The 72089-nt window shown below is 37.5% G+C and overlaps 1 protein-coding gene across 3 annotated transcripts; it reads right to left on the bottom strand.

The window, feature by feature from the left end:
* Window positions 1–16314: 16314 nt before the first annotated feature.
* MTMR6 (myotubularin related protein 6) lies at window positions 16315–59516 on the bottom strand. Of its 3 annotated transcripts, XM_047722936.1 has the most exons (16): window positions 59284–59516; window positions 56485–56558; window positions 46285–46401; window positions 42342–42504; window positions 40706–40863; window positions 40043–40171; window positions 30254–30388; window positions 29510–29623; window positions 27976–28108; window positions 26693–26802; window positions 26119–26244; window positions 23262–23311; window positions 22633–22833; window positions 20582–20713; window positions 20370–20496; window positions 16315–17870 (listed from the first exon to the last, which is right to left on the bottom strand). In XM_047722936.1, exons 2-16 carry the CDS (start codon window positions 56500–56502, stop codon window positions 17610–17612), a joined length of 1974 nt encoding a protein of 657 aa, XP_047578892.1. In that variant the 5' UTR covers window positions 56503–56558; window positions 59284–59516; the 3' UTR covers window positions 16315–17609. The 3 variants fall into 3 exon arrangements, with proteins under 3 accessions (XP_047578892.1, XP_047578891.1, XP_047578893.1); XM_047722935.1 differs by lacking the exon at window positions 56485–56558 and having other exon boundaries at window positions 59284–59515; XM_047722937.1 differs by lacking the exons at window positions 29510–29623; window positions 56485–56558 and having other exon boundaries at window positions 59284–59512.
* Between the last annotated feature and the right edge of the window lie 12573 nt (window positions 59517–72089).

Raw genomic sequence — 72089 nt, forward strand, 5'->3', positions numbered from 1 at the left:
TTTGCCAAATGGATGAATGAGTGAAAAACACGCAAACCTCTATTTTCTTATTATGCACTCTGTCTACTACATAGAATTTAACTTCTTCCTCCAGGGAGGGTTTGACAACCAGCCCAAAGTCAACAGATACTTATGGGCTTGGGGGCAGAGCTGGGATCATCCAGGCTCCAAAGTCTGTGCACTTAACCCCTGCTCTATACGGCCTTCCATAGCAATGAGTAAATGTTAGGTGCTCCTATCACCAGCTCTGCAAAGAGCTAGTTTCCCTACATCCCAAGAGATAGCCAAATTGGCTTCTGTTTTGTCATTTAAAAGAGGGATGTGTACATTTTTTTCTAAAGAATGAGAAGGGTTTTGGGACAGCAGAAAGAGTGTGGATTTTGGAATTAGAAAGGTGAAGTGTAACTCCAGAGCGTTAGCTGTCTGATAGTAGGCATGTCACTTAACTGCTCTAATTTGTTCCCTTCACAAAATGTGGACAATGTCACCATCCTTATGAGGTTACTGAGAGACTTTAATGAAACAATGTCTGTGAGGTACCCAGCATCCTATCTGGCTTGCACTAGACACTCAGCTAATGCCAAGTGCTGGAAAGAAAAGAAATGGGGAAAAGCACTGAAGTGGGGAAAGCATCAAAGGAAAGGATAGAACAAAGGCAGCCGGAAGTGAGACAAAGGTAGGAAGAACAGGCAGGAAGAAGCACTCAACACATTTACATAAATGTAAAACACACAAAATTTTTCAGGACAAGAATGACACCCATTAAACACTCTGAATGGGTATTTGGGGAGTCAAACATAAGCAAGGTGAAAGGGAAATAGCTCAAGACAGGGACCTGTGTGAGCTGCAGTCCTGCAGACTGCACTCTCACATACACATACCTCCCTTGTACTCACACATGGGCAGGGAAAGAGGGAAGAAAGGCCAACTTCTCTGCCCACTCAACTTTTGTTCCCAATATCCCTGATGTTTTGTTCCCCTATCTACCAACTGCTCAAGAAATCTACTTCCTGCTGGATCCAGTGAGCCTAAAATCCTCAACAAATTCCCTTAGGCCCTCACCTGCCACAACTACTTAGCTACCAGACCTCCATCCCCCTCCACACATGCCAAGATTTCTTGCCAAGGACTTGTTTCTTGACAATCTGTCCAATGTCAGCTATTTCTAAAGAATACGTCATTAGATAAAGACTTCAGGATTGATACCTTCCTACAGAACCACTTTGCAGAAGAGCATACTGTTGGTCTCTTAAGAACAGAGAGCAGAAAATCTAACACATCTGTCAAGCTCTGGAAAATTAAAATTAAAATAAAATTAAAATTAAACAAGTGAGATCTCATTGTTTAGATTTTACTGCCCACTATGGTAGGACATGTGACTACTAAGCTTGTAAAATGTGGTTGGTCCAAGTTGATATGTAGTAAATGCAAAATATACCAGATTTGGAAGACTTAGTACAAAAAATATGTTAAATATCACATTCATAATTTTTATATCAATAACTTGTTAAAATAATATTTTAGATGTATTGGGTTAAATAAAATATATCATTAAAATTAATTTCATCTGTTTCTTTTTACTTTTTAAAGTGTGGCTCTTAGAAAATTATAAAATTACACATATGGCTTGCATTATATTTCTATAGAAGAACATTTAAAAATATTTTTTAAAGATTTGTCTATTTATTTTAGAGAAAGAGAGAGAGAGCATGAACGGGGGAGAAGCAGAAGAGGAGGGAGAGGAAAAGAATCTGAAGCAGACTCCTTGCTGAATGCAGAGCCTGACCTGGGGCTCCACAGAGGGCTCAATGTAGGGCTTACCTCAGGGCTTGATCCTCCTACCCTGAGATTATGATCTAAGCCAACATCAAGAGTCAGATACTTAATAAACTGAGTCACTCGGGCTCTATAGGAGAGTATTATAGAAGAGTATTAATCTGGACTTTCCTCATAGCTGTTTCTCATTCACAACTTTATCACAGGAACACTCTCTGATAATAACATCAGATGATCTGGTAACTTAAATAGCAGCTTCTCACTCACCCAGTTTCACACCCATGTATGCTATTCAATTTACCTCCAAATGCATTTCCTTTACAATATTCCGTGTTTGCTTTCGGATGGTTATGAGTTTAGAATTTCTCATATATTTTACATGATCCTTTTAGCCACATTTATTAATTTAATTTTCATATTTTTGGTAACCATATCAAACAAAATTTAAGATGAGTTGAAGGATGATGGCTATTAATGCAGCTAAGAAATGCTTTTCTCTCTTCTTCCTTGCTGAATTGTCAGCTTTTCATGGTGGCCACTCTTGCTCTAGTTTTTCAACCTATAGCCAAGCCAACGCTAGTGAATGGCTGGGCCAAAGCCAAAGACACCATTAATAAAAGAAAACTAGAGAGCAAAATGCCTTATGAATATTGATGTAAAAATCCTCAACAAAATACTAGCAAACTGAGCTCAACAGCACATTAAAAAGATTACAGACCATGACCAAGTGGGATTTATTCTTGAATGCAAAGATGGTTCAAACAAACAAAATTCAATCAATGTAAACCACATTAGCAAAAAGGGAAGAAAACCACATGATCATCTCGATGCAGAAAATTCATTTGACAAAACTCAATGCCCTTTCATGATAAAAACACTCAACAAACTAGGAATAGGAGGAAATTTCCTCATTATGGTAAAGGCTGCATATGAAAAACCCATAGCTAACACCACACTCAATGGTGAAAGACAGTAACCTTTTCTCCTAAGATCAAGAACAATAGAAGGATGCCTGTTTTCACCATTTCTATCCAACATAGTTCTGGAAGTTCTAGCCAGAGCAATTAGGCAAGAAAAAGAAACAAAAGGTATCCAAGTTGGAAAGAAAGAAGTAAAATTTTCTGTTCACAGATGACATCTTACATGTATAAAACCCTAAAGATTCTATATACACCCAAAACGGTTAGAGCTAATAAATGAATGTAGCAAAGTTGCAAGATGCAAAGTCAACAGAAAAAAATCATTTGAATTTCTATATGCTAGCAATGAACAGCCTCAAAAGGAAATTAAAAAGACTATTCCATTTGGGCTGCCTGTGTGGCTTCGTTGGTTAAGCATCTGCCTTTGATTCAGGTCATGATCTCAGGGTCCTAGGAAGCCACATCTGGCTTTCTGCTCAGTGGGGAGTCTGCTTCTTCCTCTACCACTCCCCCTGCTCATACTCTTTCTCTTTGTCAAATAAGTAAATAAAATCTTTTTTTAAAAAAGAAAAGATATTCATTCATAATAGTATCAAAAAGAACAAAATACTTAGGAATAAACTTAAACTAAGGAGGTGAAAGACTTGTACATTGAAAACTATAAAATGTTGCTGAAAGAAATTAAAGAAAACTCAAATAAATGGAAAGACATCCCATATTCATGTGTCACAAGCCTTACTACTGTTAATATGTCAGTACTATCAAAAGCAATCTATAGGTTCAATAAAATGTCTATCAAAAACCCCACAGTGTTTTTTGCAGAACTAGAAAAACACATCCAAAAATTCATGTGGAATTTCAAGGGATCCTAATAACCAAACAACCTTGAAAAAAGAACCAAGTTAGGGGACACCTGGGTGGCTCATTTGGTTAAGCAGCTGCCTTCGGCTCAGGTCATGATCCCAGCGTCCTGGGATTGAGTCCCACATCGGGCTCCTTGCTCATCAGGGAGCCTGCTTCTCCCTCTGCCTCTGCCTGCCATTCTGTCTGCCTGTGCTTGCTCTCTCTCCCTCTCTCTCTCTGACAAATAAATAAATAAAATCTTAAAAAAAAAAAAGAACCAAGTTAGAAGACTCACACTCTGATTTCAAAAATTACTTCAACACTATAATAATCAAAACAGTGTTGTACTAGCATAAAGGCAAATACATGGACTACTGGGATAAAATATAGAGCCCAGGAACAAAGAAACAAATCCTCACATATATGGTCACTAGAATTTCAATAAGTGTTCCAAGACTGTTCAATGGGGAAAGGACATACTTTTGTTTGTTGGTTTGTTTTTAACAAACAATGCTGGGGAACCTGGGTATCCACATGCAAAAAGATGAAGTTGGACCCTTATCTTACCATACACAAAAATTCACTCAAAATGGGTCAAAATGAAAAATATATTAAGTGAAATATACCAGACATAACAGAACATAAACTGCATGATTATACTTACACAAAGTAACTAGAATAGTCAAATTTATAGAGATAGAAAGTAGGAGAATGCCTGCCAGGGCACTGGGGAGTTATTGATTAATGGGTACAGTTTCCATTTGGGATGATTAAAGAGCTCTTCAAATGGACAGGGGTGATGATTTCACAACATTGTGAATGTATTTAATGCTACGTAACTGTACATTTAAAAACAACTGGAATGGTAAGCTCAATGTTATGTATATTTTACCATCATAATAATATAAAAAGAAGAAATTGGGGACTTCTGGGTTACCAAGGGCTAACGGTATCTACTTCTATTAGTTTGGGTTCCATAGAGAAACAGAACCAATAGGGTATACATGGAGAAATAAATTTATTATGAGGAATTGGCTCACATGATTATGGAGGCTGAGAAGTCCCATGATCTGCCATCTGCAAACAGGAGACCCAGGGAAAGCAAGTGATATAATTCAGTCCATGTCCAAAGGCCTGAGAATCAGGGGGATCCAATGATGTAAACCCCAGTCCTAGGCCTGGAGAAGACCAGTGTCTTAGCTAAATTACTCAGGCAGAAGAAGAAGGTATATTCTCTCTTCCTCCATGTTTCATTCTACTTGGGCCCTCAGTGGATGGGAGGATGCCCACCCTTATTGGGGAGGACAACTTGCTTTACTGATTCCACCAATTCAAATGTTAATCTCAGAAATACCATCACAGAACATCCAGAATAGTATTCAGCCAAATATCTGAGTATCCATGACCCAGTCAAGTTGACACATATAACTAACACCACAAGCCTATGCCCTTGTCAACTTAGCGCCCATATACATCTCCTTAAACCATACTTAATCTCCAAATAAGAGAAATAACTGGATCATAATTCTGCCTAACATGATACAACTCTACTCCATACAACTAAAAAAGCACTAACAACTTCCCCCAAAAAGGAAATAAAATCCTTGAGTGATGTTTGCTCTTTTCCTTGATGTTCTGTCACTTAACTACTATGATATAAAATTAACAATACTTAGATACTACAATACAGTCAATACATTATATGTTATATAATAAAGGAACAAGACAGGAAAGAAAATAAAGATATTTGTTTCATATATATACATACAGAAATGTATTCATAACAAAATAAGAAGGAAATACTCATGACCATTATAGTCCTTAATGTATAATTGATCACGTGGTCATTTCTGTAATCTCTTTGCCTTCAGCCAGCACCTCAGCTGGTCATGGTTTACCTGGTGGAGTGACCCAAACCTATATTCCTGAAGGGTCTATGCTGTTAGTAATTCTGGCTGGATTGGGTTGTTGTAGTGTTCCATTGACCTTAATCAAAGGCCATGGTAATATTAAGAGATGCTCCTGAGGATCTCCTGTATTCTAGACATACTTTTCCTTACCTCCATTGTGTCATAGCTCTTTGTAGCCAGGATCAATCACTCAGCCAGCACAGTAACTCCCTTCTTTGTCTGTTTATTCAGAGGCATGAGGAGTCCAAAGTGACTGGCTGGCAATCTTAACCTCTAGCTCAATGAAATCATTGTTGTAACTCCTGGTGGAAGCACTTCTCCCTCTCAAACTAAGACTATGCAGACCAGGGGCACCTGGGTGGTTCAGCTGGTTAAGCATCTGCCTTCTGCTCAGGTCATGATCCTCAAGTACTGCATCAGGTTCCCTGCTCAGTGGGTTGCCTGCTTCTCCTTCTCTCTCTCTGCCACTCACCCTGCTTGTGTGCTCTCTCTCTCTCTCAAATAAATAAATAAAATATTATTTTTAAAAAGACAATGTAGGGGCACCTGGGTGGCTCAGTGGGTTAAGCCTCTGCCTTCGACTCAGGTCATGATCCTGGGGTCCTGGGATCCAGCCCTGCATTCAGCTCACTGCTCAGCAGGGAGCCTGCTTCCCCCTGTCTCTCTCTGCCTGCATCTCTGCCTACTTGTGATCACTGTCTGTCAAATAAATAAAATCTTAAAAAAAAAAAAAAGACTATGTAGACCAGTAGAGCATGATATCATGGGAATAGAAAGCAAAAACTTTGGTAGTGGGTCATTAGGAGTAATAGTGAGTGATGCCAGTCCCATTTTAATCCCTTGATTCCTGAAATCATGAATGCTGGTTATAGGAGAAAAAGCAACATATATTGGACACTGATTCAGAGCACATACAGCCTTCTGGAGAACCTTGTCCCAACCCTGCAAGGTATTTCCACCTTGCTGACACTGCAACTGAATCTCCAAAGGGCCATTCCATTGTTCTATCAAGCTAGCTCTTGCAGTATGGTAGGATATATGACAAGACCAGTGAACATAAACTTTTCTATTTATACAGAGCAAGTAAGAATTTAGTAGGTTTCCTATCTACTTGACTTCTTGAAACACTAGTATCAACTAGCCAATGCCATAAGTCTTTAGGAGTCAGACTATTCTGATTGCTGTTTTGAGTCTGCTGTCCATTACAGTAGCCATGCCCACCTTGCCTTTGGTGGTTAAATGCAGCCACTTGACCCCTGTCACCCTTAGAGCCATTACTTCCATTAGAAATGCCACATACTCATCAATGTAACTGTAAAGATCAACAGGGAGAACTAATTAAGTCCCCCTTGGCCCTCACTTGCAGCATAACTAAGAGAATTTTATAGATTTCAATTTAAATGTGCCTGGGGACATAAAGATCTCAGACCAGTAGAGTTGATTCCAGTTTCCAAAGTACACACCAAATACCAATGAGGTTTCAGTGGTGATGGGACAGTTAACACCAACTACAGTTCATTCCCATAGACAGAAGGTCCCTCTCTAAGTGAGGAAATATTGACAGCATATCTGAAACTATAGAGTCAAAAAGAAGGGGCTTGGAACATATGTTGTGATCTTAGGAGGATGCTACCTCTAGGGGAAAGAAAGCATTCTGAAAGGTGGAGATACTGGGAAAGAAGAAGACAACTAAAGATGAGCCTTCTATTGAGACAAGATAATATAAATAAATCAGAGGACAGACAATAAAGGCACACTTATTAAAGAAACTGTACTTCACTACAGCAGCAGAAGAGGAAGGTCTTGAACTAAGAAACCTGGTAAGACATGCTAATTCTTCCATTCTTCTTCATTGGATCACCTGCTACAACTGTTCCAAGAAAATTCTACACAAATACTTACGAAAACAAAAAACAGGCATCCGTGTGAAATTATTATACAAGGAAGACAAAGATTAGAATTAAAACTTTTCGGTAGATGAAACCCCAAAGAGAAAGGCTACAAGTAAAGGCAAACTGTAGTAATACTAAAACACACATTAAAATATAATTAAAAGAAGTGCTGATAAGATAAACAACCACTAATCACAGATTCAAAAATCTCAGAATGGAAATGGACAAACAAAAAGATGTGAAACAAGAATTAATGAACTTGAAAAAGGAACTGAAGCAAAAGAACATAATTCCAGAAACAAAGATTAAATTTCAAGTTTCCAAAAGGAGAATATGAATAACTAAAAACACAATAAGCAGCAAAGAGGAAAGAAATAAAAAATGTAAAAAATTAAAGAGAAATGAACAAAAATGGTAAAAAGAGAAACTGATAGATACAGAAAACTAAAAGATTCAACACTTAGGAAATTTGAACCCCTGAAAAAGTAAAATAAAACAATGAAACTAATATTTAAAAGACAATTCAAGAAAACTTTGCAACATTTTCAAGAAACTCCAGGAAAGAAAGTGTGAGCAAAGGATTTTATATCCAGCCATGCTACCCTTAAAGAATAAAATCTATAGAAAATATTTGAAACACACAAGAACTACAGAAAGATTATACCTGCATGCCCTTTTGAAGAATCTTCTAGGGGATAAGTTTTACTGGGGGAACTTTGGCAAAATACTGGTGTTGAGCATCTAAAATATTTGGTGAAAAATTCTAGGGTACAACAAAACTGAGGATAAGGGTGGAAGGATATTTCGGTAATGCAATATGCTCTGACAAAGTAGAAATAAAACACAGCTAAACAAGGCTGAAGAAGTGAGAGAGAAAGGGAAGAGTAGAATCACTCATTGACTGACATGTAAGTGACAGAGGAGAGCCAAGGATTATTACATACAGAGGACAAATCAAAAATCAGAAACCCAAGTAAGGTAAAAAATGAACTGGATGCATCATATATAGTATCACTAGAAAGGGAACCACTTGAATACAAGTCCCAATATGTAATTACTAAAAGAAATGTTTACAAATTTTATATTTAAAAAGTCTACATAGTAAAAAGATACAGTAAATATAGAAAGTTGCAGTAAATGTACACATGATGAAGAAATTATGGCAATGCTAACACCAAAAATGAGTCCATGTTAATGTAAATAAATGAATAAATTGAAAATTTGATGATAAAAAGGATCATTTACATAGGCTCAAAATACTTTTCCACAAAATACTAATTAGTTCTAAAGAGAAAAAGTAATTTTACACTGAAGAAACCTGGGACATACCACTCTTTTAAATTATTTGCTTGTTTGCTTGCTTGCTTTTAGAGAGAGAAGGGGGGAGGACAGAGGGAGAGAATTTTTTTTTTTTTAAGATTTTATTTATTTATTTAGAGAGTGAGAGCAAGCAGAGGAGGGCAGGGAGAGGGAGAGAGAATCCGAAGCAGACTCCAAACCCAGAATGGAGCTCAATGTAGGGCTCGATATCACAACCCTGAGATTAAGACCTGAGCCAAAACCAAGAGTCAAGGGCTCAACCGATTGAGCCACCCAGGTGCCCTGGAACATAGCACTTTCATCAGGGGATCATAATGAATATCACCAGTGGCAGAATAAACTGATTTCACTTGATAGTACAAAATAACTCATGAAATTCAAGGAAACACTGAGAAACTGTTTGAACTGATTACAGAAGCAAAGAGACTGGAGAACCAAATTCAACATGTGGATTCAACAGCTGGATTGTCTTTTCAAATAAAGATAATTTAGGGAACAGTTGGAAAATTTGAATGGGGGTCTGAGGATTATACAGTGGTTAGCTTTCTGGTTTTGATGGCTGCAACGTGGTTAGATGAAAATGTCTTTGTAGGGAAAATACACTAAGTGCCTAAAGGAGATAAGACAACATGTCGGCATCTTACTATCAAAGGGGTTCAGGAAAAAAGTTCCTTTTGTACTTGCAACTTTTCTGAATAGTTGAGATTGTCTCAAAGAAAATAATAAAAATAATAAGAAAACCCTGAGAAAGGAAAGTGACAAGGCAGGGTTAGCTTTACCATATAGCCTTGATAGCATTGGTTGTTCAGTGGTAGAATTCTCGCCTGCCATATAGCCTTGATAAATACAACTGTATGCTCTGGTACACGAATAGATACACCAATTCTAAGGAAGAGAATCCAGAAGTACATAAACACAATGTCTCAAATCACTCACAAGATGAATTTACTAATAAATGAATGAAACAATCAGATAGCCAGGTGGGAAAAGATAAATTTGGATCCATATTTGTTTGTAGATACTAGAACAAACTCCAAATCAATCAGAGTGAAATGGAGGCGGGTGAGGGGTTGGGAAGCCCCTATAAGTAAAAACTAAAAAACACATAGATGAATTCTTTTATAGCTTAGAATTAGAAAGTCTAACTATAACTCAAAACAAGAAGCAACGTAAGATTAATAGAATTCCACCTCCAAAATATAAAGCTTTCTTTTGGGGCGCCTAGGTGGCTCAATGTGTTAAGCCTCTGCCTTTGGCTGAGGTCATGATCTCAGGGTCCTGGGATCGAGCCCTGCGTCAGGCTCTCTGCTCTGCAAGGAGCCTGCTACCCCTTCTTTCTCTGCCTGCCTCTCTGCCTACTTGTGATCTCTGTCAAATAAGTAAATAAAGTCTAAAAAAAAAATTCTCTTTCATGGCAAAAAGCACCAGAAGCAAATGACAAACAAGGAGAATATATTTGGCACATTATATCAGAGAGTTAGTCTCCCTAAAATATAGAAAACTCTTAAGACAAAATAGAACCTGTTCAGAAATAAAATGGGCAAAAGACATGAAAACACAATTCACAGAGAAGTTCAAATGGCCTTAAATATATGAAAATATGTTGATGTTTTATCCATCAACCAACAGTATTTTTACCATACCTTCCTATTTATCTATAATCTATCTATCTACACACACACACACATTTTGAACTATTTGGGTAAAATGTCATGTCTGAAATCTGTTTTAATATATGCTAATAACAAAAAATGGAGTATCAATCAAATGTGATTAGCAAACTGCCATTAATAATTGGTTCTAGAGAGATACATGAAAGTTCATTATACTACTCTTATTTTTGAACTTTTGGACATTTGCATAATAAAAAGTTAAAAAATACGAATGACTTGAAGTAACTAATAAAGAATCTATACAATGAAGTATTATGCAGCCATAAGCAAAGAATGAGGAAGCCCTATTTGTAATGATATGAAATAATCTCCAAGATTAAGTAAAAAAAAAAAGCAAGATATAAAATAGTATATACAGTATCCTTTGTTCGAGGAAAAAAGGGAATAGGGGCGCTGGGTGGCTCAGTTGGTTAAGCATCTGCCTTTGGTTTATGTCACGATCCTAAGGTCCTGGGATCTAGCCCAGCAGCAGGCTTCCTGCTCAGTGGGAAGCCTTCTTCTCCCTCTCCCACTCCCCCTGCTTGTGTTCCCTCTCTTGCTTTGTCTCTCTGTGTCAAATAAATAAAATCTTTTAAAAAGGGAATAAATATATATATGTATATACATAAGTATGCACATATATTTACAAAAAGAAACATTGGAAGGGTAATAGAAATCAGTAAAAGAGGCTACCTATTGGGGAGTATGGAAGAGTTGTGGAAAAAAACAAGGTGGAGGGGAAGGTAATGAAAGCAAGACTTCTGCATATACCTTTTAATATAAATTTGAATTTTTGAACTATGTTTTACCTATTTAAAAATCCACTATATCAAAAAGAAAATTAGCAAATCCTAAATTTGAAAACAAAATATCTCAGTTGTATTTCAAATTAGTACAGGCATACTTTGTTTTATTGCACTTCACAGATATGGCATTTTTTTTTTATTACAAATTGAAGGTATATGGCAACCCTACATTGAGTAAGTCTATTGGGGCCATTTATCCAACAGCATTTGTTCACTTCATAGCTCTGTGATGCATTTTGGTAATCCTTGCAATGTTTCAAACTTTTCCATTATTATTATATTTGTTACGGTGAGTTGTGATCAGTGATTATGACTCACCGAAAGCTCAGATGATGGTGAGCATTTTTTAGCAAGAAAGTATTATTAAGGTATGTATGGAATTATGTACATAATTCTGTTGCACACTTAATAGACTATCATGTAGTGTAAAAATAACTTTTATATGCACTGGAAACCAAAAAATTCATTTGACTCATTTTATTGTGATATTCACCCTATTGCAATGGTCTGGAATCAAACCCCAGTATCTCTGAGGTATGCCTATAATGCATACAGAGAAATTATTTCAAGTGACTTCTGATATAGTATTTTGTACATCCTTAGTAGGATATATATAAGGATAAAGAGAACTGCAAGGAAATCTTAAATTTTACTCAGTATTCCTATTAGTAGTAGTAGTACTAATTATAAGTTTGAAACTGTATTTCGAATTTTGTAATATAAAGCAAAAAAATGTCAATTTATACATGCTATTAGAAACTAAAATTTTTATTTTTTTATTATTTTATATATTTTATATATATATAATTTTTAATTTTTTATATTATTTTTTTATATATTTAAGCAGACTCCACACCCAGCACAAAGCCCAATGTGTGGCTTGATCTCACAACCCTGGGATCATGACCTTAGCTGAAATGAAGAGTCGGACACTAAACTGACTGAGCCACACAGGCATCCTGAGAATTTAAGATTTTTAGTATAAGGGAAATAGAAATGCACATCAGAGAAGAAAACACTGTAGTAATAATCACTTGAATTAATGTTGTTTAAATAAATTATTTTTTAAAAAATATATTTTCTAGCTCTTTCCATTGAAAAGGCCTGGAAGCAATGATGCTCCAGCAGCTATGAATACATCTAATGTCCAGAGTTTGGTTTTAAATTTCATTCCCCACTAAAAGGAACAAAGGTTTCTTCAAGAAATGGCTAGTCCAAAACTGGAGTAAAGAAAGCACATGATGAGCTTGGGACATCTACTCATATCAGAAACCGAAAATGTGCTCAAAACTAACTGTACAAGAAAAGGATATGAAAGGACCTTGGAGCTCTTCTGGACAGACTTAGAATAGTTTGAGCAAAAAGAGCATTTACTGTAATTGATCATAAAAATACACATCCCTACAGAGAGAAAACTAGTGTTTGAAGGGGAAGACTTAAGTTTTTATCATGCCTTTTTTCAGAGGAATTTTCAGATTGGATGAATGAAAGCACTTCTTTAAAGAATACCATCAAATAAATGTAAAACAAAAGGCAAATTAGAAAATCACCATAATGATGGGGTGCCTGGATGCCTCAGTCATTAAGTATCTGCCTTCAGCTCAGGTCATGATCCCAGGGTCCTGGGATTGAGCTCCGCATCCAGCTCCCTGCTCAGCGGGAAGCCTGCTTCTCCCTCTCCCACCCCCCCCTGCTTGTGTTCCCTCTCTTGCTGTGTTTCTCTCTGTCAAATAAATAAATAAAATCTTTAAAAAATAAATAAAATCACCATAATAAAATGCTGATTTAGGCAAATATTATCAGTGGGCAGGTTGGTAGGGAATGGGTTATTCATTTTGATGTTAAAATACCTGGCGGACCATTTGCTAAGGGCAAAGGGGGAAAAATGTCCCTTTATAAGGAGACATCAACCAAGTGATCCAACTTATCATCAAAATAGTGGAACAGCTTGATATTATACTCTCCCGAGTAATTCAATATGAAGTCCAAAGCATCTTCCCTAAAATGCTTGATCTGAATCTCATATAATGCCTACTTTACTGAAGGTACAGAAGATAGAGGAACAAGTTAAACTATACCATGAGAAAACAGCTAGGAAAAAGCAGGAAGTGGTAAGATAGTCTATAGCTGGTCTAGTTCAAGACATCAGTGCAAAGGAAGGTGAGGGGACTGTTTGAGAAGAGACTCAAGAGCTACAAGCTATAGGACCCTTAACTGGATAGGAGTGCAAAAATAAGGAAAAGGCCATCTGGAGTCAATGAAAGACTGGATTTTAGATGAAATCAGATGATTATTAACTTCTTAGGTGTGCTAATGGTTTCATCATTCAGGATGAACTAGGTTATGCTACAGTAACGAAGAACCCAGACTTTCAGTGGCCTAAAACAAAGGTCTATTTCTTACCCCTGTTGTGTAGCTGTCCTCTAAGTTTGATGCCCCCAAGCTACTGTTCTTCATACAGGAGTAATTGTGCATTTCCTTTAAGAACAAGAGGAATGCTTACTGATTGGGATAGGTGGTTTAGAGTGTGATTCTTCTACCTTCTGCAACAGAATCTCCAAAATATTGTTAAATGCAAACACTTCTGGAAGTTGCTTTCAGTTACCCGTTCTACTATTTTACAAAAGTTGCTGTGCAAAGGGTATTTTACTTGCTTAGAAATAACTAGAGTAGCACTCATGTGTTTATACAAACAGCAGAAATTAGTGTTTTATTTTCTTAGAAGACTAGTATGGTATATTTGCTGTTCTTCAGATATTCAATGATTTTATATTACAGTTGGTCTTTTTCTAGAGCCAGATTTCTAAAGCTTATAGATATGTATTTTTAAAAATAGGTTCTACATTTTAACTAACCAAAACATGTTAATGCCATTTGGAACTACTGCATGAAAACGCCAACAAAATAGCTAAAACTTGGCCAATAAAAATGGATCGATACCACTACTCTACCAAGCCTGTAACTGCTCTCAATAGTTTTGTAAATGAACAGAATTTCATCCAACTTAGAATGCCAACTGAAAACTTTTCAGTACTCTCAAACTGACCTGGAGGGAAAAAAAAAGAGGTCAGAAAAGGCTATTTGAGTGACCAAAATGCAGAATGCTGGCAACACTGAGCACTGGTGAGGATGTGGAACAACAGGAACTCTCATTCACTGCTTGTGGGAAATGGAGCAACCACTTTGGAAGACAGTGTGGCAGTTTCTTACAAAATTAAACATGCTCTTACTACATACAACCAGTGATTACACTCCTTGGTATCTACCCAAAGGAGCCAAAAGCTTTTATCCACACAAAAACCTGCACACAGATATTTAAAGCCAACTTTATTCACATTTGCTGTAACTTGGAAGCAAGCCAGGTGTCCTACAATAGGTGAATGAACAAACTATTCATCCAGACAATGCAATGTACATCCAGACATTGGAATATTACTCAGTACTAAAAAATGAATGAGCTATCAGGACATGAAAAAACAGAGAACCTGATATGCATTTATTAGTAAAGTAATACTTTACTTAATACTTAATTGGTAAAGTAAAAGACATTGATCTGAAAGGCCATACACTATATGATCCCTACTACGTGACACTCTAGAAATGGTAAAACTATGGAGACAATATAAAGATCAGTGGTTGCACGGGGCTTGGGGATAGGGTGGGATTAATAGGCAGAGCACAGTGGATTTTGGGGCCATGAAAAATACCCTGTATGATACTATAAAGGTCATTACACAGTGTCCAAAACCCACAGAATATACAATAACAAGAATGAACCCTAAGGTAAACTATGGACTTGGGGTGAATATGATGTATTAGTGCAGGTCCATCAATTTTACCAAATGTACTACTCTGGTGGGGTATATAAGAAATTTCTGGACCTTCCTCTCAATTTTGTGGTGAACTTAAAACTTCTCTTAAAAAAAAAAAATCTTTAAAAAAAGGGGGGATTCCCTGATACTACCCCCCCTGCCCTGCTACTCTACCAAGTAAAGAGAACTTAAACAACAACAACAAAAGACTTCTCTCCATCTTTATTTAGTTAGGGTTCCCTGAGCTACTTCTGGCCTAGCTAACCTTTCAAAAACACTTCCATATAAACTCTTTCCTGAAAGTCATTTTCTTCATCATGTTTATCTCCCAATCTGCCGCCTTCATCATGTTTATCTCCCAATCTACATTTTACCTTGAATTACATGTATATATATTCACTGGACACTGCCTTCCACCAAAATTAAGTGACATTATCAACTATATCTGCTGTACCTTTTAGCCCACTATGCCTATTTTAATATTTTTTTTTGGAAATTATTTTTATATATGTTGTTACTTATTAACATTGTCAACCTTTTGGAAAATGACTTGCTTAAACCTTATAGTGTTATGATTAGTATAATGTGCAGGTCCATTTGCCTAAGTGAGGAAAGAAAAAAACCAATCACAACTTGATCCCATTTGTTTGTTGTTGTTTTTTTTTAAAAGAAAAACATCCAAAGTAAAATATGAACATTTAATTACCTTTAAATAATATGTAATAATTTACATGCTATACATTCCCAAATTTCACTGAACATAAATTTTAATAAGACATATACATAATCCGCTTTTTGCCAACATATACCCCGTAGGTCACTTAAGATGTTAACTGACTTCTCAGTCCATGTGTGAGCACATAAACACACATGTATATGCCTGAAGTTGAAGATACTAAAGAACAACAAAAAAAACACTTGAATATAAGAAGTCTGCCATGGAAGATTCTAAAACCATAATCAGTAACTAGAACCAAGTAACAAGGCACAAAAGTTTCCCTTTGTGGTCACAAAGATTAAGATTCCTGTCCCAGTGCTTAAGTATGGAAATAGGCTTGGCTAAATCACAAACTATATTTTATGGTACATTTCTGTTACTGTTTAAAAAGAAGTATTTTTCTTATTACATAATACATTACACAAAAGCATTGGAAAAATAAACAGATTAGTTAAGTTCTCATACAATAAAGCTTTTTTTCCATTTGAAAAAGATATTTATGCTCAAAACTAATATAATAGATATAAGTACAGTAAAGAGAAGCATTAGGGATTCTACCCAGGTTTCCTACTACCCTTGAATCATACCTCTTGCCAGTCATGTTACTGAAACCTTCAATTTTAAAGCCAGCTGGGTGATACCATCAATTGCATGTGAATTGTTGGTTTTGTTTTGTTTTTTTTTGCCTTTTTTTTTTTTTTTGTCATTTAAAGATATGTTACTAGCACACAGAACAGTTAATTTAACATGGCAAAATGAAACTTTTCCTAGCATTGAAGTTGTTTTTGCTAAACATTAACTTTGTACTAGGCTATTCTTAATTTTCCTTTTTTATTCCTATGTTAACAGAGAAGAAAAAAATGTTCCACATAGAAATGGCTGCTTTAAAATTCATGCAACCAAGCAAAATCTAAACTATTAGTACTTCCCTTTTTTAACCCCAAAATTTGGGGGAAACTGAGTTTGTTCTAGGAAGAGCAACTCACTGAGAGATAAACAGTATGTGTGTGTGTATACACACACACTCTTCATTGCATCTAAGAACAGTTTTAGAGCCTTAGCTTTTTAAAGTTACACAGTTATCCAAAGAATAAAGCCAACTGAAGCCACAAAGTAAGAATTAAAAGGATGCAGTAATCCATACATAAAAGATACTCAAATATGTTTGTACATATTCAAGAGATCAATAATCTAAGTTGTAAATAATGTCATCAAAGGTAGTACTGCATAAACTGTAATCAGAATAAGACCTTCAGTTTCGTTAATTTTGAATATGGACGTGGGAGCAGCTGACCATGAACTTAACAATGTACGTGCACATCTGTTTCCACAGGAGTGCTGTAGCATGCAGCCCCCGTAGGAACGACGTTGCAATTCTTTCCAAATAAAGCAAGGTTGACCAAAAGAAAAAAAAACCCAAAAAACCAAAACCTGCTCTTAGCTATAAAACTTAAGGGTAAAGAATAAACCGAGATTTTAAGGCTTTCTTAGAGTATTTTTCATGGCACTTCAACGTTAACATTACTAATAGGCAAAATATGTAAATACCCATAGTTACTGAGTTACATAATCAAAAGTACATGCCATGTCAATTATTAAGTAAGGGAGTACTTTGTCGAGTTTTGTTTCCTGACAATTATAGTTAAGGAAGGTTATTCATGTTTGGCTGTAATTTTAACATATAAATCATACAGAAATGTCAATTCACTAGTATACAGTACAAATTGTGTTCTGAATGAATCTGCCACCACCACTCATTTCTTTAAGAACTGAAAGTCATTCTCTGCTGGAAATGCAATTAAACTGACTTATTTCTCTCACAAGAGCAGTTATTATCCTTTCTTCAACTATTAAGCTCTAAGATCATTACTTGACAAATTCCTTTTGGTCATGTGCACAGATCACTCTCACAAGAATCCACTTCTTGCATTACAGTCAGTCCAGAAAATACTCTATGGATCTAACAGGTCATTCTGGCCACACCATACTCCAAGCTAACCACACCAGGTTCCGACTTGGAGAACTCTTCAGCGTATTCACTGTAACGATTATCTGCTGGGTTGCTGCCCTCTATAGTTCGAAGAGCATGATTCACAGGCAACAGAGTTTGCTCCTTAAAACACAAGGAAGTTTTGAGGGTAGGTGATTCAGGATGAACTGAATGTAGTAACTCCTTGGTGAGAATTCCATCTGTTTGCTTGTTTTTACATTGCTTAATTTTCTAGAACAAATCCAAATTTGAAAACAATTACTAATTACACACATTATATGTTCAACATAGCTTAGATGAAAGAAGAAACCATGCTTTTATAAATGTTCTCTCTTTATAAATACAAAGTTAAATCTCAAGAAATAAAGTCTACTGCAGAAGAGTAAGATGGTTGAGAATCCTGTTTACAACTTTTACAGTGGGAAATGGTTATTATGCTTGACTGCAAAAGATCATTAAGTCTTGATATTTAAAAAAGGCATAGATTACCTAGGAAGTAAAAAAGACAGTATTTTATAATAAAAGAAAGGTATATGAGACTTCACCCTGAATCATAGTTGTATAATATAGCAAACACACACTTACTTACCTAAAGAACTTCCTTACATGGTTTTCTTACAATGATTTGTTAGGTGAACATAACCAGCTTTTAGAACACAACAGAATTTTAAAATATTTTTAAATTTTTTATTTTTTTTAAAGATTTATTTATATATTTTTTAGAGAAAGAGAGCAGGAGAGCAGGGGAGGGGCAGAGGGAGAGGAAGAGAGAGAATCTCAAGCAGACTCCCCACTGAGCGCAGAGCCCAACTCAGGGCTTGATTTCATGACTGTGAGATCATTACCTGATTCGAAACCGAGAGTTGGACGCTCAACTGACACCCAGGTGTCCCAACAGAATTTTTTTTCAAACACAATCTAAGATTTTAAAAAGTATTCTTTGGCAGAGTATCATGCTCTCCAAATCCTTGGACTGATTTCTGGTCACTCTGCCTATATTTACCTATGTCTCGGATCTGCTTCTCTTTTTACACAACCCTCCTATCATTTCCTCAAGCAATCATTAATTACCTTCTTATCCAAGAGATGGATAAGGAAAGCCCTAAGGAACAGCCCTGCCTGACAGGCAGACACGACAGTGAGTTATACAACTGTCTAGGATTTTTAAAGTATGTACTCACTGATCCTTTTTGTTCATATGTGATGACAGAGAAAAAAATTACAAGAAAGTCTTACTGTGGAGAGAAACTTTTTAAACAAGATACAAAAGAAGGCATAAAACATAAAGACTGATCAATCTGACTGCATTAAAAGTCGTAACATCTATACAAAACACACCATACATAAAATGGAAAAGATGAGAACAAACTGAACAAAACCACTTGTGATATATATAGATATAGATATATATCGATATATATATAGATATCTATATCTATATATATATCTATATCGATATATATATCTAACAGAGAATTAAAGTCTGGTATATAAAGAATTTTAACAGATCAATAAGGAAAAGGCAAATATGCCAACAGAAAAATGAGTGGAAGTTTGAATAGGCCATTCAGAGAACAGGAAAAATGAAATGGCCTGGAAATATTTTAAAAGTCATTCAACTTCCTTTGTTATCATGGAAATCTAAAATTGAAAACAAGTTAAATGTTCTGCAGAGGCTGAACAGACTGTGATATATGCATATAAGAGAATGTTATATAGTAGTTATTAATAAAACACATGAATTAAAGCTATATGTATCAACATGGATAAATTTCAAAACAATATGGATAAAATGAAGCATGACAATATAACCATCTTTATATAGTTTCAAAACAGTTCCTTAAGCTGGGTGAGGGGTACATGGCCATTCATGATTTGTTGCTCTTTTATACCTTATAAAAATATATTCTTTTGTACTTCAATATAAAATAAAAATATTTCAAATCACACAAAACAGTATTATAAATTGTGGATAAAAACATATATAGCAGAAGTAGAAAAATATGCACGGGAACAATTAACAACAAATTCAGCCCAAAGTAGATGGGGAGGGCTATAGAGGGGTAAATTTCTTCAAATATATTTCATTTCTTAAAACAAAAACATGAAAGATCTGAGGCGAGTATGATAAATGTTAAAATCTTACAAAGCTAGTGGTAGATTCCCTGGTATTTATTATGTTCATATCTCTACTTTTCTCTATACAGTTGACCCCTGAACAACACAGGGGTTGGAGGAATCAACCCCCTCATGCAATAAAAAATCCACATATAACTTTTGATGCCCCCAAAATAGAACTACTAATAGTCTACTGTTGACTGGAAACCTTACCAATAGCATAAATAGTCAATTGACACATATTTTTAAGTTGTGTTAATATGTATTCTCACAATAAAGTAAGCGAGAGAAAAAAAATGTTACTAAGAAAATCACAAGAGAAAATAAGTACGTTTACAGTACTGTACTCTATTTATCGAAAAAAATCCACTTGTAAGTGGACCTGTGCAGTTCAAACCTATGTTGTTTAAGGGTCAACTGTACTTTGAATACTTCAATGTTGAAATTCAGGGAAAGCAATTCAAACTAACCTACTGAAAGCAGAGGAGATCTGATTTTGAAACAGTAATGTACTTATGAGCTCTCTATATATACAAATTTACACTGAGAACATAGGAAATACACCAATTTAATATTCCAAGTATATTACATTAGACGCTTCAGAATACTTACAGATTCTAAGTCTTTAATATCTTTCTCTAACTGTTGATTTTGCTCATCCATATTCATAATTACATTAAAAACGGACTGTCTAGGATGCAATGTTCGATCAAATTGGTGGTACATGTTTCTCCAAAACCTTTATGACAAAAACAAAAAACAACAACTCAATAAATTGTGTTTGAGAAAAATCAAGTATAAATACCTCAATGATGCCAACTTACTTAAAATTGAAAGATACTGTATTTGGCTCCAAAACTGCAAATTTCGGAGATTTGGAACTGTAGAGAGGATTTAAGTACTTCTTTTGGTCATCCAGGAGAAATGGCCACAGGGAGTAAGTCTTTTCCTTTAACCTTAATGTAATGAGAAAAACGAAGATCTTTTCCACAGATGCTAATATTTATTTTTATAAATCAGGCAATTGTTTCCCAAGTAGATTTAAGTTTTAATTTTTTCTTCTCTTTGCAACCTAACCTCACCTTGTCTCTGAATTGTGTATTCTCCTTTTCTCTTTTCACTTATAAGCATGAAATAAATAAAACCATGTCTCTCTGAACATAACACAGGTCTACCATTCTCTTACAAACACACACATTAAGAGATTCCTATCAACTCACATAGTTTCATAAACACGGTCTCTTATACCTATTTCAAATCACCATACACATGTATACAGAGTAGACATGTGTATCACTCTTTGGCCTCATTCTCTTAGCCCTATATCTGGGTTGTAGTAACATGTATTAATAAAGCAGGAATAAATGTAAGTGAGAGAGAGTAGCAAAAAGGGAATTAGGAAAAATCAGAATGTTATTCAACAGTAAAAAGATGCCAATCATACTGCAACTCTAAGAGTAAGTGAAGTAAGTGGATAAAGGGTAGAATGGTTTAGATAGTATATTTACCAAATAAACATAAAATAGATAGGATTATGGGGAAAAATGGAGTTTGATCATTTTTCTATGACTCCTAAGATGACCAATAAATAAGTTCTTAAGAGAAAAACTACTAGGAAATAAGTGCTTTTATTAACATCTTCCTTTAGAAGAGGATGTGTGGCCCAGACTGAGAAGAGTTATTCCTAAAAGAGCTCTGTACTCTTAAGAGTCCTCTGGTCTGGGATGCCTGGGTGGCTCAGTGGGTTAAAACCTCTGCCTTCGGCTTAGGTCATGATCCCAGGGTACTGGGATTGAGCCCCGCATCAGGGTTTCTACTCAGCAGGGAACCTGCTTCCTCCTCTCTCTCTGCCTGCCTCTCTGACCAATTGTGATCTCTGTCTGTCAAATAAATAAATAAACTTAAAAAAAAAAGAGTCCTCTGGTCCTTTACTATAGCACAGAGCTAAAGTCTGAATGCTCTTGGATTTGTTCACCTCTGTCATACTCTTGTTCCACTTGTAATTCCCTTTACACATCTTTAGAATCTTCCAAGTGCTCTCAGTTCTGCCTTCAACTCTGCTGAGAGTTAAGAATATGTGGCTGTCTTCAAACTACTACCAGATTTAGCTTCTCTAATATGTCACTTGGACATTCAAGACTCTCTAACTGCTCTTTATTGACTTTTAAGAAATCTAAATTCAGAAACCCAACCTAAAAAAAAATTTATATTTAATCACTTCTCACAGCCTTACCCCACATTTCCCTTGCACCAAAATTTAGCCAGAAACCTCTACTCCCCAAGACTGGTTAGGAAAGAAGAGGTATGCAACCCAACTCAGGGACAGACACACTACAGCCAACATAGATCTATTTTCCCCAAAGAATTATCTGCTTAGAAATGTGAGGAAAACTATAAGGCCTCATTTTACCTTAAAACCAACAGTTTTTAAATCCTTTACCAAACCTTAAAGCTTAGTGACCAATACTTTCTAAGAAATGAAATAATGTTAAGATTTTTCTGTTCTAAATATATATTCAGAATAGAAAGGAGTAGGATGGCGGTTTCCAGGGTGTTGGTAAGGTTTCTTGTTCTGGGTGCTGGTTACATAGATGGATGAATTTCAGATTTACTGAGCTCCACATTTATGCCATATCAGTTTTCTGTATGTACGCTTCATTTCAAAACAAATTTTTAAAATGTGTTTTTACTATTAACCTCAGGATATGAGGGATAGAGGGTACTTAGCTTCAGAAATACCAGACAATAAAATCTTTAAAATAAAATTAAGTTCTATTATATACTGCCAAGATATTTTATTATATTCCACTATGATTTATGTTAGACTTCAACCAATTAGGAAAAAAAAGAGCCCATTTTATGCAAACTATCTTACTTGAGCTCTTCTCTTTCCTTCTGACAATTTCCAAGGAAGTTTCCAAACTGGCATGAATGAATATGTTCATGGATCTGAAGAAGAAACGCTTCATTGAATTCAAAGGCTTGTGGGAACTGTTCGGTCAAATGCCACACACACTCCAAGAACTGAGTAAACACCGGTGAGACTTCCTTTGGGTCACCATCCAAATGGCCACACCTAGCGCCCCCAGAAAGTACAAGCTTTTAAAAATGCCTCTGAAAGAAGTCAATTATTCAGGTATTGTCAAATTTAAACACACACACACGAACCTAAAACACAATATCTACTGTCATAATAAAAGCATAATGTTTTTATTTGAAACAATTTAAATCTATGAGTTTTCAACCACAACTTTAAAGGGTCTATTACCTTCTAAGTACCACAATCCAGACAAAAAGGAAGGTAATAAACTGCCACAAAAATTAACAAAGGTCTGAGAATTGAAAGAAATCACAGAAAAACACTGAATCGGTTTTCATACAAAAACAAACAAACAAACAATAGCACTCTCACCTATGCAAGTTCATGAAGAACAGAAATATTTTGGCACTCTAAAATGGTTTTACTAATTTTACAAAATATATAAATGTAAAACTATGACTCACCTCTCTGAAAACTTATGTCCAAAAGAGATCCAATCCTTTTCTATTAAAACCTTAATGAGAAAAAGCAAAATCCATTTTACAACTACTTTTAATTTCTTCTGTTTAAAATGGATTGAGTCCTATTATCTTAACAGCATTTACACTTTTAACTTATGGTTGCAAACAAAACATACTTTTGTGTAATTATAGGCAAAAGATAACAAGAACCTAGATTAGAGACTGGTATAACAAAGAGTAGAAATGACACTTAAAAGAAATACAGTAGTCCTTTGACTTAAATCATTTAGATTGTACTTATTACATTTTGTGTAATTATAGACAAAAGATAGCAAGACCTTGGATTAGAGATTGGTATAACAAAGAGTAGAAATGACACTTAAAAGAAATACAGTAGTCCTTTGACTTAAATCATTTAGGTTGTACTTATTACATTTTAAGTGAAAACTACATATTATAAAGTGCTAACGCATTTACATTTCTGTATGTCTAATGATGATATCTGCATAGAAAAAGGCTAAGAAAATGTAAATCAGAATGTTAACAGTGTTAGCTGTGGGTGGTAGACTGGGGTGTATGCTTTAAAACTTTTGGCTTACTTGTATATTACTTACATAGTACTTACCAGAAAAAGAATGATAAAAACACCAATAAAGAGTGTATATTCAAATTCAGATGGTGATATCTAACCTCTTGAATGGACTGTCTTTATCTGTTTTCTCTGTCACAACTCTACTGAAGTAATAGGCTTCTAATTTTTTTCAGTCTAATTTATACAACATATCTTCTTAGTATTTAACGTATCTCATAATTTCATTATATAATCACCAAGTACATTCTTTACAGTGTCAAAACTGCCACCTTTGGGGGGAAAGCTAGATGGCAGCAGAGTAGGTGGATCCTAGGCTGGTCTTGTCAGCTGAACACAAATAGATAATTATCAAATCATCCTAAATACCCAGAAATCGGCCAGAAGACTGACAGGACAAAGTCCACAACTAAGGGGAGAGGAGAAAATTCATCAAAGATGCACTGAGAGGCAACATGATCTTTACTTTCAGCTGTGTACACTCTGGACAGGGAGGTTAAATTCCTACTGGACAAAATGAAAAGACAGAGAAAGTCACCCCAAAAGGAGCAAGGGAGGTAGTACTCACTGCCAGGGATTTAAAAAAACAGCCACCTTTAGCTTCTCCTTGTTGTAAATCTTTCCAGAAGGCCATATAATGATAGAGAAAGATACAGTTATCTGGAACCATGTTGCATGGGCTCAAATCCTAGCTCTGCCACTTCCACACCTGTGGTCTTCAGGCTTGGACCACAGACAAGTGGTCTTCAGACTTGGAGCTCCAGATTTTACTGCAGGCTCTCGGCCTATCTACACACCTACATCTAAAACTCAACTCAGTATCTTTCTCACTGAATTTAGACTTCTGCTTCTCTCAGTAGGGAGCAAGAGAATGCGCACCCATCCTAGCAACTGAGTCCAGAGATGTTAATTCATCCTGGAAGAGGCCTCCTCTCTTTTCCATATCCAAACCAGAAATTCTTACTGATTCTACTTTCTCAACATCCCTGGAGGTTGAACCGATTACCTCTTGCATTCACGTGGTATGGCCTTACTCCTGGCCCTCTTTTCTCTCCTGAGTTATCTTACCAGTTTCTACACTGGTCTCCCAGCCTCCATTTCTACTACCCTCCACCTAGGACACCAAGCTGTCTTTTTACAAAGCAGATCCAAGCAAGTTACTGTTTCCTCTATTTAAAGTACTTTAATGGCTCTCACTACCTGAAAAGGTTAAAGGCCAAATTCCAGTCTTCTCTTCCTGAAGCTTTCATACCACCATATCCTTCTGCTCCCAAGTGTCCCATTCTAACACCCTGAACTCCAGCCATCACACATCACCTGCATTCAGCCTATGGAGCTATGCTTTGGTTCTCACTGTTCCTTTTGCCTGGGAAGCTCTCACATTGTCCCTGGGCATTTATTACATGATTTCATTTCAATGTCTAGCAAGCAATTAAAGCCAAACATGGCAGAGAAAGTATTCCTCATCTTACACTCTTATGGTAAGCTATTAGTGGCACTTCCATTCAGCCTGTCCAAGACTCAGTATGTTAGTGCCATCAAATAATGGTGCTGAAAGGGATCTAGTGATGTTAAACCTTTCCCTGCTTTAAGATGGCACTGCATTTCATTATTCTAAACCAATGAAAACTTTCTACCATCTCTTCGCTTACTTTAGTTGCCATGAATTAAGATGTAAATTTTGAAAACATAAGTTAATCTGATCATGTGTCAAAAGACAAACAAAAAACAGGAGGCAGGGCTTTAGCTTCACAAAGCAGAAAATCTATTCAACTAGAAATTTAATCTTCGGATATAAAACATGCTTCCTAATGTGTAATTATAATTAACTAACGAAGGCATTTTAAACAAAGTTTGCTCTAGAACATAATTTTTAAGTACTCTTATTTGTGCCTTGTTTTACATCACTCACATTTGTCGGATAAAAGTGAAGGAGAAAATGCTGAATATTTCTATTATAACATTTTAGAAAAAAAAAACTTTTAAATTTAAAACTTGTTGTCAAACAGATGGCACAAATGGAAATCAGTCTAACTCAAGGTTGTTCAACCACAACTACTACACACATTTTGGGCCAGTTAGGTCTTTGTTGCGGGGGCTAACCTCTGTAGTACAGAACAGTAGCAGCATCCCGGCCCCTACCAGCTAAGTGCCAGTTGCGCCCTTCTCTTCGTAACAACCAAAACTGTCTCCTAACATTGCCAAATGTCTCCTGGAGGACAAAAATCACTCCTATTTGAGAATCACTGGTCTAGCCAAATAACTCCTTACCATGAATCCTTTGATTGTTCTGTAGTAGGAATCCAGTAAAAGAGAGCCAAGGGAACAAACCTGGGAAGTCCTATCCCAACCATCAGAACAATGTACCAACACACTTGCATTTTCAACCATTATTGCCTGAAAAGAAAGATCACATACTTAGATTACAGCAGAATACATTTCTGGTACATCAGTTAAATTCTACTTAAAAACTACACTAGCAAGTATTGCATTACACAGAAGAGCAAGGACTGCAATGATAATGCTGTCACAGCATAATTTCCAAAAAACAAGACAAAACACAAAACAAACAAAAAACAAAACCAAAATTGTTGTTTCCAAGTGTCTGGTGATTTCTTTTTAAGTCCTTACATGAAGTGCCATGTGATCTTTTAAAACTCAAATTAACCTAAGATAAAATGTAAAAAAAAAAAAAAACCTCAAATTAAAGTAAGCCTCATTAAAGAGGTAAAACATAAAAGTTCTCTGACTGGAAAGGGTACCAGCACCAGCAGCCAAGAGAATAAATTCATTCCTTCCTAACCATTATAAATCCCCAAACAAAATATGAACAAAGAAGAGTTACTTTGGCTAAGAAGATCGCAGCGTCCATAACAGCTTTGATATGGCGAAGCCATCCTGAGCTCTCCAAACCAGAGTAGAAATCACTGACAGAAAGCCCTTTGGTACCATTGACTATGAAGGGGAAAAAAACATTTCATTAGAATGTGGCTAGAGTCTCCACTTCTCCTATTCAAGTCCTCTTTAAGTGAGTAAACTGGGAGGAAGAGGACAAAATAAAAAAAGAGACTGTATAAATGAAAAGATGCTATTAAGACCTCAATATTGGATTTTTCAGGTACATTTTTTTTTGCCATTCCTTGGGCTTAAAAAAAGCTCCAATCTCTCGGGACACCTGGGTGGCTCAGACGGCTAAGCCTCTGCCTTTGGCTCAGATCATGATCCCGAGATCCTGGGATGGAGTCCCATATCAGGCTCCTTGCTCGGCAGGGAGCCTGCTTCTCTCTCTGCCTCTGCCTGCCACTCTGCCCGCTTGCGTGCTCTCTCTCTTTCTTCTTTTTTTTTTAAGATTTTTTTTTTAAGATTTTATTTATTTATTTGACAGACAGAGATCACAAGTAGGCAGAGAGGTAGGCAGAGAGAGAGGAGAAAGCAGACTCCCTGCCGAGCAGAGAGCCTGATTCGGGGCTCGATCCCAGGACCCTGATACCATGACCTGAGCCGAAGGCAGAGGCTTTAACCCACTGAGCCACCCAGGCGCCCCTTTCTCTCTCTCTTCTGACAAGTAAATAAATAAATAAAATCTTTAAAAGAAAAAAAAAAGCTCTAATCTCTCTTTAAAAAAATTTGGAGTACAAAGTATTTAAAAGTCTGATATTTTAATTGTTAAAACTCCACACCACGACTGGAAAGATACTTTAATACTAAAACAGAGCATTATTTTCAACTAATCTTCACTGGACACACTAAGCAAGAATATTTATCTAATAATAACCATTTTTTTTGCAGAACCATTAGAACTGTCCTGTCCAATACAGTAGCCACTCCCCAAACTGACACATGGGTAGTCTAAACTGAGATGTGGTTTAACAGTGTAAAATACACACTCATCAATTTTTTAAGACTTAAAGGAAAAAAACTAATGTGTCATTACTGATTTTTTATACTGATTATATGTTAACATGTTTTAATACATTATGTAAAACATATTATTAATTTCCTTTTTTTTTTTACTTTTTTGAATGTGCATATAGGGAAATTTTAAATTACATCATTTTAAATTTTATAATGTGCTAACATTTTATTTCAATTAGACAAAGTTGCCTCAAAGGCAAAAAATAATCATACCTTCCAATAATTTTTGAAGGCTGGACCGCATGACATGAATATTTTCAATTCCAACAAACTGAAATCTAATGTTAGAATAGTTGTCTTCATTTTCATAACCTTTTCCAGCTGCTCTGTTGGCCATTGCATTCAGCTAAAATATAAAGTTTTAGAAATTTAGAGACAAATTGCTTTTATCACTTAACCTAGTTTACCAAAAATCATGAAAATACTAAATAAACCACATTTTAGCAGAGTTTAAGGAACTCTGAACTGAATATGCTACCATTTTTTTAAAAAGCAAAAGTGTCATATATGTTATTAAGAGTAAAAAAGGACACTTTACATAAAGTAACAGCATGATTGCTATATAATGGAAAGGTCAGACAAGAAGTTCCCCCACATATAATTTATGAAACTAATTCACTTATGTTTTTACTCAGATTTCCATATGTTTGTAATATTTTAAAATTTAAAAAGGAAAGAAGTATCTCTCATCTGAATCCTAAATGATTCAGAGATGAGCCAAGCTGGGAAGTTTCCTGTTACAGAATGAACCTATTAGATTCATTTCAGAGCAAGCCTGGGGAACACATGATCATTCAGAGAGCCACAGGGACCCTGAAAAATCAGATGTGAAAGACATGTCAGATTATCTGAGATCCTCCGTATTAAAAATTACTGGAGGCCCACACAGTATATACCATGGCATATAACCCATTAGCTTGATACACCTCCAAGGACTGGGCTAAAATTGGTCTCTAAGGAGAAAACAGACCTCCAGTAGGCCCATGGTCTTTGTTTTTGGTCACTAGATCAAATGCTATCAGAGGCTCATTTAAGATTTGGTATGTTTAATTTTTTCAGACTTGGATTTCATATTGCACATTATAACAGTTTACAAAATATTCTTATGCACTTGGATGAAACAAAATCTAAATTGGAAGACAAAGTAGCTTTTCATTCAGTAGATGGGGGCCCAGGTTGGTAACAAGGAAGTTCAACTCTACCTACTGACTCACTGGTTATTCAGCACCTATGATGACTAAGGTGAGAGTTAGATATTAAAATGCTTCCGCATTATTACTAGTTAAGTTGAAGTTTAAACAGTACAAACAAAGCAATCTACGAAAGGCCTGTATTCTGTGTAGAAGGCAATAATACAGATAAGAGGTAGCAGGTCCTGGGAAATGGATCATCCATCCCCAGGCTTCACATTCCGAAACTTGTATTATAACCAGCTTTTATATCTATTATCACCTAAAAGTAATTCTGACCATTGAATCCACCAGATTAAAAAAGGAAGAAAAATAAAATTTGTCTTACAAGAGATATCACCAACATTCTTGACTTCTAAGAAAGTCTTTTCTTATTAACAAGATAAAAAATTATCAAATTATCAATTTCTAGTTTTTAATACTTAATTTACTCAAGTTAATCTCATCTTGTTTCCTCCATTATCTTTTGTGAGAATGAATAATGATGAGAATAACTTCTAAAACAGCTACCATTCCTTTCAACAAAGCTGCCTAGAATTGTGCTCTATATCGCTCACTCGCTTTTTCTCATCGCTTTCTCTTATTTTCTCATCATTCCAGATTTTTGAAGAAATCCTCACTATAATTCTGCCAATGTCCTTTTGTGTAGCCCACCAGCTCTGCATTCGATGCTATAATAAAAATTAAAAGTAATGTTAGCTATTACCATTGAAGATTTTAATTACTTTAGTTTCAGGATCCTATATGAATTAGTTGCTTAACTGTGTTTATAAAAAGAAAAAGGGATTCTGACATTTGTCTCAATGACAAAAATTGAACCTAACATTACAGATGCCTAACAGAACAACTATTTCCTGTTCACTATTTAAAATTCTCTAGTTCAATGTTTTCTATTTTCCTTATTTTCTTGAATATTTCAAGTTAATGCCCATTATTTTATCATGAAGTGTTTTGACAACTAAAAATTCTACCGAAAAAATTAGTAAGATTTTCTAATTTTTCACAACACACTATTTAATATTTCTTCACAATAATATAAGACTTCCACATGATCAAGAGTTCCCAACATAAAAATCTGTTTTTCTAAATTTATACATAAATCAGAAGACATAAGATATCACCATCTGGGAAACTCCTTAGTTGGTATTCTTTTAAAGACTGCCTTCCTCAGTGTCATTAGCCTCAGTTAATTTAAAACTGGGATTCAAACAGGTTAAATATGGGCAAGCTAATCAACTCTCATTAATTAAAGTAACAAAGATAATTAAACTAACAGACTGTACTAGATTCAAGACACATACTTTGGGCCTGGTATCCATGACATACATATAGCGATTGACTGGATTGGCTTTACTAATGGCTTGAAGCAAATGTTCATCCTCCAGGCACCTGGCACTGAATCCTGATAGTGGTTGACTACATCGACAAATGGCAGCCTAATTTTAAAGGACAGAAAACAACAGATTATCCAAAGATGTCTAAAACATGTCTTAAAAAAACGCTTAAAAGAAAAACAAAAGTTCAAATCAAACGTGTAATCTGTTTAAAAGTTGGCAGGACAATTCGAAGACATTAACTTTGAAATCCTATTTTAATTAAACACTATGTGAACATCTTGATGTTACATAAGTTTTCCCAATATTCTCTTCTGGAAAACTGAAATGCCTCCTTATGTAGTTTGATGAAAAAAATCTTAAGTCCTAAGAAGCAACACTTCATCAATTCTCTATCATGTATCCTACTAAGATACTTTCATGCTATGCTCTAGATTACAAGATACTTTCAACTCAAGTTCAAGTAAGGGATTAATCAATAAAGGTAGAACAGGATTTTTTTTTTTTTTTAAGAACAGGATTTTTTAAAATAGTAACATTTGAGCTTTTATATTCCAAAAGTCTTTAGATCTCTATTTAGGAATCAGCAATCTTTATATAAAATGAGAAAAATGAACTTCAATTCAAGTTTGTATTAAAATATAAATCTAAAAGGACAAAAATATCTGTTAGAAGTAGTGAATGGTGGATTAGATATTTACTCTTGTTCCAAGTCTTAAAGAGATTAGCAGATTTAGACACATATACTTTTTCTCCAATCTCACCCATACCAACTTCAACTTAACCATAGCCCATCATTCCAACCATAGTATCATTAAGGGGAAAAAAAGTATACATAAACTCACACATTTTAAATTCACACACAAAATAAAACCATGTGAATTAAATAAAATAGAAGAAAATGAAATATAAAATATAAAATTCTTTTCAGACGTACTTTCTGATTTGTTAAGTTAGGCATTGAATATCTGTTTTCAGCCTAGCTTTCCAATAAACAAGGTACACAAACATGGGTGTGTCAAACAGAGACTATAACCAGTCATCATTCCCTATGACTTTGTTATGAAGAACAGATTAGGAATTTCTGTTTAAAATTTTACTTTTTACCTCTGGCTCCCTTCTAAAACCCAACTAAAGTTCTAATTAGGACATCTAAAATGTATAAAATTAAAAGGTCAAAGAGAATGGAAAAGGAGAGAAAAATAGAGATGTTAACAAAATGTCAGGACATGAAAGCAGATTGAGAAGTTAGTTTTACCAGAACAGAGAAAATTGTCAACTTGTTAGGAGTCCACAATAAGCATTTTGAGCAGCTAAATCCCAGAAAGGCTTATGATTTGGTACCTCTAAAAGCCTGATCTGGACTATAACTGAAAATAGAATTGGTTGAATATCCATATAGCGACTGGTTAAGGCTTCCAGATCTTCGCTGGCCCTGAATACAAAGTTTATTCTATGAAAAGGATTAACCTAAAGACTCTGAACAATATGCACAGATGTAGGTGGGAGTGAAGCTCTATACCAGCGCCCCCCTGCCCCACAAAAAACAAGAGGATGAAGTAAAGCCTACAAAACAAAATGTGAAATCCTCCCATCTACCTTCCCACACTTGAATCCTAGACAGAACTAACACACATATTGGGATGAAAATTAACAACAGAAAGAATCCAAAGATAGAGATCACTCCTGCACACAAACTTCTAAAAAGCTTGTGGTACTTCACTTTTTAAGTACAAGAGCCCAGCCAAGAATCAGATATTTGAAAGACATGAAAAACAAAAAAACAAAATAAACAGAAAAAAGGAACTCTGAGCAACAGACAACTAATGTGGGAAGCAAAAGAATTCTTTTAAAAATACCCTTAACATCTTCAGAGAACCCAGTCATCATAGCCAAGAATATAAAAGTGTCTAAAAAGTTCAGAAAATAGGGGAGGAGTCAAGATGGCGGAGAAGTAGCAGGCTGAGACTCCTTCAGGTAGCGGGAGATCAGCTAGATAGCTTATCTAAAGATTGCAAATACCTACAAATCCAACGGGAGATCGGGAGATCGAAGAGAAGAACAGCAATTCTAGAAACAGAAAATCAACCACTTTCTGAAAGGTAGGACTGGCGGAAAAGTGAATCCAAAGCGACAGGAAGATAGACCGAGCGGGGAGGGGCCAGCTCCCGGCGGAGCAACGGAGCACAAATTCAGGACTTTTAAAAGTCTGTTCCGCTGAGGGACATCGCTCCAGAGGCTAAACCGGGGTGAAGCCCACGTGGGGTCAGCATGGCCTCAGGTCCTGCAGGGTCACAGAAGGATCGGGGGTTTCTGAGAGTCCCAGAGCTTGCAGGTATTAGAACGGGGAAGCTGGCTACAGAGACAGAGCCAAGCAGTGAGCTCTCAGCTCGGGGTTACCTTGAACCGGTTACAGGCTCGGTGAGCTCGGAGCACGGCCGGAGGCCAGGGAGACGGGAGTAATTGGGTGCTATTCTCTGAGGGCGCACTGAGGAGTGGGGACCCGAGTTCTCGGCTGTTCCGGGTCGGAGACTGGGAGGCCGCCATCTTCATTCCTGTCCTCCGGAACTCTACGGAAAGCGCTCAGGGAACAAAAGCTCCCGAAAGCAAAACAGAGCTGAGTACTCAGTCCCGCCCCTGGTAAGGGCGGTGCAATTCCGCCTGGGGCAAAGACACTTGAGAATCACTACAACAGGCCCCTCCCCCAGAAGATCAACAAGAAACCCAGCCAGGACCAAGTTCCCCTACCAAGGAGTGCAGTTTCAGTACCAAGGAGAGCAGTGGAATTCCAGAGGAGGAAAAAACAAATCACAGAACTCATCGCTTTCTCCCCATGATTCTTTAGTCTTGCAGTTAATTTAATTTTTTTTTTCTTTTTCAATTTTTTTTTCTTCTGCTAATTTTTTTTTAACTTTTACCCTTTTCTTTTTAAACGTTTTTTAATTAGTTTATCTAATATACATATATATTTTTTCATTTTTATATTTTTTCTTTATTCATTTTCTTTTTTTAATTGTTTCTTTTTTTTTTCCCCTGAACCTCTTGTTATCCCATTACTCCCCCCCACGATTTGGGATCTCTTCTGATTTGGTTAAAGCATATTTTCCTGGGGTCTTTGCCACCCTTTTAGTATTTTACTTGCTCCTTCATATACTCTTATCTGGACAAAATGACAAGGCGTTAAAATTCACCACAAAAAAAGAACAAGAGGCAGTACCGAAGACTAGGGACCTAATCAATACAGACATTGGTAGTATGTCAGATCTAGACTTCAGAATGACGATTCTCAAGGTTCTAGCTGGGCTCGAAAAAGGCATGGAAGATATTAGAGAAACCCTCTCGGGAGATATAAAAGCCCTTTCTGGAGAAATAAAAGAACTAAAATCTAACCAAGTTGAAATAAAAAAAGCTATTAATGAGGTGCAATCAAAAATCGAGGCTCTCACTGCTAGGATAAATGAGGCAGAAGAAAGAATTAGTGATATAGAAGACCAAATGACAGAGAATAAAGAAGCTGAGCAAAAGAGGGACAAACAGCTACTGGACCACGAGGGGAGAATTCCAGAGATAAGTGACACCATATGACGAAACAACATTAGAATAATTGGGATTCCAGAAGAAGAAGAAAGAGAGAGGGGAGCAGAAGGTATATTGGAGAGAATTATTGGAGAGAATTTCCCTAATATGGCAAAAGGAACAAGCATCAAAATCCAGGAGGTGCAGAGAACCCCCCTCAAAATCAATAAGAATAGGTCCACACCCCGTCACCTAACAGTAAAATTTACAAGTCTTAGTGACAAAGAGAAAATCCTGAAAGCAGCCCGGGAAAAGAAGTCTGTAACATACAATGGCAAAAATATTAGATTGGCAGCAGACTTATCCACAGAGACCTGACAGGCCAGAAAGAGCTGGCATGATATATTCAGAGCACTAAACGAGAAAAACATGCACCCAAGAATACTATATCCAGCTAGGTTATCATTGAAAATCGAAGGAGAGATAAAAAGCTTCCAGGACAAACAAAAACTGAAAGAATTTGCAAACACCAAACCAGCTCTACAGGAAATATTGAAAGGGGTCCTCTAAGCAAAGAGAGACCCTAAAAGTAGTAGATCAGAAACAATATACAATAACAGTCACCTTACAGGCAATACAACGGCACTAAATTCATATCTCTCAATAGTTACCCTGAATGTTAATGGGCTAAATGCCCCAATCAAAAGACACAGGGTATCAGAATGGACAAAAAAAACAAAACCCATCTATGTGTTGTCTACAAGAAACTCATTTTAAACCTGAAGACACCTCCAGATTTAAAGTGAGGGGGTGGAAAGTAATTTACCATGCTAATGGACATCAGAAGAAAGCAGGAGTGGCAATCCTTATATCAGATCAATTAGATTTTAAGCCAAAGACTATAATAAGAGATGAAGAAGGACATTATATCATACTCAAAGGAGCTGTCCAACAAGAAGACCAAACAATTTTAAATATCTATGCCCCTAACGTGGGAGCAGCCAACTATATAAACCAATTAATAACAAAATCAAAGAAACACATCGACAATAATACAATAATAGTAGGGGACTTTAACACTCCCCTCACTAAAATGGACAGATCATCCAAGCAAAAGATCAACAAGGAAATAAAGGCCTTAAATGACACACTGGACTAGATGGACATCACAGATATATTCAGAACATTTTATTCCAAAGCAACAGAATACACATTCTTCTCTAGTGCACATGGAACATTCTCCAGAATAGATCACATCCTGGGTCCTAAATCAGGTCTCAACCAGTATCAAAATATTGGGATCCTTCCCTGCATATTTTCAGACCACAATGCTCTGAAGCTAGAACTCAATCACAAGAAGAAATTTGGAAAGAACCCAAATACATGGAGACCAAACAGCATCCTTCTAAAGAATGAATGGGTCAACCAGGAAATTAAAGAATTGAAAAAATTCATGGAAACAAATGATAATGAAAACACAATGGTTCAAAAATCTGTGGGACACAACAAAGGCAGTCCTGAGAGGAAAATATATAGCGGTACAAGCCTTTCTCAAGAAACAAGAAAGGTCTCAAGCACACAACCTAACCCTACACCTAAAGAGGCTGGAGAAAGAACAAGAAAGAAACCCTAAACCCAGCAGGAGAAGAGAAATCATAAAGATCAGAGCAGAAATCAATGAAATAGAAACCAAAAAAAAACACAATAGAACAAATCAACAAAACTAGGAGCTGGTTCTTTGAAAGAATTAATAAGATTGATAAACCCCTGGCCAGACTTATCAAAAAGAAAAGAGAAAGGACCCAAATAAATAAAATCATGAATGAAAGAGGAGAGATCACAACAAACACCAAAGAAATACAGACAATTATAAGAACATACTATGAGCAACTCTACGCCAACAAATTTGACAATCTGGAATAAATGGATGCATTCCTAGAGACATATAAATTACCACAACTGAACCAGGAAGAAATAGAAAGCCTCAACAGACCCATAACCAGCAAGGAGATTGAAACAGTCATCAAAAATCTCCAAACAGACAAAAGCCCAGGGCCAGACGGCTTCCTGGGGGAATTCTACCAAACATTTAAAGAAAACTAATTCCTATCCTCCTGAAACTGTTCCAAAAAATAGAAATGGAAGGAAAACTTCCAAACTCATTTTATGAGGCCAGCATCACCTTGATCTCAAAACCAGACAAGGATCCCATCAAAAAAGAGAACTACAGACCAATATCTTTGATGAACACAGATGCGAAAATTCTCACCAAAATACTAGCCAATAGGATTCAACAGTACATTAAAAGGATTATTCACCACGACCAAGTGGGATTTATTCCAGGGCTGCAAGCTTGGTTCAACATCTGCAAATCAATGTGATGTATACAACACATTAATAAAAGAAAGAACAAGAACCATATGATACTTTCCATAGATGCTGAAAAAGCATTTGACAAAGTACAGCATCCCTTCCTGATCAAAACTCTTTAAAGTGTAGGGATAGACGGCACATACCTCAATATTATCAAAGCCATCTATGAAAAACCCACCGCAAATATTCCCAATGGAGAAAAACTGAAAGCTTTTCTGCTAAGGTCAGGAACACGGCAGGGATGTCCGTTATCACCACTGCTATTCAACACAATACTAGAAGTCCTAGCCCCAGCAATCAGACAACAAAAGGAAATTAAAGGCATCCAAATCGGCAAAGAAGAAGTCAAACTATCACTCTTTGCAGATGATATGATACTATATGTGGAAAACCCAAAAGACTCCACTCCAAAACTGCTAGAACTTGTAGAGGAATTCAGTAAAGTGTCAGGATATAAAATCAATGCACAGAAATCAGTTGCATTTCTCTACACCAACAACAAGACAGAAGAAAGAGAAATTAAGGAGTCAATCCCATTTACAATTGCACCCAAAACTATAAGATACCTAGGAATAAACCTAACCAAAGAGGCTAAGAATCTATACTCAGAAAACTGTAAAGTACTCATGAAAGAAATTAAGGAAGACACAAAGAAATGGAAAAATGTTCCATGCTCCTGGATTGGAAGAATAAATATTGTGAAAATGTCTATGCTACCTAAAGCAATCTACACATTTAATGCAATTCCTATAAAAATACCATCCATTTTTTTCAAAGAAATGGAACAAATAATCCTAAAATTTATATGGAACCAGAAAAGACCTCGAATAGCCAAAGGAATATTGAAAAAGAAAGCCAAGGTTGGTAGCATCACAATTCCGGACTTCAAGCTCTATTACAAAGCTGTCATCATCAAGACAGCATGGTACTGGCACAAAAACAGACACATAGATCAATGGAACAGAACAGAGAGCCCAGAAATAGACCCTCAACTCTATGGTCAACTAATCTTCGACAAAGCAGGAGAGAATGTCCAATGGAAAAAAGACAGCCTCTTCAACAAATGGTGTTGGGAAAACTGGACAGCCACATGCAGAAAAATGAAATTGGATCATTTCCTTACACCACACACGAAAATAGACTCAAAATGGATGAAGGACCTCAATGTGAGAAAGGAATCCATCAAAATCCTTGAGAACACAGGCAGCAACCTCTTCGACCTCAGCCACAGCAACATCTTCCCAGGAACATCGCCAAAGGCAAGGGAAGCAAGGGCAAAAATGAACTATTGGGATTTTATCAAGATCAAAAGCTTTTGCACAGCAAAGGAAACAGTTAATAAAACCAAAAGACAACTGACAGAATGGGAGAAGATATTTGCAAACGACATATCAGATAAAGGGCTAGTGTCCAAAATCTATAAACAACTTAGCAAACTCAACACCCAAAGAACAAAGAATCCAATCAAGAAATGGGCAGAAGAGGGGCGCCTGTGTGGCTCAGTGGGTTAAAGCCTCTGCCTTCAGCTCAGGTCATGATCTCAGGGTCCTGGGATCGAGCCCCGCATCAGGCTCTCTGCTCAGCAAGGAGCCCGCCTCCCCGTCTCTCTCTCTGCCTGCCTCTCTGCCTACTTGGGATCTCTGTCTGTCAAATAAATAAATAAATCTTTAAAAAAAAAAAAAAGAAATGGGCAGAAGATATGAACAGACATTTCTGCAAAGACATCCAGATGGCCAACAGACACATGAAAAAGTGCTCCATATCACTCGGCATCAGGGAAATACACAAAACCACAATGAGATATCACCTCACACCAGTCAGAATGGCTAAAATTAACATGTCAGGAAATGACAGATGCTGGCGAGGATGCAGAGAAAAGGGAACCCTCCTACACTGTTGGTGGGAATGTAAGCTGGTACAACCACTCTGGAAAACAGCATGGAGGTTCCTCAAAATGTTGAAAATAGAACTACCCTATGACCCAGCAATTGCACTACTGGGTATTTACCCCAAAGATACAAACGTAGTGATCCGAAGGGGCACATGCACCCGAATGTTTATAGCAGCAATGTCCACAATAGCCAAACTATGGAAAGAACCTAGATGTCCATCAACAGATGAATGGATAAAGAAGATGTGGTATATATACACAATGGAATACTATGCAGCCATCAAAAGAAATGAAATCTTGCCATTTGCAATGACGTGGATGGAACTAGAGGGTATCATGCTTAGTGAAATAAGTCAATCAGAGAAAGACAACTATATCATATGATCTCCCTGATATGAGGAAGTGGAGATGCAACATGGGGGGTTAAGGGGAAGGTTAAGGAAGAGTAAATGAAACAAGATGGGATTGGGAGGGAGACAAACCATAAGTGACTCTTAATCTCACAAAACAAACTCAGGGTTGCTGGGGGGAGGGGGGTTGACAGTAGGGGGTGGGGTTATGGACATTGGGGAGGGTATGTGCTATGGTGAGTGCTGTGAAGTGTGTAAACCTGGCGATTCACAGACCTGTACCCCTGGGGATAAAAATATACTATACATTTATAAAAAATAAAAATTTTTTAAAAAAAAGTTCAGAAAATAGGAAGGAGTATTTAGATTTTAAAAAATGGAATAGCAAAAATAAAGAGGTGGACGGGGCGCCTGGGCTCAGTGGGTTAAAGCCTCTGCCTTCGGCTCGGGTCATAATCCCAGGGTCCTGCGATTGAGCCCCGCCATCGGGCTCTCTCTGCTCTGTGGGGAGCCTGCTTCCTCCCCTCTCTTTGCCTGCATCTCTGCCTACTTGTGGTCTCTCTCTGTCAAATAAATAAATAAAATCTTTAAAAAATTAAAATAAAAAATAAAAAAATAATAAAGATGTGGCCTGGAAACAAAGTCAAGGAAATCTTCTAAAAACTAGAAAGAGATGGAAAATAGAAAAAATTAAGAAAAACGGAGGTTTACAAAAGCCCACTTGCCAACTAACACACACACAAAACACAAGTACAAAGAAAAGTAACAGAAGAGAGAAAGTTACCACAGAAATAGAGAAGTAATTTCCCAAAAGTGAGTTTCTAGATAGAATTTTAAAAAAACACGCCATGGACTTCACTGTGAAATTTCAGAACACTGGGGAGAAAAGATTCAAAAAGCTTCCTGAGAAAAAAATCAGGTCACAAGCAGTGGGAGTCAGAGCTAAACTCCACAACTGGCTGGCTGTTGATATAGGAAAAGTGATTTACCCTCTCTTCACAGGTTGAAAGTTACAGGTAATTAGCAGAGCCTACCTTATAAAATTATCATGGGACTTCTTGCATATAAAGCATCTAACACATAGTACCCTGTGACCTACTGTTATAAGCTACAAAGGAAAATTTTGCTGTAATGAGCAATCCCTATTACAGCATCTCAGTATAAAGATGTCTCCTCCACCTCTTCGTACTGCAAAATCCTTCTGATTAGAAGTGCTTTCTATAAAAATTGTGAGCCTGAAATACCCTTGGCTCTCTTCTTTTTCTCAATAGTTGGTTTGTCAAAGCTATCTTCTCTTCCCAAATATAAGCAGGATCGAGAGAACCACAGGAAAGAAGAACCTATCTGTTCACTCATCTCATTATTCTCAAGTCCCTACTAAAAGAAAGAAAAGGCTGAAGGAGGGTGGAGGAGGAAAGAAAGATGAAAAGTATGAAAGTTTCTATACATTAGGGTAATTTTAAAATTTCAAAAACATAATCAAGAGAAAAGCCAACACTTCTCTATCAGCAACATTATAATAATGACCTTCCTATGTAAAAATGAGTGTTCATTTGGACACTTAAACCTGAAGAGGGGTTATGCCACATTTGTAAAATAAAAAAAGAAAAAAATCTTCTTTCTTACCTCTTTATTTTGATGATAATAGGAAAGAACTGGGAATCTTCCCTTGCTCCGGAATTTGGAACTACCAACAATTATTGGTTTGCTTGCTATTCGGGGAACATAAAGTTCTTTGGGATAAGTTTCACAAATCTGTAAAAATCAAATAAAACATATTCATTCTACACACAGTTCAAAAACTATGAGGTTAAAAATCACCTTTAAAAAACTTTAAGACTTATTAAATGCAAGAACAGTACATAACAATATACAGACAATTTACTATACTACTATGACACTCTCCATCTCAGTACTAACATATTCTGAATTTCTCCAAAGGTTGCTAAGTTGAAATAAGTCAGTCAGAGAAAAACAAATACCATATGATTTCACTCATTATATGGAATTTAAGAAACAAAACAAATGAGTAAAGGGGGAAAATAAGAGAGTGTGGCAAACCAACAAACATACTCTTAACCATAAACAACAAACTGGTTACCAGAAGGGAGGTGGATGTGGGATGGGGGAAATAGGTGATGGGGATTAAGGAGTGCACTTGTAACGAGCACTGGGTGTTGTATGTAAGTGCTGAATCACTATACTGTACACCTGAAACTAGTATCACACTGTATGTTAACTAACTGGAATTTAAATAAAAACAAGCAAACAAAAATGTTGCTGAGTTACCTTGTATTCTCTGTTGGCATCAGACAGCTGCCAGTTTGAATTTGGCACTCCCATCCTCTTATATTCCTCAGCAAGATCAATGAGCTCCCAACCTTGTAGTCGTTCCGAATCATTTTGTTTGGGATTGTAAGAGAATGCATAGAGATCTTCATATTTTGCTATTGTATACAAAATACATAAATGTTATGATGTAACTTCTAGGACTTAAAACTCTATAAATAACAGTAATTTTTCTTTTTTTAAAAAATTTTTTTCTTTAAAATTTTCAAAGAGATAACTAATACCTAAACATATCTGGACTCAATTTATTTTCTCTGTCCTTTAATTCAAAGGATCATATCTAAAGACATACACATTAAACTGAGATTCAATTTATAAAATCAGCAAAAGCTAATAAACAATAATTTTATATTAAATACTCTAATGTAATATTTCTTTTTCCTAAAAGTATAATTTTAATGACACAGACGCAGGTACTTTTCACCCACCACACTTCCCAAATGAGATATAAAATGGAAATACGAAATGCTGAGATAAAAAACTAGAGGTGGCCTATAGAACATGAACTTGCATATACATTCCTATAGGACAGTGGCAATGGTTGCACAAAGCTCCAGAGAGCACTTACTCCTGAATAATATTAAGCCTCTAAAGTGACAGAACCATCTTTACTATAAGATCTGGCTTAACTTGGGACAACGGGTAAATGCTACAGGCTTTATGTATTAGGAGAGAAGGGTGAGCTTATCCCTGCTCCTAGACACACCCTTATCTCCTAGACCACTGCAGTCCAGGTGTTCAACAACAAAGTAACATTCAGTAACCAGTGTGCTTTGTTTCCTAGAGAGATCTACATAATTCAAGTCATGTTGTGGGAAGGAAGCCTCCAGATCCCAAAGGCATAGTGACAGGATTCCTTTCTCTGGCCTACACTCTTCTCATTCCTCCTACTATCTACCTCCTGAAGTAGGATTCACCCTCTCTTTTCCCTCTGGTCATCTCTCTTATGCTCCACTCTGATCAATTAAATTCATTGGTCCCAGGGCTACCAGAGGAGCTTGACCTTCCTTAACTTTTCATTTAACAATCAATTCCCAAGTTATTCCCCGTGATTATGGATACCCACTTGGGGGCGGGTGGGGGAAGCTGCACTGTTGGCCACCGACAAACTTTAAAAACATTACTATAAATCAATAGTTTTTAAAATCTGTATTCTAGGGGCACCTGGTGGCTCAGTGGGTTAAAGCCTCTGCCTTCGGCTCAGGTCATAATCCCAGGGTCCTGGGATTGAGCCCCCATCAGGCTCTCTGCTCAGCAGGGAGCCTGCTTCCACCCCTCTCTCTTCTACCTGCCTCTCTACCCACTTGTGATTTCTGTCAAATAAATAAATAAAATCTTAAAAAAAAAAAAAACTGTACTCTAAATGATTTGCTTAAGTTTTTTCCTTACTCTTACCCCTTCTTTGGAAATCATTCTAAAAATTTAGAGCAGAAGCATCTAATCATTTCCAAGCCAAATTTTTTGGAATAGAGTACACAAGAACTTAAGGGTAACTTCAATTATAAAGTAACAATGGCATATTACGTATCATAGATAATCCATCTCAAAATTAAGCTTTGGTCTCTAAAAACAGTACCTTGTTTTGATAGTTGTAGCAAAGAATTGTAAATATCATGGCAATCTCTTTCTCTGGGAACAATGAAATGCACAATCCTGAAGTTCTTGCACTGAATCACAAGTGGGCATCCAGAAGTAGTCAAAGCTAGTTTCTCTACTAAGGCAATATGGTGGTGCAATATCTACATGAAAAAAACGTGATCATCATCATAAAAAAGCGCTAAATATCGTATTCTCTTCCAGAGTACATGCATGTTAGAAATGCCCTCTTCAAACAAAGTACTCAAAACTCGTGACTGAATGCCTAAGCCAGAACTATGCTCTCTGACACTTTGTCCATCGTTCCATATACTCAGTACATCATCAAACACTGAGAACTGCATCTCCCACATACCTCTGTAACCTCTCTACTTCTCTCCATGTCCACTGTCACTCCCCTAGCCTCATTGTAAGTAGCCATTGTAAGTAGCTCCCATTGTAAGTAGCCTCCTAAAAGCTCTTTCCATATCTACTCTTGACCCCCTCTAACCCATTTTCTACAGGGCAGGTGAGTGACCGTTAAAAAGCAATTTAAAAAAAATAAATAAAGGGCAATCTAGTCATGTCATTTACTAGACTCTGGCTCTAGACTCATTTCAAGTCCTTCCCCACATCAAGTTTGAGTGACAGCGTCCTCTCTTTGGCTCCTCAAATGCACCAACCTTCTTTACATACACTGAGTTGCTCCTACTAACTGGGAAATTATAGATCTACTTCTTCGTCTAGGAACTTCTAGTATTATTTCTGGCCTTTGTTTAAACCTCATCATCAAGAACAACAGCCTGACGACCCCCATTGCCTTTCCCAAGTAAGTGAGATCCCTTCCATTTTCTTATGCCTATACTTTTCCTTCACAGCACTTAGAACATGAGTAATTCTTTGTATAGTGAATGTCTATTTCTCTAGCCAGATGCTGGGAACTTCATAAGGAGCAACACTATGACTAAGCTGAGCATCGTTCTATCCCCAGCACTTACCACGGTATCTGCAGCATTATAACCACCCTATTCAAAAAAAGTTTCAAATATTATGCCTTATAAATCCAAACTTAAAATTTGACCAAATGAGCACTACAAGTGTCTCTGCTTATACCTCTATCACAATGTTTATTGAATGAATAGAAAGTCCTACTATAAACTCAATACTTTTAAATATGATTAAAATTTAAATATGATTATCATTCATACCAGTTCTAATATTGTTTGCTACTAAAAATAAAAAGTTTTCTTTTTCTCAATCCCATTCCTATGAATTTAAAATATTTATAAGAAGTTTTTCTAGAAAGTCAAAGATCTTAGAGTCATAGTGAGTGAGTGATAAAACTCAATCATGGCAAGAAATCAATGCAGCCCAAATTAATCTAAAACTTTAATGTAAGTACAGTAAAAAAATCCCAGACTGCTTTTTCCTTTTTCTGTGGCAGAGTAAGAGATGGATGATTATTTATACCATACAGATATATTATATGATTATAATATTAAATGCTGAAATCAATATTAATTATTTGTATTTTCTAAAGTTCTCGTGCAAGATTAAGTGCATAAAATAATGAAGAAAAGCTTAAAAAAGATTAATAAGAACTTGTTCTACAGACATAAAAAGTATATATAACACAGATATTTAGTACTTGCTACAAATAACCCAACCTATAGCTAAGATTTAGCACTAACATTTATATTAGCAGGCCTGTGCCAAGTTATTCAAAATGATCTGAATAACAGTAACATCAAAATGGAGAATAAGAGACAATAAGCTACTACATCACTATTATGCTTCTAATTAAAACCCAATATTATTTGCAAGAAGAAAATGTTGGAGAGACCTGGCTCTACCACTAACTAGTTATGTGATCTTGAAAAAATAATAATCTGTAAAATAAGAAAAAAGATAAAGTTAGTAAGCCTCCTTCTAGATCTAAAATGTTCATTTTTATGGACCAAATGTACTAAACAGATTTTATTCAGGAGAGACATATGGGAATATACTGATAAAAAGGCATTTTAAAGACAATAATCAGAGAGAATAATACAGACTTTTTTCCCTGCCCCCAAACTATGTTCCCGACATCTGCAAGAAAAGGTCCGTGGGGGAACTTCCCTGTCTATCTCTAGGAGATGGAAAACATACTGAGAAGATACTGAGGCAGATGGACAAATGAAGGGTAGACAGAGTGAATGAGAATGAATGATCTGACAGGCCCTGCTTGGTGAAACCCTTGACAGTTCCTGGGCCAGCACCGGACAGGGAAGAGCTCCAGTGCCTTGAGGGAATACAACATCTCTGAAATCAACATCTCAGGTAAGTATCTTGACTTATTTAATGCAATCACATATAAACTGGATGGCCTTCCTGGGGAAATCAAGAGAGCAGAATAAAAGAGAGATTGTATTAAAAAGCTAGAGTCAAGAAAGCGGTATGCTCCTATAAGTGGAATCAATATATCAAAAGAACAGAACAGAGTTCAAAAGCAAACCCTTACTTTATTTATAAGAATTGATACTACACATTAATGTACTGAAACTGTCGATAAATGGCATCAGTACCCATATAATAATAAAAAGAATAAAAATAAAAATGAATCCCTACGTTATATCATCAAAGAAAATATTTTCCATATTATTAACAACTTATACTTGAAATACAAAATGTACTTTTAGAAAAAAACACTGTATGACAGTTAGAATCCTTAGTCAGAAAACAGCATAAACCATAAAAGAAGAAATGAAAAATCTAATACACTAAAATTTTAAACTTTAATTCAAAGACATGTATGCATACAAGACAAGCCACACACTGGGAGAAATTATCTACAAAACACATACCAGACAAAACATTAAAAACCAGACTCCTATAAAGCCAATAAAAGGACAAACAGCCCAAGAGAAAAAGAAAAGGAAATCTAAAGGCCACAATATCTGAAAGGACAACTTTCCTTGTAATCAGCAATTTAAAATCACAATTGCACATCCACCAGAGAGGCAAACATTTTAAAGCTAACAATATCAATGTTGCTGACGATGGCGGACAATATATCACACTCTACTGAGAATATTTTTTTTTTTTAAAGATTTTATTTATTTATTTGACAGAGAGAGATCACAAGTAGACGGAGAGGCAGGCAGAGAGAGAGAGAGAGGGAAGCAGGCTTCTTGCTGAGCAGAGAGCCCAATGTGGGACTCGATCCCAGGACCCTGGGATCATGACCTGAGCCGAAGGCAGCGGCTTAACCCACTGAGCCACCCAGGCGCCCCATCTACTGAGAATATTTTGAGACAACTACTTTGGAGCGGGGCCACATTTAGTGAAGGAGAATACATACTTATCTAAGCACCAGTAATTTTACTCCCAGGCAAATACAGGAAGAAATATACACAAAATATCCATTACTATATTATTTGATCTATAATCGATTAAAAAACACCATAATTGCAATTTAGTATAAAGATACCATGGATCAGGTGCACTTTCATTCTCTCTCTCAAATAAATAAATAAAATCTTTTTAAAAAATACCATGGACTATGCCATTTAAACTATTAAATATTAAACATATACATCTATTACTTACATTTTTAAAAATTGAAAGGAACAAGCAGGTATTTTATAATTATTAATGCAGATAAAGAGTCTTGCTATATCCTATAAAAGAGCTCCATATTCTCCCATCCAAGTACTAACCAGGCCCAACCCTGCTTAGCTTCCAAGATCAGATGAGATCGGGCGCATTCAGGGTGGTATGGCCGTAGACAAGAGCTCCATATTCTACATGGTATCCTTGTTTTATTAGGAGGGAGAGTAGATGTGATCATGTGACTATGAAAAATTTTTTCGTTAAATTTTTTATACTGATCAAAATGAAATACAGCAATAGGCTAAGTCCATTACTCTAAGTATGGTAGGCAGTACAGCAGATGCCCTTCTTACCCAGGTTTCTTTCTGATGAGAGTCTATAAATAATAGATGTGTGGCCGTAAGATAGAGTGTTCCTGTTAGCGACTTGTTGCTGGTACTGAATCGGTCAAGTAATTTCACTTGCTCAACCTAGAAAAAAGGAAAAAAGAAAAAAAAAGTTATTTGTCATTTCAAAAATAATACAAATTCTTTGTTATCTCATGATTTAAATGCACCATTTTCAAATTTTTTCCCCTTTCTATTAAAAAACATGAGGTTATTTAATGTTGAACATTAAATTTCACATATCTTGGGGAACATGTAAACCACAAATAACAGGTACAATTTAGAGTTAGAAATACAACCCATAAAGGAACTCTGTAAACAAAACAAAACAAAACACAAATACTAAGGGGAACAGGAAGGAGGCACATGAAAAACAACAGTTTTCGTATCCAAGAGCCCATACATTTTTTAATTTAAATATTATTTAACATACAGTGAATATTGGTTTCTGGAGTAGAGTTCAGTGATTGATCACTTACATACAATACCCAATGCTCATACCCAGTGCTCATCACAAGTGCCCTCTTACATATCCACCACCTATCTAGCCCATCCCCCACCATCTCCCCGTATCAACCCTGAATTTATTCTCTACCATTAAGAGTCTCTTATGGTTTATTTCCCTCTCTTCTATGTTTCCTTTCCTCCTTCCCATATGTTCATCTGTTTTCTTTCTTAAATTCCACATGAGTCAGATCATAAGTTATTTGTTTCTCTGACATTATTTTACTTAGCATAATATCCTCTAGCTCCATCCACATCATTGCAATTGGCAAGAGTTCATAATTTTTGACAGCTGAGTAATATTCCATTGTATATATATACATTTTCTTTATCTACTCATCAGTTGATGGACATTTGGGCTCTCTCCATAGTTTGGCTATTGTTAATAATGCTGCTATAAACACTGAGGTGCATATGCCCCTTTGGGTCTGTATTTTTATATCTTTTGGATAAATAGCTAGTAGTGCAATTGCTGGATCATAGGACAGTTCTATTTTTAACTTCTTGAGAAACCTCCATACTGTTCTGCTCAGTGGCTGCACCATTTTACATTCCTACCAGTTTACACACACCAGTTTACATTCCTACCAGCAGTGCAAGAGGGTTTCCCTTTCTCCACAACCTCACCAACACCTGTTGTTTCCTGTGTTATTAATTTTAGCCTTCTGACAGATTCAAGAGTCCATATATTTAAGTTAGCAAATCAAGTAATATATCCAGCATCATGGAGGTAAACTATCAGAAAAATTAAATCAAGAAACACTTAAATGGTTGTAAAGTCCAACTTAATTTCTATATTCTCCTCACCACTCCACCCAAGACAATGTTTCGTGGTCAGCTCTGTGCTTTTACTCATACTCATACTCATTCTCCCTTCTTAAGACAGTCTCTTCTGCTTAGCCAAGTGCTAAGCATTCTTTGGGGTTCAATGATGCCCTTTCTCCTAACTGGAATCCTCAGAAAATTAACTGACTTACTTAATGTCTCAGCTTTGCAGTTAGTTCCTCCTGGCTCCGAATTCCATTACAGATTATATCGTGTGCTGGCTCTATGTCTTCTAGCAGCTGAGACGGTGAGGTACATAGTACTTCTTCTTTAATAGTACACACACACTCTCTCTCTCTCTCTCTCTCTCACACACACACACACACACACACACACACAGCTGCCACTGGAGAGTGGGGTTAGAGTTGGCCAGGACTGTGTAAGGGACAACTGTTTTGAAAACACAATTATTTATTGCTGTCCATTCTCTTCAGGAGGGGAAAAAAGAGTAAAACGACCAACATAAAATTTTTAATTCACAGCTATAACATCAGGTTGTAGATAGTTCTTTAACTTGTATGTCTTCAAAACCAGATTACTAACAATTATCTCATTAATTCTGTACTTGCCCCCACATATATTTTCTTTTTCCTTACTAAAATAGAAGTAAAATGTCCCTCATTATGAAATTATGATTTCCAAAATAATAACTACATGTAAAAAGCTAATTAACTCCCCCAAAGAAATTTAATTCCAGAGCTTTTTTTTAAATTTAAAATAATAGCTGTTCAAGTAAGTTAAAATTTATTTATTATTATTATTTTTAAAGATTTTATTTATTTGACAGAGATCACAAGTAGGCAGAGAAAGAGGAGGAAGCAGGCTCACCGCCAAGCAGAGAGCCCGATGCAGGGCTCGATCCCAGGATCCTGGGATCGTGATCTGAGCCGAAGCCAGAGGCTTTAACCCACTGAGCCACCCAGACACCCAGTAGTTAAAATTTAAATGTAAAATTAAAATGCCTAGGGGCGCCTGGGCGGCTCAGTGGGTTAAGTCTCTGCCTTCGGCTCAGGTCACGATCTCAGGGTCCTGGGCTCGAGCCCGCATCGGGCCCTCTGCTTGGTGGGGAGCCTGCTTCCCCTTCTCTCTCTGCCTGCCTCTTTGCCTACTTGTGAGCTCTCTGTCAAACAAATATATAAATCTTTAAAAAAAGTTAAAATGCCTATTTTTGATACAAAATTTTATTTGTATGGGGTGAACATGAATTTGAGTTTTAATACTTTCTTCTGGAAACTTAGAGAGATATGACCTAGTTTATGTAGCTCAGGTCTGACAGTTGATCTGACACATAAAAATTGTCAGATCAGGGTGCCTGGCTGGCTCAGTGGATTGGACCTCTGCCTTCGGATCAGGTCATGGTCTCCAGGTCCTGGGATCAAGCCCCGTATCGGGCTCTGTGATCAGAGGAGAGCCTGTTTCCCTCCTGTCTCTCTGCCTGCCTCTCTGCCTACTTGTGATCTCTCTCAAATAAATAAATAAAAATCTTTAAAAAGGTATTTAAAAATTGTCAAATCATTATACACATTGTCCTTTAAGCTAATAGGAAAACCTCCTTCATAAAAACTTCATAATACAACTCACTTTGCAAAAAAAACCTTAAATTTAAACCCTTTTAAAACAATGGAATTGGGGAACCTGGGTGGCTCAGTGGGTTAGGGCCTCTGCCTTTGGCTCGGGTCATGATCTCAGGGTCCAGGGATCGGGGATCCAGCCCTGCATCGGGTTCTCTGCTCAGCAGGGAGCCTGCTTCCCACCCCACCCCTGCCCCTCTGCCTACTTGTGATCTCTGTCAAATACATAAATAAAATCTTAAAAAAAAAAGAAAACAATGGGATCAACTACTGTTGACTCCCCTGCAATTGCACTAGACTTGAAACTAACCAACAGCAATACCATAATATAAATCTCATCTGCCTTATCTCTGAAGCAATTAAAGCAAAGTGTTAATGGTTCCAAAGAAGAGAGAATTAATGAATATATATGGAAATAAAGGTTACTATAAAGTATCAACACTACTCAAACAATTTGTGCCAACATCATTTTGTAGCACTTCACAAACTACTCAAAAGTGATAATAAAAGGGATATTGGCAAGTAGTTTAAAAGGAGCGGTAGTTGATATTTACCACTTATTTAACTGAACAGTAAGTTTGCTTTTTTTTTTTTTTTCAGGGTAACAGAATTCATTGTTTTTGCACCACACCCAGTGCTCCATGCAATATGTGCCCTCCTTAACACCCACCAGCTGGCTCCCTCAACCTCCCACCCCCCGCCCCTTCAAAACCCTCAGATTGTTTTTCAGAGTCCATAGTCTCTCATGGTTCACCTCCCCTTCCGATTTCCCTCAACTCCCTTCTCCTCTCCATCTCCCTATGTCCTCCATGTTATTTGTTATGCTCCACAAATAAGTGAAACCATATGATAATTGACTCTCTCTGCTTGACTTATTTCACTCAGCATAATCTCTTCCAGTCCCATCCATGTTGCTACAAAAGTTGGGTATTCATCCTTTCTGATGGAGGCATCAACGTGTGTTGGAGAGGATGTGGAGAAAGGGGAACCCTCTTACACTGTTGGTGGGAATGCAAGTTGGTGCAGCCACTTTGGAGAACAGTGTGGAGATTCCTTAAGAAATTAAAAATAGAGCTTCCCTATGACCCTGCAATTTCACTACTGGGTATTTACGACAAAGATACAGAAGTAGTGAAAAGAAGGGCCATCTGTACCCCAATGTTTATAGCAGCAATGGCCACGGTCGCCAAACTGTGGAAAGAACCAAGATGCCCTTCAACGGACAAATGGATAAGGAAGATGTGGTCCATATACACTATGGAGTATTATGCCTCCATCAGAAAGTTTGCTTTTTATGAAGTCCATACGAAGTTTTTTAATCTGTGGATTTTCAAATACCGTAAACATTTCTTGTTAGGCTTCAATCATAAGCCATAAATAACTTCTTGGCAACACACAAATTCTCTACACACAATTGTCTACATGCAAAACAACCACACCACTTTCATTTGGATTTTAACCCTCTTCTGTCCATCCCCTATTCATTACTGTTCTTCTTCAGGGGCTCTATTCTCTATAGGCATCTTATCCACTGTCATTATTTTAACCTATACGTTAATGACTCTCCTAACTAAATGCCCAACTCTGAGCTCTCCTGAGTTCACAATGCCTGCGATACACATAATAACGATAATAATTCCTGACATAGTATTGAGGTCTTATTATATGACCAGTACTAAAAGTGCTTAACATACATTATTTTTTTTAATTTTCACAATTCCTATGTAGTAAGTACTATTAATCTCTATATGGAAACTGAGACTTAGAGAAGTTAGTTAAATGTCCCAACACCACACAGCTAGTAACAGTAGTAAGTGGAGTAGCATAGTAATAACCCTATGTCATAGGTCTGATTCCTGAGGTAGAACACCGTCCCACCATACTACACTATATTGCTCTACTTGGATGTCTTTAAGATCCATGTTAAGCATACAGAAAATGAAACTAATTTTCCCTCACCCCTCACAAGTAGGTTCCTAATCTTGTATTTCTGATTATAGTTAATATAACTCCATCCTCATCCAGTCACCCACATTAGAAATCTGGGAATCATCCTATGACTTCCTCTTCACCACCAATATTCAATTAACCACCAAATCCTATCAAATTTTATAGCCTAAATATTTTTAAAATCTGCACCTTCCACTACTGTTGGCATAGTTCCTACATTATAAAGCATCTGTTCACGTGTCCATCTCTTCCACTAAAGCTGTAACACACCCCAGGATAAGAACTGTCTCTTATTTATGTCTGACTACCTAATGACTGATACAGCACCTGACACAATAAATGTTTGTTGAACTAGAGTGAAAGGCCATGGAAACATTTCCCACAAGGGGAAAATAGAAGGTGCCCACAGCTTACCAGTGGTCTCTTGCTGAAATCACTCAAGTGATTTATTATATAAAGTTCTTCTTTGTAACATTTACTGTCCCTCATTTCTCTCTGCCACCTTTTCCCTACATGGAAGGTGAATAGTAAATATTCAGTAATTTACGAATAAGTGAACAAACTTAAAATAAGTAAAAAAATTACTAAGAGTGTACAGTTATAGTTCAGCTTTTTTGGTTTTTAAATACATGTGTGGACTCTCAGTCTGCTATTCCCACCCCATCACCCAATTATGACAAAGTCACTCTTCCTCTAGAGCTGCATAACACTACATAGTTCTTTCGGGCTTATCAAGATTGGAAATTCAGGTTAAAAATACTCTTCCTAACACTCCATGCCTATTTCTTGATTCTCCCTAATTTCTACATCCAAAATTGTCTGAAATTCCATTTATTGATCTTTAATTCTGATTACCTACATTCAAGTCCCAAAGCCTCGCCGTTCATTTGAACCATCTCTGAAACTCTGCATAAATACAAATCATAAGCCCCACTCAACTTCACTCAGTCATCTCAGGAGATGGAGACCAAAAATTTGCATTTTTCTTAAAGGTTATTTATTATTTATTTATTTGAGAGAGAAGACACGCACACAAAAGGGGGAGTGGCAGAGAGAGAGGCAGAAGCAGACTCCCCTCTGAGCAGGGAGCCCCACAGGGGGCTCGATTCCAGTACCCTGGGATCAGATGTTTAACTAACTGAGCCATCCACGTGCCCCCAAAGATCTGTATTTTTAAGAAGCTCACAAGGTCATTTTTACGCAACTGATATTCCTTCTAACTTTAACTCCAAATTAATCCCTCTTGCTCTTAACTCTCATTAGGTTAGGTTCCTTCTCTATCTTTATGCTCTTTTCCCAATATTTAAGGCCCCAGCTTGTGTAGTCCTCCCACTTTTTAAAAGAGCTTCTTAAAACTATGGTCCCTTAAAATATACAACTGCATTATGGTTGTATGCATACCCCCCCCAAAACACATCTTTGAAGAACATCCACATAAATATACATTTTCAGGAAAGAGAGTTTATTGATTCACTCCACAGAAGTTTACTGGCTATCAACTAAAGGCCAAATTGTCTGGATCTCATTTTCTTTATGTATAAAATAAGGACAACAATCTCTTCCTTGGGGGTTGTAGTAAGGTTGGATAATATATGTAGGTACTTTACTCCAAGTTTGCTTGACAAACAGTAAGCAATAAAGTGCTCAGACGTTTGCAAAAATGACTACTGTAAGTTAGTAAGCTGATGAGGTAAGTTCTGTTTTAAACTAATGTTCAAATTCAAATGGAGAAAGGAAGGAGGAGGCACATAGACTTTAAAAGCAAATTCAATATCCTAATGTGTCATACAGCTGGAAAAAAAAGTTTTCGTAATATAATATTGAAAGCAAAGCTGAACAAAATTTTCTTTTTTTAATTTTTATTTATTAATTTGAGAGACAGAGAGAGCACAGAGAGGCAGAGACAGAGGGAGAAGCAGGCTCCCCACTGAACTGGGAGCCCAATGTGGGGCTCGATCCCAGGACCCTGGGATCATGACCTGAGCTGAAGGCAGATGCTTAACAGGCTGAGCCACCCAGGTGCCCCCAAAATTTTCTTAACTATAACACAGAAAATACAGAATTCTCAGTAGAAGAGAGAGAACATAAAAGGGGATAGGCAATAACATTTGATGAAAAAGAAACACCTGTTAAGGTAGAGCATCTGTGTTGTAGATAAAAGGATAGAGTATTTTAAGCACAGTAGCCCATGACGGTTTTAAAGATCTTTCCAGTGGCAATGTGGAGAAAATGCAGAATACAGAAGAGACTAGAGGTGGGTAACCAGGTAAAAGGCTAATGATGTTATCTAGGGCTGCCTGGGAGAGATATGATAAGCTAAGATAGACGGGATATGATTAAGCTACAATAGACAGGATAAAGAGAAAGCCCATCTTGAGATAATGAAACCAATGTGAGAAGGAAGGAGAAATAGAGGCTTCTTGAAGATGTTAAGCTTGTCAGACTGGTTGCCATTTACTAAGATAAGTTATAAAAAGAAATGAAAATCTGAGAGAAAAGAGACTATAAAGGACTTTAATAAATTGAGGATTATTTATTACCTTAGTAAATGGAAAATTATATTCAAATCAAGAACATATAATAGAAAATTCATTACATGACTGCTTCAATATGGCAATTGCTATATGTATATGACTGATAATAAAATTAATCTGAACATTATTCCAAAACATTTATTTAATACTTTAGGCTTTGGAGAAACTTTAGGTTCTGAGAAAACTTACTGATTGATTATTCTGTTCTTAGCTGCAAATAAGGTAAATATAAAAAACAAAAGAAAGCAGAGCTTTTTCTTGGCTAAAATTATCAGCACAGAAATTTCAAGCCAGAGACGTAGCCAACTTCTAAGCACCAACTGCCTCCTCGTATTTCCCTTTTTCACCAAGGAATTGAAAGTACTTTACAAATGTCGCCACAGATTTTTCCCGATGCTTTCCTGGAAATGTTTTCAGTCAGGTATTCAGGAAGCAATCTCTTCCTGGTCACCAGCACTGAGATGCTATGGAAATAGTGTTTGGCCCCTTTAATTATAGGTATGATCATGGGGAAAAAGAGAATGGGGAAGAAAAACAAGGTTTTGGGAAGAGAAAGAATAAACAAAGAAGAAATAGAGTAGGGAGAAGAGAACTGGAGGGTATAGTCATTATGGTAAGGATGGGGAATGCCAACACATTTCTTTGAGGCCCATTTAGTTGAACTGTTGCCAACTTTGGGCCTGCACTAAAAGGTACTCTAAACAGGAAGTTCAAATTTCAGCTGATTATACAAAGCTGGAAATGAAAAAACATACAGACTACACATACTCAGTATCATATCCGGAATATTCGGACATCAAGTGGCCTCTGGGACAAAAAAGGACCAATGGCCATCTTCAATCAACGTTCTGTAGCCAACAGTTGTACTTTACAACTCCATAAAACAAGGGCTATTGAAGCAAAAAACACACTGTCATGGCTTCTCTGACTTGTAAGCTACCCCTATAGCCAGGCACCCATTTGGGACTCTTAGTATCATTATTCCACACTCTTTCAAAAAGAAAGAACATCAAGTTGCCTTTGTGAAGTGGAAGATAACCCTCAAAAGGGCAGAGATTTTCATCTTTCTTTGCTCACGTATCCCAAGTTCCTGTAACAGCGTCTGGGTGCATAAATCACCAAACAAAACAGATCATAAACCCAAGGGCACTTTTAAGTCCTATCTTATTTTGTTTTTCTGCAACACTGGATACAGGTGACTTTCCATGAATGGCTTCCTGTCTCACTCAGTAAAAGCAAAGATTTCACATTAGCCTTCAAGGCTTACCCCTGTCCCCAACTTTAATTTCCTACTGTGCTCTCTCCTTCACTCACTCTGATCTAGCCACACAAGTCTTCTTGCTAGTGTTTACTAACTAGGCATCTCCAACATAGGGTTCTCCCAGCCTCTCCTCCCCACTCCCTGCCCCTGGGAAGATGGCTTGCTCCCTCATCACTTGCAGTCTGTACTCATGTCACTACCTCCGTAAGGACTTCCCTAACTACCCTGTTTACAACTGTCCTCCCCCACTTCACCCTGGCACTCTCTATAGCATCACTACCATCCACCATATTATATATTTGCCTTACTAACTTTGTTTACTGTTATGTCTCCCCCAGCTAGAAAATAAGTTTTGGAATGGCAGGGACTTTTGTCTGCAAACCACCATTTCCCCATATACAGAACAGTACCAGGCCCTAAGAAAAGGAGAAAGCAGAAGAAGGGGCAGCAAAGAAGGAAATCAGAACAGGGAAGACTTCCCTTCTTGTGGTTCACCTCTTCCCATTATATCCCTAATACTCTTTCTCTAAATCCTCTTCTTCTGCTTGCCCCTTTGGAAGTATTCCTAGGGTTTTAACCTTCAAACCTCTACTAAGTACTCCTTGCATAAACTCATCCATAAAAGAAAACATCAATGATTGCCTAAACAATGACAACTCCCAAATTTATTCTTTTGGACCACACCTTTTCCCTAACCCTATACCCTCAAAATAGGCTATTTACTAGACAAAAATCCTATCACTTAAGTTCCTCTCCTCCATCCCCTACTATCCTTCCAGTCCTACTTATACTGACCTATCTTACTATTCTAATCTATTTATTTAATTACTTTAAAAAGATTTTATTTATTTACTTGAGAGAGGGAGAGGGAGCATGCGCAGGTGCACAAGTGGGGGCAGGGAGGAGGAGAAGCAGACTCCCCACTAAGCAGGTAGCTCCATCTGGGGCTCGACCCCAGGATCCTGGGATTATGACCTGAGCTGAAGGCAGACACTAAACTGAGCCACCCAGGCACCCCTCAAATCTCTTGATTAGACCATTATTCTGTGAGGCAGAGGAGTGTTACCGTTAAGAGAACAGGACTGGTATCACAAAAACCTGGGTTCAAGCTCCCAGCTCCACCTCGTCCTTATTAGAACGAGCTGTTTGAGTCAGGACAAGTTATTTAATTTCTGTGAATTTTAGTTTTCTCACCTATATAATGGGATAATATTAGTGAGTCAAAATAGCACTTCATGTGAGGAAAAGCATTCAGGTGCTGCTCCCTACAATCTACTGGTTCTTATTCTTAGTCATTCTTAGTTTGCATCTCTTTTCCTCTTTGTAACGGATTCCACATATTTGTGTACATAACACCTATGACTGCACATTCTAATGACAAAAACGGGTAGCAAGCTAAGAACAAACTAGGCGTTACTTTTGGACTAATCTAACTTGAGCCCTAATGGGGTCAGATTCCATTCCTTAACAAACTCTAGAGAGCAGTCTTCCATATACAGTTTAGGCAAAGATTCTTCCGTACCGTTCTGTAAAGTTCCATTCACAAACAGCACTTCATTGGACATCAACAGATGATGTCAGCCAAAGCCCTGGAGCCTGGCAGGGAAAGGAGAAAGACTGCATAAAGAAGAACTGTCTCTGCATATTTCCCATTGTTTCTTGGCAAGACTACCTCATTATGGCGAAATTAGAACTCAAAATGATAGGCAGAGCTTGGAAACAGTCTTTCAGAAATACAAATTCAGACTGGACATCTTTAGTGATGCTATACAGTAAGTAAACTAAATGTGACCAAAACAGGATGGTATTATATCTGTTTCTGAACTTTATCACTATAAAGCCATTTAGTCAGTACTCAGCTAAAGTATTTATCTGATAAATCTCTGGTTCATAAGTAGTAATAATTTAAAAAAAAACATAAATACAAAAATGTCAAGAAAAGGGTTTAGAGGGAAAAAAGCTCTTAGAATTATCATTAGGATTCACTTGTGAGTATTAATACATTTTAACAATTAGTTTAAAACTAGAGAAGTAACGAAAAGAAAATGACGACAAACCCTAGTTTAAATCTTAACTCTACCCCCTCATGAGGTAACTGGGCAGATTACTTCAACTCTCCAATCCTATTTCCTTCTCATCTGCAAATGCTGATAATGTACCCAACTGGCAGGGTTATATAAGAAATTAGGACAATTGTGTATAAATTAGCATTACTTGTGAAATTATAAATACTATAAAGTAATATTGCATAGTTGGCGACATTGACATAGAGTTGCTCAAGAAATGATAATTATTACTTTTCAAATACAGCTGTCTTAACATAGAACAAATAAATAGTTACATGGGACTACTCTACGGTCAATTCTTGATCATAGTGACTAAACTGCATAGTTCAAAATAGCTAAGTAAACTTAAAGCAATTCATTTTTAGTTTTGAAATACAATCATTTTTGCAGTAAATTAACCATGTCCAAGTGAAGGTTATGGAAAGTAGTATAATAATGCAATAGGGTACGTTCATAACAATCTTCTAATAATAAGTCATAATTTGTGAAAATATTATAATTCACACAGCAATTATCCTTATGTACAGTGAGATTCATGTCTATCGTGCTCACTGCTCTATAGCCAGTGTCTGTCCTGTGCCTGGCACATAACTGGGACCTCGTTAGTATTAGTTTAAATGCAGCATACCTACAGCCACTTACGATTATTCAAGATTACTGGTGGTCTTATGCTAGAAGAGTAACTCAAAGTAATGAAAGAGCACAACCTGAAAAGTAATTTTAATAGAAAATTATTCATGAATCTTCTGCTCCTTAAAGTCAAAAAAGGACCTCACTAAATGGTCAGGATAGGCCCACTGTGAAAAACTACTATATAATACACATTTGGAACCCTGGAACCAGGACAAGAACCTGATCGGATGCATGATCTAGTCCACTTTTCCATCTCTGTGTTTTCTACTAGTTTGTTATTTACTAAACCACCCTTCTATTTTCAAACTTTAAGAGCCAGCAACTTGAATTATAGTTACTTTACCATTCTTCTCCTAAGGAAAAAAAAAAAAAAGAGAGAGAGAGAGATTCTTCTCTCCCATCCAAGTACCAACCAGGCCCTCCCCTGCTTAGATTCCAAGATCAGACCAGATCAGACGCATTCAGGGTGGTATGGCCATAGACAAGGAAAAAAAAAAAAAAGGATTTTTAGAAAGGGGTTCGTTTTTAGCATCTTCAATTATTATAGTATGTGCAATGTTATAAACAAGCTCCAACAAAAATCCATGACACCTTAAAAAGGTTCATGAAGCATTTTAATGACATAGACCTCAAATTCTCATCGAACGAATGAAGATAATGTATGTCGCTATTTTTTCTAAATGAACTGTAACTTTAGGATGCGTGGCAATTGAGTGATGGCTTTAGCAAAACACGAGGAGTCAGGATTCACAATGGGTCCTCTCCCTGATTTTGCTAGGCTCCAGGCGATCTTAAAATTACATTATTCAGTTCTTCTTGTCCTGATTTATGCTTTCTTCCTCCCAAGGCTGAAGCTGAACCTAATTCTTGGTAACGTAACTTGTTAATATGTTGATGCCATTTCCTTCCGTTTCAATATTTGTAATGGAATTATAATACTTGTTCGTTCCTAAAAATAAATGCCTTTCACACGGAAAAATTAAGCATGGTATTAAAAAGATCAACTGAAAAAGAGTTCCATCAGACACTTAAAAATATGGGGTAACATGTTTTCCTTCTCCGTAACTCCTGTTTAACTGACTATTGACACTAAAGACAATGAAGTTTTGAAGCACAGAGAAGGAGACAGCAGACCGAGACAACAAAGTGAGGTGGAGCAGAGTGCTGATCTCAGCGCCTCCAAAACTTGCATCAAGAATCTGGGACACGGGACAATTCAACGTGAACAAGGAAAACCTTACACAATATCGCAATGCTGAGCTGGGGACCCACCCGTTTCCCGGTCTTTGGGGCAGCGAATGCCTGAGAGCAGCTGAAACTAAAGCAGCCCCAACTGTGCCCAAGAAGTGTAGCGCGACCAATTTCATGGGACTCAACCCCCAGCAGCCCAAATCGTCCACACCCCAACACCAAGGACTGAAAACGGGACTCCCACTCGCATAGGTACAGGTGGCCTCCGCACCTATCCTGGCCCAAACTGCCCCTGCCTCCCAGACTAGGCCCGGGTACGGTCCCGCGGGGCCGGTCCTCAGCCCCGGTTGGGCCAGCCCAGCCACCATCGACCCCCACCTCTGCCAGGTCAGACCATGGCTAGTGGCTAACAGTTCTCCGCGTCGGACTACCTTGGTCGTACGGATGTGCTCCATCCCGAGCAGACGTCCGCCGGCAGCGCGACTCACAAGCGTACCATGGAACGAGAGAGCGGGGCGGACCCAACGACCCAGGCTCAGTAGGAACTACCAGCCGGCCAGCGCCGCGGCCCGTCAGCCCGCCCCCTGGCAGCGTCGACCGCGCAGGCGCACCCGGCGGGCGCCGTCTCCTAGAAACGCTTTCCCAAACCCGAGGCCTGGGGGGGGGGGGGGGGGGGGGGGGGGGGGCAAAGACTGGAGGGGTAGAGTGTCCTCCGAGAGAGAGCGGCGTCTGGTTCTGCCGGGGCTGCCGTGGGTCCTACAGCGCCCCCTGCTTGTGGAGGCTCGGAACCAGCAGCAACTCCCACCCTCCACTCCCCCAAAAGAACCTGTTAAAGGATCATCAGATATATTTACTGTAGCCTTAATTTGAACAATCAAAATTCCCAAAACTAGGGTCTCCGGGGTGGCTCAGTCGTTAAGCGTCTGCCTTCCCCTCAGGTCATGATCCCAAGGTCCTGGTATGGAGCCCCGCATGGGGCTCCCTGCTCAGCAGGAAGCGGGCTTCTCCCTCTCCCTCTCCCCGTTTGCATTCCCTCTCTGGCTGTGCCTCTTTGTTAAATAAATAAATAAAATTATTTTAAAAATTCCCAGTACTACACAATTACTTATGTAAAAGTGTAGTTATGTCCTACACACCAGTTATCCATTAAAAATCATGGAGCAGATCTTAAATATTCAAAGGGCGAAATATATATTATATATTATATATATAATATGCATATATTTTATATATATAGTAGATCCTAACAAATAAAAACTGAACAAACTGAAAAACCATCAACTTTTCCTAGATCTGCAAGAGAACTGAGGTCACAGGGCAAATCGTTATCCCTAAAATTAGATAGAGGGGCAGGCAAACACACAAGTTAAGGGAATAGAAACCCACAAGCAACAACCTTCCTGGGAGATAGTGCCAAGAAGCAACCTTACCGGGCACCAGTGCTTGGCAGCTTCTTTTACCCACTACATAATGTTCAACAATCCAGAAAACCTTACAAGGGATACTGAAGAGCAGAAAACAGTGTGAAGACACAGAGCAAGCATCAAAGCCAGACTTGGATATGACAGGGATGTTGGAATTATCAGATTGAAAATTCAAAATAATTAGGACTAATTATGCTAAAGACTCTAATTTATCTGGATAAAGGAGACAACGTGCAAGAACAAATGGACAATGTAAACAGAGATATGGGAATCCTAAGAAAGAAATGCTAGAGATAAAAACAAAAAACAAAAAACATAACAAACAAACAAAAACACTGCAAAAAAAATGAAGAAAGCCTTTGATGGGGTTATTAATAATTTGGACATGGCTGCGGAAAAAGATCTCTAGCCACAGAGAGCTTGAAGGTATCTCAACAGAAACCTCCAAAACCGAAAAACAAAGAAAACAAAGATTGAAAACAAAAAACAAAATTGTAGCAGAATAGCCAAGAACCATCGGACATGTACAAAAGGTGAAATGCAGACACACGTAATAAATATCCAAAGATGAAAAAAAAGGAACATAAGCAAATATTTGGAACAATAATGTCTGAGATATTCCCTTGAATTAATGTCATACACCAAAAGTCAGACCCAGTAAGTTCAGAGAACACCAAGCAGCATAGATGTCAGAAAGACTGCATATCATTCTCAAACTATAGAAAGTCAAAGATAAAGAAAAATTCTGAAAAAGCCAGAGGGGAAAAACAGTCTACCCAAAGAAGAGCAAAGATAACAACCACATTTGACTTCTCTTCAGATGTGATGAGGCTGAACAAGCAAGACAAAAGTAAAATGAAATAAAGACTTTTTCAGACAAACAAAAATTGAGCAAATTTGTTGCCAGTAGAGCTGCCTTGGGAAAAAAATGTTAAAAGATGCCCTTTCGAGAGAAGTAAAATGATACAGGTCAAAAACTTGAATCTACTTAAGGAAAGGAAGAGCATTGGAGAAGGAATTATTGAAAGTAAAATAAAAACATTTTCTTATTCTTTATTGATGTAATAAAAAAGATTTTGTTCAAGTATGTGTGTACACACACGTGTATGTGTGCATTTATGTATAATTGAAACGAAGGGGAGGACAGCAATGATTCAAGGGATGGGAGGGAGGAAGAAGGAATCATAAAGTACTCGCACTACCAAAAAAACAAACAAACAAAAAAACCCAAAACTATGCTGCAGAGGAATATTACATAATAAAAATGTTGATGCTATATTAATGAATGAAAAATATGCTGGCTATAGAATGGTAAGATCAATGTGACTCTGTTTTGTAATTTTTATTTGTATAAACAAAAAGTTTACATTTTGGGGCACCTGGGTGGCTTGGTTGGTTAAGTGTCTGTCTTTGGCTCCAGTGACGATCCCAGAGTCCTGGGATCAAGTCCCACATTAGGCTTCTTGCTCAGTGGGGAGAGGGCTTCTCCCTCTGCCTCTATCTTTCCCCTGCTTGTGCACTTTCTCTCTCTCTCTCTGTCAAATGAATAAATAAAAATCTTTTTTTTAAAGTTTACATTTCTAGATGGGAGGATTGTGGGTGACTTTTTGTAATTCCTGTGTTTCAGTTTTTCTCAGTCTCAAGTGATTTCGCCCCTCAGGGGATATCTGGCCATCTGTGGAGACATTTTGGGTGATCACAAGTGGGTGCACGTGTGGAGAGTGCTACTGACATCTAGTGGGTGGAGGTTAGCTCTGCTGCTGAACATCCTACAGAGCACCAGACACCACCCCCGCCCCCCACCGCACCTCCCCAAGAAGAATTATCCAGACCAACAGGTCAACTGTGAAGAGGTGGAGAAGCCCTGCTTTATGTCTCCCAAGGGTTCTGTAGCAAGCAATTTCACTTATTGTAACTAGAAAATGCTCTTTGTGAAACACCAGCATCATTTTTACATCATCTTTCTTGCTGTTTGATGCTACAAAGGCTTACCACCTAAGTTTTCTTCTCTAATTAAAAATTTGCCAGCATCTCATTTTTTATTATTTATTTGTTTATATTTATTTTATTTTAATATTTATTCAACTTGTCTTGGTGTTGGTTTGTTTTGGTTTGTCTGTTTTTTGGTTTTGTTTTGTGTTTTGAATGCCTGCTCTGCTCCAGACAGATTGCCAAAGCAAATGCTTATTAAACACAGCCGTCTTCGTGGTGAAATTACTTACTCCTGTAGGTATATGTGAAATAAGAATAAGATCAAGCCACCTAGACACCAGTGTTGGTACAATATCTCATCCAAAAGGAACACAAATCCTGCTTTAAAACAAAACAAAACATTGAAAACTAATATAGCTCCTTATTGAAGATCTCTTGAGAGGGTAGAATAGGGTGAATTATACTGAATAACATACATCAAGACTCCCTTAATAAAACTTCTTTGTATACTGTGTCTCCCATATTTTTTGTCATTTTCCCTATTTCCTGTTCATCTGCAGTTTGCCCTCACATACCAGGCTATCCTCCCCAACTCTTTTATCATTTCTCACTTTTTTCTCGTTTACCAATTTTCGTGGAGAGGTAATAATAGTAACTAACACTTACTAAAGGATTATCAGTGTTAGGGTCCGTGATCAAAGGAACGAGACTGATATAAAGCGAAAATCAAACAAAGCTTTATTTCACACCAAGCATCAAAAATCAAACTGACCGGTCAGGGCTATCTCACGAAAAGACAACGATGATGATTCCGACAAGGTCACTCTCAACCAGGCCGCTCAGGATAAGGCTGCTCTGCAGATGAGGCCGCTCCCCGGTTGGAGCTGCTCCCAAGAAGAGGTCACTCCCAAAAAGGCCACTGCTGGTGAGGTCGCTCCCTGGACAGGGCCGCTCCCAAGAAGAGGCCACTCTGGAGGAAGCCGCTCCCAGGACGAGGCCACTCCCAATGACGAAGAGGCGAGGACGACAGCGATGATGACGAGGAGGACAACACCAATGACACAGACTCTGCTCCCCATGACGCCACTCTGACAAGGCTGCTCTGCCAAGGCTGCTCCCCAGACAAGGCTGCTCCTGCGAGGCCACTCTGGGGGAAGCCTCTTTCCTAATGATGCTGCTCCCGCAGGGCCGCTCACCGAGGAGGCCTCTTCCCAGACGAAGCCGCTCCCCAGAATGACACAGCTCCGGCGAGGCAGTGGCTCAGGGTTCCCGGCGAGGTTGCTGCCATCTATACCGTTTCCCGCAGTGCCACTGCCGAGGGTCGCGGTGTGTGGGCGGGGCTGCTGGTGTCAGGGCCGCTGGCGGCTCGCTGCCACAGGCATTGGGACCACCGGTGGCTCAGGGCTGCCGGCGGCGCTTATAGCTCTTACAAGAGCTGTTACAGCCCCTATAGCTCTTACAAGAGCTGTTACAGCTCTTCTTTTGCTCCCGCCAACTCTTCTTCTGCTGCTGCTGCTACTTCTTCCTCCTTCTTCCTCTGACAGCTCTCCTTCTTCACCCCTCAACGGACTGGCAGACCAACCTTTATGGGGGGTGGTTGAGCCCCACCCCTACACAGGCAGCCAATTGAATCCCAATTCACCCCAGTGGATATACGCGTGCCCCACTGATTGGACGTCTCCACCGGGCCAGCCCCGCCCCTACATCCGGGGTCCACAAGCCAGTTCCTCTGGGAGGGGCAGGCCCTTACAATCAGGAGGTGGAAAGTGTACCAAATGCATCACCTGTGTTATGAGGAAAATACTGTTCCTTTCTTCAGTTTAAAGATGAGGAAAGTGGAATACAATGAAGTTAGGTACCTTTCCCAATATCACAGAGAGTTAAAGCCTAGATCCATGATGTAAAGCCAGATAGTCTGACTCTAGAGTCTGTATTCTTTTTTTAAGAATTATTTTTATTAACATATAATGTATTATTTGCCTCAGGGGTACAGGTCTGTGAATCATCAGGCTTACACACTTCACAGCACTCACCATAGCACATATCCTCCCCAATGTCCATAACCCAACCACCCTCTCCCTACCTCCCCACCCCCCAGCAACCCTTAGTTTGTTTTGTGAGATTAAGAGTCTCTTATGGTTTGTCTCTCTCCCAACCCCATCTTGTTTCATTTTTTCCTTCCCTAATCCCACGACCCCCTGCCCTGCCTCTCAAATTCCTCATATCAGAGAGATCATATGATAATTGTCTTTCTCTGATTATAGAGTCTGTATTTTTAACAGCTATTCTATACTGATTTGTTTTAAAAAATCTATATATAAGTTTCACTTATGATAATATAATAGGCTAGGAAATGACCCTGCCTTAAAAAAAAAAAAGAATTAAAATAACAAAGTAGAAATCAAGTTCTGTAAAGCACCAGGTAACTGACAAGTTAGTGAGAAGGTACAAGAGCAAACTATAAGAAAGTGTATTCCCAGAGAGGTAAGCAGAATAGTGAAATTGTGGCAAAAGGGCCATTTAAATTTCTTACAGGACATGAAATTCAGAAGTTAAAATCTAGGGCCTAATGAATGCGGAGTCTAATGAGGTACTCTTCCTACATAAATCCAGGGCTATGTAAAATACAACCAACCCAAACCATAGAATACATCAGAAAATTTGCATTGACATTGAGAAATTGCCTGTCTTGGATATATTACAACCACAAAAAAGTTATTAGATGGATTTGCAACCTATATTCTTACTACCTAAAAATCTTCTCCCAAATGTCAAGCTGTGCATATAATTGAAAATGCTTGGAATTAGTAGTGCCTAGGAATCTTATTACAGCAAATACAAATTCTTTTTGGTTGGACTGTCTCTCTATGATAGGTTTCAACTAATTCTCACAATTAGTTTTCTTTTTTTTTAATTTTTTTAAGATTTTATTTATTCATTTGACAGAGAGAGATCACAAGCAGGCAGAGAGGCAGGCAGAGAGAGAGGAGGAAGCAGGCTCCCTGCTGAGCAGAGAGCCCGATTCGGGGCTCGATCCCAGGACCCTGAGATCATGACCTGAGCCGAAGGCAGCAGCTTAACCCACTGAGCCACCCAGGCGCCCCTCACAATTAGTTTTCAAAGGAAAATAATTCATCACAACAACGACAAAAAAACTAGTACACAAGGAAACAATTCTCAAGAGATCATTGGCAGTTACAACCTGATGGCAATAAAAGATTTTATAATTATCAGGCTTTGTTTATAAAGCAACTGTTTTATTTAAAGAAATTAAAGACCCTTAAAACATCTGCAGTGTATGGGAAAATGATTTTTGAATGATAGAGCAAATATGAAGAAGAACCAAATATAAGTTCTACAACTGAAATAAAAAATTGGAATGGAAAGCTCATTGGGTGAGTTTAACAGATTAGACAAATTAGAAAAAGAATTAGAAAACTGGAAGTTACTAAAAGAAGATTATCCACAAAGAAAAGGAATACAGAGAGACAAAAAGATTATATGAAAAGAGGTTAAGAAAAATGAAGGATAGAATTAAAAGATCTAAAGCAAACTTGATCATAGTTTCACAAGAACAAGAGAGAAGGAGAGCGACTGGGGCAAAGATAATATTTGAAGAGATAATTCCTGAAAATTTGTTTTTCGGAATGCATGATAGACACCAATCCACAGAATAAAGCAACAAATGAATTCCAAGTATATTAAAAAGAAATCCATCTCTAGACACAGGCAAGTGAACTACAGGTTCACTATGGTGAATTCATTATGGCAACACCAAAGACGAAAATGGGGATTTTAAAAGCATCCAGAATAGAATTACAAATTACCTCCAGCAGATCAACAATTAAACTTCCAGTAGACTTCTTATCAGCAATAGAAGCCATGTAACATTGCAATGGTATCTTCCATTATACAGAAAGGAACAACTGACAATCTCAAGTACTTTTCCCAGGGGCACCTGGCTGGCTCAGTCAGTAGGGCATGCAACACCTGTTCTCAGGGTTGTAAGTTTGAGCCCCATGTTGGGTGCAGAGATTACTTAGAAAAAAAATCTTTCAAAAAATGAATATAAAGAATAAATAAATAAAATACTTCTCCCAGGAAAAATTATCTTCCAGAAAATAAGAGTAGGGAGGAAAATTCATTTTTCCAAAAAACAAACAAATAAAAAGATTGAGTTTGCCATGATCCATACTAAAGCAAATTCTAAATTTATACTTTAGAATAAGGAAAATGATCACAGATGGAAGATCTAAGCTACAAAAGAAATGAAGATTTTTTAATGTAAAGAAAGGAATAAATGTAAATAAACACTGACTGCATAAAACAATAATAATAAAGTTTTATAAAATTGAAAAGCAATTTAAATATATGAGTGAGGACTGAAATAAAGTATCTTAGGATCCTTGCATCATCTTGGTAGAAATTAGGAATGCTAGTTAACTTTAGTCTTAAAAAGTTGTGTTTAGGGACGCCTGGGTGGTTCAGTCAGTTAAAGCATTTGATTTTTTTTTTTTTTTTTTTTTTTTTTGGCTCAGGTTATGATCCTGGGGTTGTGAGATCAAAGATCAATCCTGCTTAAGATTCTCTCTCTCCCATTTCCTCTGCCCCTTCCCCCATATCCCCACCCTGCTCTCTCCTTCTCTCTCTCTCTCTCTCAAAAAAGAAAAGAAAAGAAAGGAGCTGTTTATATTTTTTAATTGCTAGGGAAACCTCTTTTAGAAACAGCATATAAGTTCCAATCTAATAGAAGATAAAAATGGAATTGTATTTGCCACAGCATAAAAATAATGTCAGATGTCAATGAACAAATTTAACAAAATATGTGTAAGATATTTATAGAGAATGTCATAAAACTCCAAAAATGGATAGATGGAAAGATATATTGGGGTAGATATATCTCAATCTCTCTCTCTCCCCGCCGCCAACACACACACACAGACAGACAGACAGACACACACACACACAAGAAGACCTAACTAAATGGAAGGATGCACTATTTTCATGGAATAGAAAACTCAATTTTAAAATATATCAATTCTTCCCAAACTAATCTATCTATAAATTCAATGTATTCCCAATCACTATCCTAACAGGTTGGTGTGTGTATATATTTTGGGGGTGCAGGGAAATTGTCAGTATGTATGTGTAATGAGCTGATTCTACAACCTATATGGTAATGTAAATGGCTAAGAATAATTCTGAGGAAGAACAAGAAGGCAAGACTTTCCCAAATTATAGTACTTAAGGTGGCATGTTGCAAGAATAGGCAAACAAAATGAGAGTCCAGAAATAAAACCACATATATGTAGCTATCTGGTTTATGAAAAAATGTGATATTATAAATTAGTATGGGGGAACTCTCTTTTCAATAAATGGGGCTGAGAAAATTTGCTGTCTATATGGGTCAAAAGATGAAATTTGATCCCGATCCCACACTATGCATCCCTATGTTGATTAAAGACCCAAATGTGAAAGGCAGCATTATAAACTTTTGGTGGGTAGGTGAGAAGAGTCTCATGACTTTATTATAGAGAAAGTTATTTAAAACAGACTATAGGGGCGCCTGGGTGGCTCAGTGGGTTAAGCCTCTGCCTTCAGCTCAGGTCGTGATCTCAGGGTCCTGGGATCGAGCCCCACATCGGACTCTCTGCTCAGCAGGGAGCCTGTTTCCTCCTCTCTCTCTCCGCCTGCCTCTCTGCCTACTTGTAATCTCTGTCTGTCAAATAAATAAATAAAATCTTAAAAAAAAAATAAAAATAAAACAGACTATAAAAACATTGTAGATAATAAATCGAACAGTACTTAAATTGTACATTTCTATTCCTTAAAAAAAAAGACAACAATAAAGCAGTACAAGGACAAACCATAGAGTGTAAGGCAGGTTTTAAAAAAATATTTTATTTATTTGAGAGAGAGAGAGAGCATAGGGGGAAGGAGCAGAGGGAGAGGGACAAGCAGCCCCACGTGGAGCTTGATCCCAGGACCCTGAGATCATTACCTGAGCTGAAATCAAGAGTTTTTGAGGCTTAATCAACTGTGCCACCCAGGCACCCAGTGTGTAAGGCAGTTTTAATACATATAATATACAAAGGATTCATATTAAGAAAATATAAAGACCTTCTACAAATAAATTAGAAAAAGGCAGAGGCTCCACAGAAAAATGGGAAAAACATTTAAACAGGACATCACAAAATAAGATAGCCAAAAGTTCAGTAAGCATATGTGAAAGTATTTAACTTTATTTTTAATCAGGAAAATTCAAAAATGTTGACACTAACATGTTTTGGCAAGGATGTATAACAGCATGGACTCTCAGACCATGGTTGCTGTTGGAGTGTAATTTGTTACAAAGCCTTTCAAGAACAATTTATCTTCCTCTTATCCAGTGGAACACATACATAGCCTAGGAACCATCAACTCACTCCTAAATGTGGATTCTAGAGACTTTTAAGCATATGCAATAAGATACCTGTATAATGTTTATAGCAAGCCCATTCTAATAGCCCAAAACTGTAAACAATAGCAACAGTAAAATAGGTATATAGTGATATAGTCATAAAACGGAACGCTATGCAGCAGTGGAAAGGAACAATCTTCAGTTACATAACAAGGATTAAACTTAAACATATGGTTGAGCAAAAGATGCAAGGCACAGGGGCACCTGGGCGGCTCAGTCAGTTAAGCATCTGATTCTTGATCTTGGCTCAGGTCTTGATCTCAGGTTTGTGAGTTCAAACCCCACTCTGGGCCATATGCTGGGTGTGGAGCCTATTTAAAAAATAATTTCAGAAAAAGATACAAGGCACAAAATGATGCATATGGTATGATTCCATTTATATTACAGTTCAAAAATAGGCAAAACTCAACTATGTTTAGGGGTGAGCATGTAGGTGTTAAAACTGTAGAGAAAAGTGAAGAATATATCCTTATAATAGCTAGGATAATGGTTACCACTGGAGTGTGATTGAGGAAGTCAATCACCAGAAGTCACTTCTAAGTCGCTTGCAGCGCTCAGTTTCTTGATGTGAGTGGTGGTTACAATGTGGTGTTTAGAGATGGGGGTGTCTAGTTATACAGTACTTGATATACTTTGTGCATTCTTCTGCAAGTATGATATTTTCACAATTGGGAAAATCTATGGAGTAGGAAATTTGAACGTTTTCCCAAAATAATATACAATGCTTGTAAAAGTTCAAGAGTAGCATAAAGCTTATAACAAAATTTGGTTATCTCACACTTCATCGCTATTCCTACTTCCCCAAAGCACTCATTTTGATTTTTGCCTTTTTCCTCTGTTTTTTGTTTTTTTTTTTTTTTACTTCCATATGTCTAGGTAACTTAGTTATGGGACTCTTTCTTGATTTTTTTTTTTCAGTTTTAGATAATCTCTGTTTACTTCCTTCAGTGAAGGTCAGAATTTCACTATCTTACAACATATGTACCTGCTCCCAGACTTATACCTGCTCCCTTCCCTTGTCCTCCTAGAGTTTTAACACTTTAAACAAATTAAATGTACATTCATATTGTCATTATTATTCTTATACACTGCTCACTGTTAATCCAAATTAAGTACACTACTTAGAGTTTCTTTCTTATACAATCAAAATTTTGTCCTGGCTCAATGGCCACTTGGAGTAATTTGCTTAGCCATCTTTGACTCTTGTGTTAACTAGTCTCACACTAGATCCAGTATTCCTTGTAAGGACCTACTTAGCAAGAGGCTTTCATTAAAGTTAAACTGTCCCTGCTCCCCTTCCCCCAAGGGATTCACTTAAAAACAAGTCCCAGAAACCAACTCCAGGTATCAAAGCCCAGATACAAGGGTGGGTCAGGCCAGGTGGAGACATCCGATCAGTGGGGGGGATGCATACTGTCTCCCTGGTTACCAAGGAGTATGGGCCCCGCCCTTTGGGAGCCTTTTGGGCGCCAATCCCAACCAAGGTGATAGGCTGGGTCAAATGTCTACTAGGGTAAATTGTAACTCAATTGGTCACCTAGCATCACTGTGGAGTTTCCTGTGTGTGTTACAATTTCATTGGCCACCTGTGCATGGCCAGGCCCGACCGCAGGGCCTTTGCCCTTAAAAGCTAGTCTGTGAGGGTACCTGGGTGGCTCAGTGGGTTAAGCCTCTGCCTTCGGCTCAGGTCATGATCTCAGGGTCCTGGAATTGAGTCCCGCATCGGGCTCTCTGCTCGGCGGAGAGCCTGCTTCCTCCTCTATCTCTCTCTCTGCCTGCCTCTCTGCCTACTTGTGATTTCTCTGTGAAATAAATAAAAAAAAATAAAATCTGTAAAAAAAAAAAAAAAAGAAAAGCTAGTCTGTGAAACAGAGAAGGGTCGCCCTCTCCTGTAAGAGGTGAGTCCCTGAACATTTGGTTAGATTCTTGATGCTTGGCGCGAAATAAAGCTTTGCTTGACCTTCGCTTTATATCAGTCTCACTCCTTTAATCACAGACCCATTATTGAGGCATAACATTCCTCATGGTTAACTCTGGCAGACAATCTCTCAGTTCCATTGTTTTTCCTTGAGACATCTTTCTAGAGGTCCCTGGATATCTCTAGGGACCTCTTCTGCTCTTGTTCCACCCTGGTCTAGTTATTCTCTGGGCCTACCAAACAGATACTATCTTTGTGACTCCCCTTCACCATCAGCCAGGGAAATGTCCTAATAAGTAGCACCTGGTTCTGATTTTGTGGATCTCATATGGCTAGGTATGCGGTACAATAAAAATAAATTAATTGGGACGCCTGGGTGGCTCAGTTGGTTAAGCGGCTGCCTTCGGCTCAGGTCATGATCCCAGCGTCCTGGGATTGAGTCCCACATTGGGCTCCTTGATTGTCAGGGAACCTGCTTCTCCCTCTGCCTGACATTCTGTCTGCCTGTGCTCGCTCTTGCTCTCTGACAAATAAATAAATAAAATCTTAAAAAAAAATAAACTAATTTATTTATTCATTTTGGCTTCCCAAATTATCTCTATTCCTTCTAGAGTCCTTCTAGTTTTGTTGTTTTGGTTTCTGACTTTCATGTCACAATTGTTCTCTAATATCTGATGATCTTTGGCCATTCTTTCAAGATATACAATGTTAATTAGAAAGAATCTTTGTAGGAGAATTTGACAATTAGCAAACTAAGCTATAGAGTGATGAGGCAGACATTTTGTTGGGGATCCCCCATGTTCTTATTTAAAGGGATTGTGCATTTGAGGGGCGCATGGGTGGCTCAGTGGGTTAAAGGGACTGTGCATTTGAATGGGCACAAGGAGTTCTGGGAACAGATGTCTTGTTAGCAAACAGTAGCAGAGCCTGAGTAGAAGGCCTAGTCAGGTACCACATAAGAAATCCAAAGAATCCAGGCCATTTGCTTCTTTGTCAGTAGCTCTACCCCTGGCGATTACTGCAAGAAACAAAGAGCGCTAATTCCTCCGTCACTACAAAGGTATAGTTCACTCAAGGGAAATAAAGAGACACCAGAAAGGAGAAGAGTTTCATTCATTTAGATGTGTTTTCTTATTAATGTTTTTCAAGCATATGGTCCAGTTTAAGAGGACTTTAATGCGCAACAATGTTCCTAAATCCTCTTTCCCTCAAAAAATGGGAGCACAATAAAATTAATCAGATTAAATATTCCCTGCTGTCTTCAGCTTATCACTTATGTAAATAGGGCACTTAAAACAGTTATAAATTCACCTTTAACTTCACCTTTCCAGTGAAGGAGTCAGTCCACTGAGGCTAACCCAAAGGAAGACCAGACAGCCAAGAAGAGATCTGCTTTTTAGGGTTAATTAGACTGGTGAATATCAAAATACTAACTTAATCATTGACCATGAGAAATAGACTTTAAAGCAAACAGTAATGAGGTCAACATATTCTCTTCCTATA

The sequence above is a fragment of the Lutra lutra genome, chromosome 3 (genome assembly GCF_902655055.1).
Source record: "Lutra lutra chromosome 3, mLutLut1.2, whole genome shotgun sequence".
NCBI lineage: Eukaryota > Metazoa > Chordata > Mammalia > Carnivora > Mustelidae > Lutra > Lutra lutra.

Excerpts from the sequence above, each read along its gene's own strand:
- MTMR6 (XM_047722935.1), bottom strand. The coding sequence starts at position 59,307 with ATGGAGCACATCCGTACGACCAAG. Across the intron at positions 22,834-23,261 it reads GGACATAAGTTTTCAGAGAG|GTGTGGCCATTTGGATGGTG; the intron begins GTGAGTCATAGT and ends TGGGGGCGCTAG. Across the intron at positions 20,714-22,632 it reads AAGGAAAGAGAAGAGCTCAA|GTTAAAGGAAAAGACTTACT; the intron begins GTAAGATAGTTT and ends CATTACATTAAG.